This window comes from Pomacea canaliculata, linkage group LG5 (genome assembly GCF_003073045.1).
Source record: "Pomacea canaliculata isolate SZHN2017 linkage group LG5, ASM307304v1, whole genome shotgun sequence".
NCBI lineage: Eukaryota > Metazoa > Mollusca > Gastropoda > Architaenioglossa > Ampullariidae > Pomacea > Pomacea canaliculata.
Genome location: NC_037594.1, coordinates 26503323 through 26574610, shown reverse-complemented (window position 1 = coordinate 26574610; position 71288 = coordinate 26503323). Strand labels below are relative to the sequence as shown.

The 71288-nt window shown below is 39.0% G+C and overlaps 6 protein-coding genes across 6 annotated transcripts in view; 4 read left to right on the top strand and 2 right to left on the bottom strand.

Annotated features, from left to right (window-relative positions):
* The first annotated feature begins 25954 nt into the window (after positions 1-25954).
* On the top strand, positions 25955-37735 carry LOC112564790 (kunitz-type serine protease inhibitor 6-like). Its single transcript, XM_025239863.1, has 9 exons — positions 25955-26103; positions 26546-26737; positions 27012-27203; positions 27641-27809; positions 28273-28309; positions 35732-35798; positions 36293-36468; positions 36813-37005; positions 37211-37735. Exons 1-9 carry the CDS (start codon positions 26043-26045, stop codon positions 37375-37377), a joined length of 1254 nt encoding a protein of 417 aa, XP_025095648.1. The 5' UTR covers positions 25955-26042; the 3' UTR covers positions 37378-37735.
* Positions 35649-36953, top strand: LOC112563980 (kappaPI-actitoxin-Avd3a-like). Its single transcript, XM_025238478.1, has 3 exons — positions 35649-35798; positions 36293-36484; positions 36813-36953. The coding sequence occupies exons 1-3, from the start codon at positions 35738-35740 to the stop codon at positions 36830-36832; spliced, it is 273 nt and encodes a 90-aa protein (XP_025094263.1). The 5' UTR covers positions 35649-35737; the 3' UTR covers positions 36833-36953.
* Positions 37736-39068: 1333 nt separating the features above from the next.
* On the bottom strand, positions 39069-49502 carry LOC112564789 (tissue factor pathway inhibitor-like). Its single transcript, XM_025239862.1, has 7 exons — positions 49359-49502; positions 44955-45046; positions 44224-44541; positions 43836-43996; positions 40477-40645; positions 39960-40151; positions 39069-39547 (listed from the first exon to the last, which is right to left on the bottom strand). Exons 2-7 carry the CDS (start codon positions 45013-45015, stop codon positions 39378-39380), a joined length of 1071 nt encoding a protein of 356 aa, XP_025095647.1. The 5' UTR covers positions 45016-45046; positions 49359-49502; the 3' UTR covers positions 39069-39377.
* Positions 49503-50029: 527 nt separating this feature from the next.
* Positions 50030-53323, top strand: LOC112564788. Its single transcript, XM_025239861.1, has 4 exons — positions 50030-51037; positions 51718-52209; positions 52379-52524; positions 53037-53323. Exons 1-2 carry the CDS (start codon positions 50753-50755, stop codon positions 52153-52155), a joined length of 723 nt encoding a protein of 240 aa, XP_025095646.1. The 5' UTR covers positions 50030-50752; the 3' UTR covers positions 52156-52209; positions 52379-52524; positions 53037-53323.
* A 3366-nt stretch (positions 53324-56689) lies between these two features.
* On the bottom strand, positions 56690-58701 carry LOC112563979 (BPTI/Kunitz domain-containing protein-like). Its single transcript, XM_025238477.1, has 4 exons — positions 58544-58701; positions 58146-58237; positions 57373-57690; positions 56690-57121 (listed from the first exon to the last, which is right to left on the bottom strand). Exons 2-4 carry the CDS (start codon positions 58204-58206, stop codon positions 56955-56957), a joined length of 546 nt encoding a protein of 181 aa, XP_025094262.1. The 5' UTR covers positions 58207-58237; positions 58544-58701; the 3' UTR covers positions 56690-56954.
* Positions 58702-62407: 3706 nt separating this feature from the next.
* The window catches only part of LOC112563981 (ankyrin repeat and zinc finger domain-containing protein 1-like), a 9570-nt gene continuing 689 nt past the window's right edge, over positions 62408-71288 (top strand). Inside the window, 15 exon segments of the mRNA XM_025238479.1 lie at positions 62408-62721; positions 63567-63780; positions 64591-64682; positions 65195-65291; positions 65660-65913; positions 66179-66294; positions 66691-66838; positions 67219-67441; positions 68219-68401; positions 68747-68956; positions 69436-69884; positions 69887-70029; positions 70211-70322; positions 70705-70803; positions 70954-71034. Coding sequence (XP_025094264.1) covers positions 63591-63780; positions 64591-64682; positions 65195-65291; positions 65660-65913; positions 66179-66294; positions 66691-66838; positions 67219-67441; positions 68219-68401; positions 68747-68956; positions 69436-69884; positions 69887-70029; positions 70211-70322; positions 70705-70803; positions 70954-71034 — 2397 coding nt within the window. The 5' untranslated portion in view covers positions 62408-62721; positions 63567-63590.

Below are 71288 nucleotides of genomic sequence, written 5' to 3'. Positions count from 1 at the left end.
AATCTGCGACTCGTGCAGTCATGCGGAACGATGTTTGCACTGTTGCAGGCCAATGCATTTTTTTTTCTTCACATCCTCAAGGCACTTTTGTCTGAGAGGAGCAAATCTGGGCCGGGGGAGGAGAGAAGTGGGGAGGTGTGGGGTGGGGAGGATCAATAACAACACGGAGGGTCGGCCGCCGCGAACGTTAAGAAGCCGACGACCCGAACGGTGGAGGGCTTGACACGTGATGTCATTGCTGACGCTAAGATGAAGAAATTAGCGGCTGGGCTGCGGGATTCTTCAGACTTTTTCCCAGTCGTAAAGTTGTTTCCGACTTATCTCTTACAGAAAATAAATGTCATACGCTGCCAAGGAGGGCCTTTTGCTGACCTTGCACACAGAGACCAGCCCGGGTGAGAAGAGTGGAGAGGCACAGTTTTACGACAACCCAACGATCTTGTTTTGCCTCTCGACGCTTTACACGCAGTTAAACGATAAATCTCCTCCAGAATTTTTTTTCTTTCTTCTCCAATGCTGACTTTATTTCCAGTTAACTTACCAGGCAAGTTAAAGACTAACTTTATGGGAGTGTTCTGGTATCGGAAAGATCCAAGAAGAATTGTAATACTTATGTCAGTTCAAAAGTTTGGACATGGCGATTTTCAAGGCATTTAACTGTAATATTAAAGATTTGTGTATGTGACATGTTGTACAGGTTTTTTAGAAAGATACCCTGTAGTGTTTGGAGTCATAATTCTGTTGGTAACCCATCTCCATGGGAAGGGTTGATGATTATCCTTCGCAGTTAAGGATGTAATAGTTCTGTAAAGTCAAAGAGTCCAGATGATGACTATTTGGTGGAGTCGATCGCAGTCAAGGTGTTTTGCTTGTTCATGTAGGTGACATGAATCATTCAGTGTTTAAAGTCTTGTAAAATATTGTTTTACTGTTGTTTACCTGAGACTAGTTCACAGAAACATTTCTTGGCGATTTCTCTCGTAGAACTTACCTCTCAAACTAAAACCAAAATGATTGACGATCGTCGGAGAGTAAGATGTTAGAGTCCTCATGTATGTGAAGGAGAGAGAGAGAACAAGAGCATATCTATCCTTTGTTTACATGTGTTCATTTTCCGTAATTTACTTGACTACATACGGAGGCATTTCTGAAGAGTATGCAAGCAGAAAAGAATGAGTGGATGATGGAAAGAATTTATTTGTTTCCCCTTTTATTTTCCGTTTTTGTTGCTATTGCTGCTGTTGCTTTTTTTCATTAGCTGTTATAAACCAATCAGTGAGTATGTGTAAATACTATTTATAAAGATAGTAATGTGTGTGAACATGTATGGGTATATTTTTAATATCTCAATACCCCTTAGAGGGTGACAATAAAAACATCTTCAAACTTGAATGACATCGGCATCAAGTGCAGACATCATGGTGCGACATGGGATGGAGCTGCTGGGTGTCTGTACTCTACACTCTACACTCCACAGCTCCCCACTCCTTCCACTGCACGAGGAGACGTATCAGCGGATTACTGTTGGGCAAGCGCACCCAGATGACATTTCGGTCCATAGAAAAATATGTTCAGATCCTAGAACACACACGTGATCAACATAAAATCCTGCTGCAGACCCACTTTAGGTATTTCAGTTCGCGCATGCTTGTGTGGGCGGCGAGAATATCAAAGTCTTCTGGTGCTGCGCTCCACCACGAACTCGTATTACTGGACTGCTGGCAGACGATTATATCTAGTTAGCTACAAAAACGAGGCATGAGACTACAAAGCTTCCGGTTTATTCCGGATGTCTTTCTGTTTGAAAAATCATAGGTTTCCTTTTCCATCTGTGGTAAGCGATCATTTCGCTACTCAACTGCAGTTTGGTCCTTTATTCCAATGTATTTAAGTCATATCCAGACACACGAAATCGAAAAATCCTCATCATCATCATCATCAGCAGCAGCAGCAGCAGCAACAGCAGCAGCAGCAGCACAGAAAGTTCAAGAATTGTCTGAAGAGAAAGTAAGAAGTTTCATTGGATGACGTTCCCCACGTACCGTCAAGGGAAACAACCAAGCTACAACACGAGTTATCTCAGACTCCATACCCACAGAGAGCGATTGCATCCTAGACAATAAACAAAGCGTTTATTTCTTAATTTTGGAAATAAAATTTTTGTTTCCTAACTGTGAACACAAGTAAACCTAAGGCAGCAGTGAAATCACAAATAAGTTAGAATTTATGTTTTACTTTGTCCATATTTTCCTTCTTTGCCTCCCCATCCCTAAAAATGTTCCTCTTTTCCTTCCTTCGGTTTTCCTCCTTTATTTATCTTGACTTCCACGCCCGGATCAAGCTCTCACTTCGCCTTGACCCATATTTTTTTCGTGGAGAAGTTTGTCATTTTGCGGGGCTTGGAGAAGTTAATAGCGTTGTTTAGAAGACGGACTTGCAGCGATGGACGGACCTTTGAGATGACGATAAGGACATGAAATTTGTGAAAAAATCGATTGACCACACAAATCTTTCAGCTTCTTGGCTTTTTGAACATAAAAATGTCAGCTTTATCGACTCCACATAATAACATTCTGAAAAAAAATACAGCGCATCTTCGCCTTACAACCTGCAGCCAACACTCTCTGTGTCTGTTGTTTGTTTACAGAGATGGTCATTTTATGGTGTAACATGATCAGTCGTCAAGAAAGTAAACATGGAATGATGTTACAGTTTGTTAAATACTACTCAAGTTTCTAAATGAAATTTAGTGTCTAAAATATACGCTTTCGTGATAACAAATTACAATACCAGCAATCACGATTCTTCGTGAAACAAACTTTTAATGATTCAGGACTGATTATTAATTCTCCTTCTCTCGAGCGTTGAGGGTAAGTGAAGGTTTCAAACTAACTGCGACTAATTCTTTCTTTTATGGTCTTTTATTATTTTTTTTAAAGCTGGTAAAGTAAATTGCGATTATTCATTGAAGAAGAAGATGGTCGTACATTTGAAGAATTTTCCTGCCGGACAATAGTTTCAATAAGCTCTCCATCTTTCCTCGACAAGATGTTAGTGTTCATATCTGTGTGAGTGAGTGAGTGAGTGAGGGAGTGTGTGGAGGTGTGTAGATGTTTATGAAGGCTTGTTTTCAAGAGGACGGGGGATTGAGCAAGACAGGGGCAAGTTGTAACCAAAATACCCAGTTATAAAAATATTGCGGCTGGTGTCCCGGAGACAGTCGGCGCCAGGAGGAGACGACAAATATTGATCTCTACTATGTCACGATGAGGAGGAGACCAGCAGTCGGAGGAGATGCAGTGCATTTGCATTCGTAAGCCAAGGATTACCTTTTGTCCATACTCGGATATTTACGGTCTAAGAATGTGTGCGTACCCAGGACATTGCCACATCATCATCATCATCACCCTCACCCTCAACATCCACCAATCATCCACCAAGCACCCATCATCCATCGTCGTCTAGTAGAATTTCATGCTAACATCATCATCACCATCATCAGAGACAGGTGTTCTGCAGCCATTCTCAGTTCTGGAATTCCCTGCGTGTGGGATGCTGGTAAATATAACTAATCTTTGTTTCTCTACTGCTTCAAGGGAGGTTAATCTGTTCCTGGATCTTGCTGAAGTGACAGATGTAAACACAAATAAAAATATTGCTGGCAAATGTCTCCAGTGAACTTTCCACAGTTAAAGGCGAACAAATGTGGTGTGAAAACATGGGGTGTGTATTTTAAATATATGTATTTCCACTTCTGAACCTTTTGCTATTTACACGAACACGTTCGTTCTCAGCCGTCTGTCACTCGTGTTATATTTGTTGCTTCTTAACATGTTTACAAATATCTCGGATTCCTATTTTAAAAGCCAAAATTCATGACTTCAAGGTCGATCTAAAACCTGTTTTATGTTGCCTAAGAGAAAAAAAAAGAGGAATGGATAGTTTAAAATTATACTGGTAATGGCTAAGGGGGTGTGGGTGGTAGAAAGGCGGGGAGTTGTTCCGTACAGGTCAGTGTCGTTGGAAGTCGTTAGGAGCCATCTTTATGTCAAGAGTGGCGTCCATCTCCTGTCTCTGTCTCTCTCGCTGCCTTCTCCAACCCTGTATGGAGTCAAGTCGACAACTTCAGGGCCTGAACGCCGCTCACGACTCGACACTGAAGCTTTGCTGTGGAACAAATACAGTCGTTGGTTCAAATCCATTCAAATGAAAGGGTAATGATGACGATGATGATGATGATGATGATGAGGAGGAGGAGGAGGAGGAGGAGGAGGGTGTGAGCTTTTATAGTGCGGAATCCAAAGACAGGCTGTTTGTGAATTACAAACACAAAGACACAAGACAAAGTTCCTGTAAAGGTTTTTGTGATTTTATTCAGGAATGCGATGATGTCATTGAAAGCATTTCCTTCCCTGACTCAGACCGTTTAGTCGTTATTGGCCTGCAACAGACACTGTAGACTGTACCAGAACACGTGAGTGGCAATAATATGTGTGTGTGCGTGTGTGTTGTAGTAGCAGAAGGTGGGGTGGGGTGGGGTCGGTAGACGGGTGGCCGGTCAAGTGCACCTAACCTTGTGCCAAGACACTGGGCGCGTCACCTCACGATGGGACGTTGGCTGTAGGAAATGTCCTGCAATATATCGTCTGCTCGCCCACGCTGCCCCCCTCTCCTATTCCCCCACATGCTTTGTGGTCAGCCTGTACCTGCCCGCTCCCCTCGTTCCCTGGGTCGACACCGGGAGTTTCCACGGGTATTTACAGCCAGACACCTCTGACTTAATTGGAAGTTGAAGCTTTATAGCCTGGAAATGGGAAGCCGAAGACGAGGCGGAAGACGTTTAATTACACGCTCGAACTGCCCTCCACGACTTATCTCTGGCTTGTCCACAACACCGGCAACTGCAGAATACGGATTCGGGTAGGAAAGAAGTGTGGAGAGGCCGTGGCATTAATTTTTGTGAGGCAGGTGGGTGGGGTAGGAGGTGAGCTCTGACGCAACAATAAATTCTGGACCGTAAATTCAATGGCGGACATCTGAGAACAATTAGCGGGGTGGGGAAGCTGGAGAGGTGGGGAGGAGGGAAGTAGACGACTGCTGGAAGAGCCAACGGACATCGTGTGTAAATCTCTCAGTCAATCACCTGGTAAAGATGTCGACAAGAAAACAGGAGGACGTTCAGCAGCCATGCGTGTCTCCAGTCCCAGACCGTCTGAGTACGATTCAGACAAACCTATTGCCGCTCGGTCTCTTGTATACGACAAACGCTTTGCCGCCTGACTTTTCACACATTGGACCCGGGGTATTTACTGGGTAATACTGTCTGTTGTTGGGACAGCTGGCAATAAATGGTCGTGTCTCTACTAAAGTCGATGGCCAGACCGATGGAGGTTACAACCGAGCGGAAACAGCTAATCTATGGTCTCCTCCGCACCTCAACACCTTTGCGTGGACAATATTACAGAATAATGTGGAAGAAATATGAAGGATTTGTACTTGAAGTCTTCTGAAAGTAAACCTCTTTTTTTCATCCATGCTATGAGAAGTATTATTGTATTAAAACAAACAGAAATTGATGGATTTAGCTTAAACCCCCGAAGATCAGTGCTTCTATTCTGGTCGAGGAAAAGAAGGTCGTAAAAATCTAGTGGGGTGAAAAACTGTTTTTAACGCATGAATAAAACTCAGTGCAAAATACTATCTTCCCCAGCTCTGAGTGAGTACTTCGCATCCGTTCTGAAGATACACATATACAAACTCACAATACAAAAAACAACAAAGACATCAGACATCTCAAGCCAATCCTCACCTCTGACATCATTCCAATCCTCACCACTCACTACAACCTCACCATTGGCATCGGCCCGCTCGTGAGATGCACTCAGAGAACCAGCCATCGTTTAGTCCTTGCTCCTGTCTGCTAGGGACTGCACGACTTTGTGCAGATGATGTTTAGACAGGATTCAATCCCTCGAAATCGCCTGCGAGCCTCGGACGTGACTATGCGTAGAGGTGACTGAGTGCACTTGCATTTGCACTCTATACCACTTCGGACTGTCCACAGACTTGTTTTTCTTTCTTTTTAGGTATATTTTAAAAAGATTTTGTCCTAAATTCGAAATGTGGTTATGGGAAAGGGGAAAAGATGAAGGAGAAAAAAGAAAGAAAGAAAGAAAGAAAGAAAGAAAAGGGAAAGAAGAGAAAGAAAGAAAGAAAGAAAAGGGAAAGAAGAAGAGAAAGAAAGAAAGGGAAAGAAAGAAAGAAAGAAAGAAAGAAAGAAAGAAAGAAAGAAAGAAAGAAAGAAAAGGGTAAAAAGAAAAAAAAAAGAAAAAGGATAAGATTTCTGTGATATCTATGAATAGCTGTAGTAGTGGTGTGGGATATAAAATACATCAAACACTTATCCTTCCTCCACGAAGAAATTCCTTTCACGAACTCTCTCGATGCAAGTAAGAAGGTGTCAGCAAATGTGACTGACCCCTAGAGTAACATATTCTGTTCCGAATTTGTAAGGTGGGTGAGGGAAGAGGTCAAAATGGCTCACAAAAAAAAAAAAAAAAAAATGTGGAGCGAGAGACGGGGAAGGGGAGAACACCAGGAGGGTGGACGCGCATATCTGTTGTTTCCCTTGCCGCCCACACCTCCTTCGGACGATCCATACTCTCTTTTTTTCCTCCAGTAAATCCCACACTACCGCCCTATGGTCTGGTGCCGTGCAGACCAATCAATTCGAACAGAGTGCTCGGTCATCGATTATCTACCGGTATCAGTTCTCTCTGACCGTGTGGCGATCAAACGCTGGAGGCCCCAGCAGCTGGTGACGTCACGTGGGTCTAGGGGAGAGAATCCACCGCCAGGGCGGATCACTGCCTGCCGGTGTGTGGAGGTTCGCATTTAGCAAGTCTTTTGTTTTCCTGTTCAGGTGAGAGGAGAAGTTGCTTTGTTTGCGGATCCGCACATATCAAGGTTTTGGTTTTCGCAGACGAACCTTTCGACGAGTGAATGTAGGAGAGGTGAAGTGAGAGTTATCGCCCCTATCTGATAATTTTTTTAATCTTCCGGAAATGAGAAATGTAAGTCTGCTTATTACACACGTGCGTGACAATAACAACACAAGAAAACATATTTCGTGCCAGCATCATGTTCATCAACGACACTTGATACAATCCGTCGACACATCCTTCCCTCCATCGCTCTGACTCTTACTTGCCCCATAATCATGTCCTCTTCTGATGCCGAGGAAGGATTAGCTTACTTTTCGAAAGGAAACACACTTGATACCATTTCTCTTGTTTACTTTTTAAATTTATAAAATATTACATTCGCATAAGTTTTTTAACTCCATAACAAATTAATAACACTGGGGAACAAGTTTTAGTTTGTAAAGTTTTCAGACAAACAGAAGCTGATAGGATAAATGAATATTAAAGACATACAACACTCAGCAGCTAATTTGTCGTTTGAAAAAATATGTTTTATTTTTCCCTCAGCTTAATCATAACCTTACTGTTTGACCACGAACTAATATCCGTGGTTTGACATCATGTTGAACATAATGTTGGAAATAATGTTGGAAATAATGTTGGACATAATACACTCGGCCTTTTCATTATGACAGCTTGCACATAAAGATGGGATGCTATGCTATTTTCTCCAAAGTTTAGATTATTATGGAGGCATAATGATAAAGTTAAAAGAAATATTACAGGAAACACACACGTTGAAAAATATGAAGAAATAATATTTGTTGAACTGCATCGCGTGTCTCTATTATTTCCATCTGGTATTTGTTCTCGAAAGGACCGGATGTTGATCACAGTAATATTTTATAATGCTCAAACTTCTCTGACCTGAAAAAGTGAGCGTTAGCCTTCACATCATCTCCATCAGGGGTGGGCTGCACTGGTTTTTATAAATCTTAAAGTGGAAATAGTCTAAAAAATGTTTATGTATAGAGAAGGAGAAAAAATTTTGTGCAACATGGGAAACATGAAGATGTTAGAGATTCCCAATGTTCATCCGTCCATCCATTTATGCAATGCAATCTACGAAATAAAAGTCTGTTGAAAAGTTTATGAATTGCTCACGTTCATTAATTCTGGGAGTGTATCTCTGAATTGGGAAGCTACCCGACAGAAATCTTTACAAGAAAAAAAGCACGAGGAGGTCACGCGCGCAAATGTCATCAAGATAATCAGGAATCACACGATTTGTGTCCCTCTTCATATCAAACTCTAATATCAACAACTGCTTTTGTGGTGTCGAGACTAGATTTATATCACGAACGTCTGCTGCTATGAAAGAACTTAAATATTCAAATATTCTCCTGGAGTTTTTGTGCCTCTGTTTCCACCCCAACCCTCCTCTTTCAATCATTTCTCTACTGCCAGAGTATGGAATGCCGGTCCAAAAATTGTGAATGAAAAATTCTGGCCAAAGCAGCTGCTCGTGCATCATCCTCGACAGCGCATGCGTGGGAGGTGACTGGGAATCATGGGACGAAGGTTTCATTTAGCCAGTGACAGCTCGGTTGTCTGTGGTCCTTTCATGAGACGGAGCCCAGATGAAGGACGACTGTCTTGAGGATATCCTCCTCCACGCATTTTCCAGGAGACAGACTCTGATGTCACTGCAGATAAAGATGAAAAATATCCAGATCCCTTGTACTACTCATGAAACCTTCTTACTACGTGGAGCTCTCTTGAGAGCAGCAATGAGCTCACTTTGTTCCTTTCCCATACACCCACGCTCGCAACCTCACACAGACACACAGACACACAGACATACAGACACACAGACACACAGATATACAAGTGTACACGTACGAGTGTGTTTTATAGGCAAAGACTCATGAATGAAACACCCAGATAAAATAAAACTAAAATAATAAAGCAATGAAAACAAGAACTACAAAAAATTATGTTCGGCTTCAGATTCTTCACTAGATTGAAATAAAATATTTTTGTAAATGGAGACAACTGGATTTTTATATATTTTTAGACTTGCACCTACTCTGAATAGTATGAGATATAAAAAAAACCACACTGAATATTCATGTCTGCACTTCGCATTGCGAAACGTTGTTTCTACGTCGTCTGCACGTGGGATGGCGCTACATCCGGGCACTTGACAGGCTGTTGCAGAAGGCGACACAAACAGTTTAAGCTCCTGTCTAACTACGCCACCTACTTCCTATCAATTATCGGCGGGTCGATGACCAACACGAAAGGATAATGTACACCAAGGACACTCCATGTTTCCTAATTCTCCCCCTGCTCTAACCCCGGGGGCATCTAGGGGTCGTGTGGGGCATCGCATGGCATTTGTAAGTGCGATCTTAGGGCTCTCATCACAGAGTTCAGTGACTAGCACTTTCACCACAAAAATCCTCATGAAGGCAACTTTGAAAAGAATGTGTTTACACATTAAAATTAATTTAATTAATTTAATTAAAATTCCTTCTCAAAACTAAAATCCAAGCACGGAATGTCACTGTGTAAACAACCGGCAGTTAAACTGCAATTAGAAATAGTTTGGTTTGTTGAATCCTGTTGGAGTTCATGCTACTCAGTACAGAAGAGATATTGAAAAAAAGTTCTGACATAAAGACTACAAACAAACAAGAAAACAAATGTTATCTTGTTATGCGGACAGGTATTTAAAAAAATCCCAGGAATAAAAAAATCCCAGGGATAGAACTGTTTATTTTTCTAAAATATAATTTAAAGGATCTAAGCATGTGGTGAAAGCCAAAGTATATTTCTAGTTCTAGTTTATTTTAAAATGAGAAATTTAAAAAAATCTTCAGTCAGATGACCCCTGCTACTGGAGTAAGGATGAGGCACAAAAATATCTATTTTTAAATAGACCACCCTGAACTTGTCGATCATCACGGATAATTTTAGACCTCATGCCGCTTTATCACGTTTGTTCGCCGTAATAAGACACGACAGCCTCTCGACAAGTGTTTTGTAAACATCGGAGATTTTTTTTAAAAGTTACCCCGCTGCTCTTTGCCCCTCCTTCATTCCGACAACATCAGTACCGACTGGTTTCTGGTCTTCAGCTCAGCATCCACACAGCCATTGGAAGCAAAAGACATCTTGCGAAAGTTAATCTTCTGCGTGGGAGTGAATGTCCGCCTGGCTAGGAAAATCCTAAAAAAAAAAAAATGTGTTTGCTTGTTTTCATGTTTTTGAGCTGCTGCAACTATCCCTTCCTCAGGATGAAGCATTCCTGTCATACATGGGCACGGTTTGTTTCCAAGGATGCGGGAAATATGCTCGTGATGACTTGCCAGATAGTGAAAGTGCACATTGAAATGATGGACTGTACAACTTATAGATGCCTTAACTAGATATTATTTGTTTTCTTGTTGACTCCGTGAGCAACAGCTGGCAATGGAGATAAATAGACGATGTTGGCGCTCTTGTTTTCTTGTAAACGAAAGACTAATGGCTCACAGAATGGACTGAGTTCCTTCTCTTGAGGTGTGTTTACTAGTTTTTCTGTTTATTTTGTTGGGAAACTGGTTCAACGTCCACGTAGGACATAAGCCTCGGGTGAGATCCGTGTATCTGTACAACAAGGGGAGAGAAGTGGAGAAAGGGACTCTACTCATGCGGCGTCTGTTGCCGTTTGCAGAGCTCCCGAGCTTCAATCTGACAATATTCCTGCAAAACTCACTGTCGTAAGATGTAGTACAATATAATTTATTTTCCACCTTGCTTACGATGGAGTATAAATTAATCTACGACCTCAAAAAATTTGTTCCACAAAGTCAGTTACGAAAAGGAGAGCAAGAAACAAAGTGTCTTTGCTCCCCTATATGTCAAGTTACTAGCATGATTCCTAGCATCGCTTGTACGACTAACAAAAGAGAAATTTTCCCTGCGAAATGTCACAGCCTCGGCGTATCGTGAGCTGCATTCAGACTGTGGAGATGAAGGAGGAAAAAGACCAGAACCAGCAATCAACCGTCACATGACACTGACCACGAGAGCCGTTAACATGATTCCTGGCACAAAAGCTTCAACACCATCAGCAACCCACCCAACGTCATCATGTATCTGAAAGAACAAGGTGGAAGATGGTCTGCGAGCTGTCTGATACTGGTGGTCTGGAGGTCGCAGACGATGCCAACGACCGGAGGAGACATCAAAGGCGTGTCACCTCGCTCAAATCCTGACTTTGTGATTATCGCAATCTCTTAACGATGGGCTGCCACCCCGGTACTGCAGGTAATTACTGTCCCCCACACACCTACCCGTATTGCAGGTCTGTCCAGTCGTCGAGTGGTGGATCTGTGAGACTTGTCGAGGGGTCGGCCAACGTCCCGCGTGAGCACGTGTTCACTGTCGTTCTGTGCGGATCAGCGCCGTCAGCAGCCAGCGCCACGGGTGTGACGTCACGTCTGCAATGGCTGACATTTGGTATCTGTTACATGCATGATGCCCCACTTATTGCCAAAGTTCACGACATCGACTTTCTCCGGCCCCGATGACATGAGTCCTTATGGTAGGTATCATCGAAACTCGGTCAAGTCTCTCTTTCTCTGTATGTGTGTAAGTAAAAGAGAGAGACAGAAACAGATTGTGTATATCGAGAGGAACAAACGAGCGATTAGAGTTTGTTTGTTTGTTGTAGATTGAGTTGACATTTGGCTGATTTCTAGGGGTGAATGGTTTATATGTAAATTTAGAGATAAACATAAATAGCTAAAAAGCATAAGAAATCTATACTTAATTATATAAATTGTTTACAATTGTTACATTAACATCTCTGTCTTACAATCCAGTAATACAATTATCTCCTTCAAGAAACATCCATGGGCAAACTAAAACTACTCAGAATGGCGTAAAGAGTAGGATAAATGTGAATCTCGTCTATTTATATGTGTGTTCATGTGGACAACGTTGAAGGTTTTTAGTATAATGTTGTGTTTAATAACAGAAATGACACCGGACTCTTTATTTGCTTCCACGAAGTCTCGTTCTCCGTCACGTGACCCTATGACGTGTGGTTTCCATAGTGACAACCATGCCTCGAGAATGTGCTGCACCCGACTGCCACGAAAAGATTCAAAATTGTCTTTTCATCAGTTTCCGACAGACAGAGTCTTACAAGCCTTACACACAGAGTGCGTCATACGAATAAACAGATGACGTCAAATCTTCGCAATGACGACAGACACTTCCCGTCAGAGACTGACGTCATAAGGAGACTGACGTCACAATAAGACTGACGTCACAATAAGACTCCTCTGCTTGATCATCTCAGGAAGCTATCGTGGTTACTCGGCGGAAGGACACAAAGGTCGATTTCACTGGATTTTTTCAATGTTTATAAACATCGGCAACCAAAATAGTGCTAATAAGTGGTAATTAAGTGAGAAACGAATCCTTTATTTCTCCTGTGTTGCTCTCGTGCTCTGTCATTGTAACTAAATATATTTTTGAAACGTTTGACAGTCGCCACAGCCTTATCACAAGCCTTGAGTATCCCTTTAAAAACAATTAGCAATAGGTCAAACATAATTTTAGCATCTGTAGTGCTAAGTAACCAACTAGAAGAGAGGACAACGAAGGGTGGTGAGATACGGGTGTGGTGTGTATTCTGCATTTTAGAAATAGAGAGAAGAGAGAAAAAGATTTCTAAAATAACCACGCTAAGTTCTGATTGCGACATGTCAGTGAACAATTCTAAACTCTCACGAATGTAAACGAAAAATTATACAATTTATGTAATCCTTGGCTTTTATTTATAGCCTCCCTACCAAGGTTCCTCTCCTGTCTGCCATTCCTCTGTACGAAGCTGGAGATCGACAAGATCATGTGCTCGAGATCGACAAGGTCATATTCCATCGAGATAGGATCCGCCTGCCGATGTCACCGGACTCTCATTCTTTATGCAGTTGGTCGTGTGGCTGGCTGTAGGAACCCTCTCCCGACTGATAAGCAAAGACCTACAGTAATCCCCTAGACCTAGGTAGCTCCACTCCCACGCAACATTCCGGCGACCGTGGTGCAGGCTGAGCTCATGAAAACAAGTAAGACAGCTTTGCTTTTCCTTTTGTCTGACATTCATACAGAACACGACCCTGAACTAAATTATTCTGCAAAACAATGGAACCAGCATCATAAGAGCAAAATGTTTTATATCCTCCTTCCACTCTCTCTCCGCTCCTTCCACTCTCTCTCTCTCTCCGCTCCTTCTGTCTCCAGTTGCCATCGACTTGTGATAAGATATGTACCTTGTTTTGTTTGCTCTCTTTGATTGTTGTCATGGTTTCTCAGGATAAACCTGTGACTTATATTGTGCTGAACAAGGTTCAAATGGGAGACATTGGTGAAACACGAAGGACGGAAGGAGAAACAACTATCCAAACAAGCAATAAAAGACAAACTTAGAAGACACAAAGGGTAATTAAGGAACAAAAATAAGGATGGAGAGGTCATAAATCTGCAGAGAAAGACGAGGAGGCGGACCATTCAAGTGACTATAATCACAACTACTGACAGACAGCTAATTGGTGTAATGAGCAATGGTGAAAGGATTTGATGGTGGGTAGATGGAAGGGAGGAGAGTTCCACTGTTTTGCAGCTCAGTAACTAAAAAAAAAAATTTATTTAAAGTGTTCGTTAAAAGGGACTTTTATTTTTGCTGAGGACGACATTCCCGTGTGTCTGTGTTTCTAGAAACAATTTATTTGTAAAGTAAAGCTATGTCTATGATTTGTAGGATTCCCAGTGGGAGTTGAAGTTATTGCTCACCTCCTTTCTCGTCTGGCGCTGGTGCATTATCAGCTTTTATTATTTCTTCAAACATGTAAATTGGTCTAGAGACGAGCATGTATGCAAGACAATGGTTAAATATGAAAGAATCATAAAATCGAAAGAAGAAAAGGCGAAACGCTGGCATTTTTCTTTTGTTATATCTGAAACTCAGCTTCGAACCCACTGAAGAATTTTCCGAATGTAAATTATTTCAAAGACACTGAAAATTGTTCTGGAGGGGAAGAACAAGAACATCAACATTTATATTATTATTATTTCAAGGCAAGAGAGCGTTATTAACATTGGGTAGACATATTTTACTACAGTGGATGCCAGCGAGCCTACATCCCTCGATGACTGTGAGAATATTTCAAGTGAAAAAGAATTTACATCACATGTCCAAACATATTAAACTACTGGAAACTTTTAACCACATCACACAACAATCACGCAAAACTGCAATTACATCACAATCGGTGACATTACAGACAACCACATCTACACCCACTTCCTTGTCGAGGGCAGGTCTCCAGCAGGACGCTGACGTCACCGAGGCTGTCCAAGTGTTTATTGTTGATTGCGCAACTCACCTTGCCATGGCCACCCACGGGAAGGAGAGGGAGAGGGAGGGACTAGTGGAGGAAAATGAATAGGGAAAGGAAGATCCCAGGACAATCTCAAACTACGAGTTGTACGTGCGAGTACCTCTGTTTGTCAGTTCAGCGCCCGTGTACCACCTGACCCCGTGAAGGGTCAGTACATGTCAATTCCGGATATTCTCTGCTGTTACAAGAGAGAGAGAGGGGGGAGGGGAGGAGAGAGAGAGGAGTTGCCACCGAGGACATCCACATGATGGTCACTGAGCTCATTACGACGACAGATAATCCAAATCCACCCACACCACGCGGGGTCTGACGGGCGCCGACCGTTAGCGCGATGTTGTGCAAATTTGTCTGCGCAGCTTGCTAATAGCCTGCCCCTGCCCTCTGTCTCTCCAGCAGCTTGGAGTAATATTGAGTAATATGTTTGTTATTGTTTAGTTTTTTTTTCTCTCTCTCTTTCCCTGTATTGTCACTTCGGTGGTAGAAGTATCCTCCTTCTCATCCTCATCCTCATCATCCTCACCTCCTCCTCCTCACCATCATCCTCACCATCATCCTCACCTTCTCCTTCTCCTCCTCCTCCTCCTCCCAATAATTCTCTTCGTGTCTGGTCTTCTCTATTCTCCTCTGTCTTTCCTCCCTTCTTCGTGTTTTTCCCCTTAAAACACGCAGCTTACAAATCAATTCTGTTTTATCCAAAAACTAAAACATCGTCTAAATTCTTCTTCCTGTGACTGTGATACCGCAATTCACATCAAGGAATATATTGCATAGATACTGCTTTCGACAAACAAAAATTTGGTTCACAGATCCATGGACTAGATGGCGAAAGTGTATTTCTCCTGCAAGGTGGAAGAGTTTATTTCTCGATATCGTCCTTGACATTTGACTTCCCATGCATCGTATCTGGTTTGTTAATGACTAGCGATTGTTTTCTCATTTCTTCGTTCTCTTCTTCTTTTCTTCGTCATTTTACTCCTCGTCCTCTTTATTCTTTTTGGGTCGTCATCAAGCTTGATGGACATCTTTCAAGAACCATGTCTTCTACTATGTGTATGTCTGCATCTTCATTATCTTAATTATGTCTGACTGCCTTTTGTTTGTATTCATGTTATCTGTAAGAGGCGGAAGAGAATCACACGCACACATGGGTGGGTATAGAGAGAGAGACAGAGAAAAACTTTCTTCCCGTACACTTTGTCATGTGACTTCCTTCTCTGAATGAGAAATACATCCGTTAACAACTTCATAGATCGAGGCTTCTTAGACGCAGACGTGGGATCTTTGCCAGCCACCAGCTCCCCCTGCCTCATGCCATCCGACGGTGCTCCAGATTTTGACCCAGACGAGGGTTTGCTGCAGTGTCAAAGTGAATCACCCATACCCCCACCAACATCGTGTCATATATAACCATTTCTTTAAAAAAAATCTGAGCAAATGTATAGTTGTGCATCGTCTCGTCACTACTGCACCTCGGCCGCCGCCCTCCCATACTCCTCCCGGGCTGAATCCTAGATAAATGTTTTCCAATTTGTTTTCCTTTAATTCACTTGTTCGGTCTTCGCTCGTTTGTTTGCTTGTTCGTTCGTGTGTCAAATATTGTAGGTTTTTTTAAAATTTCAAAATAATCGATCAATATTGTTTTAGGATTGGCAATACGTAAATAAAATCTGAAAGTCAAAAATTTTAATGCAGAGAAAAGGGAATATTACATTATTTTAACATCATGCCTTGACAGGTAGACATTAAAATTGTTTTTGTGCAAATAAAAGTTTGCATGAATTTGCAAGTTACATTATCGAGACGAGAAGAAAATGCCAAACACATATCAAAAGATAAAGAAAAATGTCAAGATGTAAAAATGTTGCTTTTTTTCTCGCAGCTTCCATCAGCACAAATATTTTGTATTCATCTCCCTGGTGGGTGTTAATAGAATCGCATAGCTGACCTTTATGAACTTCAGTTCAGCTGTATAAACTGTCACAATATGAATGGCAGGTTGTATGTGCAAGTGCCATCAGCGTCTTTAAATGAAGAAAAAAACAAAAACAAAAACAAACTCGAAATATAGATAAATGCGATCGCACTCAAACTCACACAGATAGAGAGAATTTTCTTAATTATTTTTTCTTTTAAAATCTTTAACGCTGCACACTTTCAGAAAAGCATCTTGACCGGTTAATGGAAGCAAACTGCCTTTCAGTGCCACTTGCTTTTGTTGGACACACTAGCATCACACGATGAGACGACCTCACTTGACGAAGCCGGCGATGTTCGAGACTGTGCTGAAAGGGCAATAACTCTGTCACGTGGAAGTTATCCTGACCTCAGCGGTTGTCTCACCCTTGGCATCCGTGGGAGATCGAAGTACAACCTTTCTCACCAACCTCTCATTTCTATTCTTCTTTCGACATTTTTAAAATATTCATCAGTTCATCCTCTATCTATAAATAGTATATCTGTGATATTTTTTTTCTTTATTTCTTTCCGCATAACACAGTTCCCTTCTGTCAAAAGAGAGAGATTTTTTTTAAATGGATATTTTTTTGCATATAAGATTTGTTTCTCATTGCAGAATGTTACATAATCACTATCCTGTCATGAATTATTAAAGTTAGATTATTTGATATTAGAAGCCACATGTGTATGATCGCATACAGTTTCAATATTAGCAAATTCATGAATGATTTTCGCAAAATAAGAAAATTCCTTCTCGATTTCTGATGTGCACAGCAATAGTCTTCTGTCTCCCTGCTGCGAAACAGAAAAGTGTGGGCGTTAGAGAATGGCGTTGCCAGGTAACAGGATCCCAGAATCCACTCTTCTTGCTCAATGTTTTCCCTTTGGCTTTGAAGATTCACATCGGCTGATAAACACCAAGAAACATAGATGACTGCACTCCTCTCAACGACGAATCCGATGAATGGAAATGAAGAAAATCATCTCCTAGTTTGCTTATTTTTGCTATTTTTGCTAGCAGCTCTGTGCCTGACAAGTGTCCAAACAAAGCTAAACTTAGCTTTTAGAATTATCGTTCATATGACAGAAGTTGTTATGTCTCGTGTAATGGCTGGGCAGCACAGACAAACATCACTGCTTTGCGTTTTCGGAGGAGTTTTATAAAATGTTTAGTCGTGGAACTAGAATTCAGTCGTCGAAGTATGCCTAATCTTTTCTACTTCCAGAAAAAGAAGATTATTTACAGAGACAAGAGATAGGGCTACTTTCCTTTTCTGATTTGCTTTATCGCTACAGATAAATACATAAATAGATAAATAAATATTTAGAAAGATCAATCGATTGTGACTTTTTGAGATTCAAATAACGAGAGTAAAACGAAGATAACTCAGAGCAAAGCGAGTCGTCCTAAGACTGCATTCTTCTTCCTGTAACGAACTGATTACTTTGTGGATCGTGTTGATCGAATCTTAAAAATGTGTCTTAGCTTCAAGGGTGAACATGTTATATAAATATATATATAAATCTATAACAAATGCGACTCACGTATCACAGAATCACACAACTTCCTTTCGGAAGCGAAAACATATTGGACAAAGACGGAGGACAGAAGAAAACAAACAAACAAATAATCTGGGGGATGCAAGCGTGGGAACGATTTTAATGAAGTTTGGGAAAGGCGAGCCCCACCTCGCATCTCAGGCCGGGTGGTCGGGTACATGTTGTCAGGCCTGCAGTCACACAGCTCCGAGCCTCGTCTGTCAGCTCCACGCCAATTCCTTCTCACGTCCCGTCCCAGAAATCGACCCTGGGACAGGCTGACCACTTCCTCTTCTCGCGAAAACAGTGGCAGTTGGCCTGACCTCTCTGCTCACCGAAAGACGACACCACGGCAGACTCCGACAAACACGTTGAGCACGATAGAGTTCCAATAGAATGCTGTCGGGGGATCATTTTATTCTATTTATCGTTGTGGTTTTCAAATGAGGAATAATTTATTCTGCTTGTTTTTCTGTCTAAACTAAATGAGAAGATTATCAGATGAATAAATAGTGACTAAAATAAAACCTCATCTTTCACAGAATAAGAAAGTAAATTTAATACCACAGTTCGAACAAACAGGGGACTGGGTCACGTGACCCAGCAAGCCCCAGACTTGGAACTCAAGACCAAGAACATCCGTTTTTATTTTTTCGTTGGCTGGAGATGATCTGACGAACATTAAAAAAGTTTCTTGTAACGACATTAGTTGTCTATAGTTTAATGTTTACTTACAGCTCGAATCCTCTTGAGCGGGACTAAATAAACCACGAGAGACAACGAGGAATCGACTCATGTAGTTAAGTATATCCAGGAACAAACTGTAATCAAAGTACATAGACTTCCACCAGCTGTCTCCTGAACTCTGAAATAAGCTGTTTGACAGTAGGTGGTATACTTTAAACAACCAGCAAATAATAATCTGTGTCTAAGGGTGGAGGTGGGAAGTGGTGTTCTTGAATTAATTGAGCTGCAAAATATTTATGCGTTTATTATTATATACTGACGATTGAAAGACTGGCACTTTTACACGATATATTGTTCAATGCATTCATGCAGTAAACACTTCCATCATTACTTGTAAATGTGTTGTCAGGTTTCCAGAAAATATGAATTTGTAGTATCGCTTCTTCAATGACAATGACCAACATTTAAATCCCAGTAAGCAGTTGTTTTTAGGAATGGTGCTCAGATACAAAATAAAAAAAAATAAATAAATAATAAAACTGTCTGTACAGTGTTTTTGTCTACATGTAGGAATTGTAATCAGTTATAACTGCATGCATGTATGCTCGCACACACACACACACACACGCGCGCGTGAAGATGCGCCGTCAGATGTCGTTGCCGCCCACGCAGACGTGCGCAAGTGCATGTTCTGATACCCTCATCACAGTTATTTCTGTCCCGGCATCATCATCAGGTTCCTACAAACCCACAACTGTCACAGACTCCTGTTTTCTTTCTGGACCTTTCTTGGCCAATTGCGACTGACACCAGTCAATCCTGGAGACGCAGAACAAGGATGAAGGGATCTGCTTCCTTCAGATGCTCAGGCACCGCCAGGATGCAGGAGAAGCAATCTGTAGGGTCACGAGAAAAGTATGGTAACAGATAGGTGGAGGGATGGGTGGATAGAGAGAAGAATGAAGGGATAAGGGGATATTTGTCCTCTTGTCATACTCCGCCCGCCCAGACATTTAGACATATGTCGGTGACCTCTTGTGATTCCTGAGCCAAAGTCGGTCAACAGACGATCAGACTGAGATGTACTTTTCTCGAAGGTTCTTTTGCTATTTACGGATCTACAAATTGGAAGTAAATTATTGTGTGTAATGGAGCGAAAAGCAGACATCTTCGCTATGAACCACCTTTATTTCTCTTGCCACTATGTTCACAACATTAAGTAAAGCGATAACTTTAAATGAACCAGTTTTATAGTGTTTTTGTGGAATAATGGAAATAATTACTGTCCATTTATGTCTCCCGCCCCTCACTTCCGGCGCCGTTCTTTGATGTCGAAAACAGAGTTAATAAACAATGTCACTTTTCACCTTAATAAAAATGTACTAACCTTTAACACCACACCTCCATCAGCCCGACAGATACGAACATATATCACAAACTGAAGAATAGACAGATAAAAAAAAAAGGAAAAACACCAAATGAATGAAATCCATTTTGTAAAACAATAGTCTACTAAGGTATGCATGATCTGACATCAGGTCTCGAATTGGCAGGCAGAAGACTGAACTAACTCAATGAAATAGGGGAAAAAAAACCCTTACAAACATGCACATCCGGGCACTAGAGAACCACAAGGTAACAGGCCAGAGACAACTGCAATCCCCTGACATTACGGTTGTAGGTGTGGGACAGCCCTCATTTCGGAACCAGCTTTGTGATGAGGATACCAGTCTCCTCTACTTCCCTGCTTTTTCCTTCCCAACCCTCTTACGGAGTCTGGTACCCACTCTGCCACTCTGGGTATCGAACCAGCAAGTGCGCGCTGTTGAGTTTGTAAGCCGTTGCAATAGATTAACTAAGTGTCTTTAAATAAAAGTCTTGAAATCCAGCAAAAGTTGATGGCCTGCAAGAAGCGCTGCCTGACATCAGCTTTGTTTTTAAATGACATGGACAAAGTATAAGTGTTCGTAGCCTGATTTTACATCCAGGAATAGCGATGGTCTGATTAGCTGTTTGTTTTTCTCCAGAGGTCAAGCGGAATAAGTCTCCTTTGAAGAACGAGGCCTGCGCAAGGACCGCCGGGACATTTTACAGACGGTGGACAGGTCGAGGAAAGTTCACAGCTCTAAAAAAAACATACACCTCACCTCCACCAAAATAGTGTTCCACCCGCGGCCTCTGGGAGAGGTTGTTCTAATGCCATCTCCCTGACAACGTGTGGGTTCATGCCAGAGAATGACTCATCCAGGACGAAAGGGATCGACGGCGTCGAGATACGATAGTACATGGTAGTCAATGAAGCGCAGTGTCAAAAGGGGAGATTACCAACTAGCCGTGCTGCTCCGACGTACGTCATCATCACCCCTCCCCTCCCCTTCCCCCCAAACCCTCCAACCCTCCCACAGCCTGTGAGAGACGTTTGTCAGAAGGAATGTAAACCTCCTGGTTTTTTTTTTTTTTTTTTTCCAGAGAATTTGGTTGGGGCGGAAAAAGTGCTCCCGCTCCGAGCATCGATCAGTCTGTCAAAACAAATCCCCGCACGGTACGTTGGGCCAAGTTCCAGGCGGAGGTCTCGTTCCCGACCCCACGACCGAGCGTTCTTGTGGGCCGGGGAGGGAGCTCACCTCCAGCAGGGAAGCGTGCTCGTGCCTGTGGGTCCCCGGCGTTTGGTGGATTGCGCTTCTGGGTCAGTGAGTGTGAATCAATCTCCCAATGAATGCAGGCAGGGAATTCATGTCATTAGCAAGATGGCATAAGGTCTTGACCACAATCGAGCTTGATCACTCCCCCACCCACCACCTACTACCGTTCTCCTCACATCGTTCCGATCTGTTGCTACGACACCCACCGCTGCGACACTGACCGTGGTGAAACAAGATGCCGTTAGAAGAGAGGAGGAACAAACTAAACTGGCAACACTACCATGCATGCAGTTGCTTTTGTATTTGTTTTTTCTTCTTTTTGTCTTTGTGGAGTTCACACTGAGGATTCAATGGCATGGTCAGCACATCTGCGCTAAGATTTTTTCACAACAATAAAAAAAGTATCAGCAGCTCAGAAACAAAGGTGAAAAGAGCAGGTACAAAATGAAGTAAGAAAAATACTGCATGAACAGACATATCCACGTCTAGATGCAGACGGATTTATTACAAACACGTTTAATTCTAGTTAAAAATATTGTTACTGCTGGGGTTGTTTATTTAGGAACAAGTTTCCTGAAACATGTGTAAACAATATTGTATGATTTGGTAAGGTATTGCCTACATCCACAGGTATGCCTGAAGTGTATTCCATTTATTGTAAAATGTTGAGTACATATTTGTTTTGACCTTAGCTCTGGATTATTTCTTTTTTGAGAGACATTTGTGAAGTAAAACTTTCAACTTCACCCACACGTGACCTTTCACAAGCGAGTCTCACAATGAAAGCAACGCTTGAGTTTAGGATGTCGTCTCAAAAACAATTTCTAAATTTAGGAATCAAACATTACCAGTGATGAGGATGACAACTTTTGCATACTGGTGTAGCCCAACGACCTGGATTATTTATCTGACGCCAGCAACTAAAAACACGTAGATTCTCGTCCACCACGAGAACCAGAGAGTACGTTCATACGCATGCGCACAGGACATTTTCTCTATGTGAAAGTCAGCATTTCATATTTCTATGTTATTCTGTCTACATAATTTTGTGTTGTCTTTGTACAACGCTGTGAACCTGGCTTTGGGATACACACTGAAATAGACTTTTTCTGATTATAATTGTTGGTATTTACTTTGCCTGCTACATAAACTCCCTTTGTCCCTACTTTGCTTCCCTTTTGTGACTCAATGATATCCTTTTTTGGAGCTAGTTAATTCATTCTTCTGTCGCTCAACGCTATTTTTATCTAGGGTCTAGTTCATTCATTCTATTTTGACACCCGTGACTCTTTCCTCCGACTTTTTTCATGAACACTTTTTTTAATTTTCATGCGACTAATGCGTAAATTTGATTTTTCTCTCTTTCTTGTAGTTGTTTGCGTTTCCGACTCAGTGCGATTTGTCTTCTGCTATTTCCGCACTTAACTCAGAGCATCCAATTGTTCTTGGCGAACACATAGTCCGATAGTAGGAGAAAATAGCTGAAACAAAGCAGATCCAAAACGACGGTTTCCAAAAGTTTAAAATTTTAAAGTGTAAGTTGATAGCTCACAGCCGCACAACATGTAAGACTTCGTTTATCTCGTGTTTCGGTAAAGCTCTTTGATCCCCATCAATAGAACTGATTTGCATATTTGACATCACCAAAGTTGCTGAAGACGGCACGTGAGGGGAGCGGGTGGATGGAGTGTCGGGGGGCAACTCTGGGGCTTTATTCCACAGCTTTGTGCCCGAGGTGACCCCGCACCCCATGTAATTGCCAGTAACTGAGAAGTGTTGCGCGGTCTTCCCTTCCTCCTTGGGATAAGGAATATTTTTACTGGACGATTGCGCGTGCCTTTTCTTAGTCGATGTGACCTTGTTAAGACCGACGATCAGATGAAAAGGTTAATGCTTTGAGGTAAAAGAAGACGAGCTAGGCGTGGGTGTTTACTGAGGTCCCTCAGTGCTAGAACCGGCGTGGGCGAGGGGCTGGCTTCGATCCCTTCAAACAGATTTCCAGTTTAATCCGATCGATTTCAGGGCACGTTTCTTTGGCTTATTTTGCTTTTAAAAAAACAAGAATATCATATTCGTCTTCAGAGAAAAAGAAATATTTTATGAAACAGCAGTGATCCTTCTAGAATGATTAAGCATCTCATAATTAATTTTTATTGGACTAATGGAATTTTGTTTTCTTTGAACGTAAGAAGTTGAAATTTAGAGATGATTTGAAAATAATTATTAATTATTATGATTATCATTGTTGTCGTCATCTTTATTGTTGTCGTCCATTCCTGCTCAAAATCTGGTTTAAATATACATTACTTGAAACACGCGATGATGATGTCTGTCCCCCTACAGTACACTGTTTACTCATAGTTACTTATGAAACTTTGGAGGCAGCCTACACACACACGCATCTTAGTCAGTTCCAAATGAGGTAACGGCTACTTTTAGTTGTAGATATGTCAAATGTGAATGGTGTGTAAACAACTAGCTTGGAAAACCCACCGCATGATCACTATACAGAATTAAAAACTATAATTACTCATGTACAAAGTGGACAAATAATTTCTTGTAGTTTTCTATTCTTAATGCACTCTTTTTCTTTTTCTTTTTTTTTTTTTTTTTCGGATAAACAAAGAAGTGACTAACAGAGATCACTGACCGCGCTACAAAAGTCTGGAAAAAAGCAGGAAGTTAAGGAGACCTGGGCCACCTTGTTATACGGGACAGATGCCATGGATATCGAACTCAGTATCTAAAATCCATGCTAGCTTATGCTCTGGCGGGGAAACTGATAGCAGCTACTGAAAAATAGAGCAAGATTTCCTTCCTCTACCCATTTTTCAGTCTGCGGATAAGAAGACGAAAATGTGTGCTTCCAATATGGAGTGTCCAGACACTAGCGGCAGAGCAGACAGCTCATGGTGGTTTTTCCCATCCTGAAGCTCAATTATATGTAAGAACCAAATCGGGGAGACTGCTCCAGGATGCCAAAATTATCCTAGTACTTTTGTATTATTTATTTCAGGCCAAGAGTCTGCTTGAGCTCAGGAATCTTGCAACAGAAACGGTTGTAGAATAAAGGGTTTGTGATGATGCTTGCTCAAAGTTTCATCTGCCACACCCGGCGTTATCCCCGCCAGGAGGTCAAGTCCACCCCATGCCTCCATCTCCTAGATTGCTGCCAATGTTTGAATACCTTTGTCATGATTAATCATTAATTGGCTGTATTAAACGACTGTTGTTGATGACAGTCCAACTGCCATTTTGCCCTTTGTCAGTAAGAAACATATCTGTTTCGGTGAATGACTAACAGAAAATAATATCCGCACCCACTAGGTACCCCGCAGTTCTCTGCTCTGTATGAAGAGTAGTGTGAAGAATAGGCTGACCAACGTGCAGGAGTTGGCTGGTCATCATGTTCATCAGCACCTGTTCACTATCGTCCAAGACAGTCGCAAGTTGCAGGCCTTGTCAAGGTAACAAATGAATAACGGAGCAACTCCGTGAATGTGACTGATGTAAGGGAGACTAATCTTATCTTAAGTATGGTTTCTGCCGTGATGGGTACAGTCCCTTGGATAAAAAAAAATCATCATCGTTATTATTATTCACTTTGAGCTTGTCTTTGAAGGTGGTGTAAAGTGCTATATAAATTAACTTAATTATTATATACATATACACTAACATTCAGGCACCTGTATTATATAGAAAACGAGTATACAAGTAACGACAAATACATCCACACGTGGTCCCTCATGCTTACCCATGGTTACACAGATGCAAGAATATACACATAAACAAGCTCACGAGAGCACACACAAACACACACACACACACGCACTTGCTCAGTTTCACACAACCACAATGCTGTCCTTCATTTATTGCCTATTCTTTTACATAAGTAATCGACATTTATGACAACCCTGGTTTCCTTATTCACGCGTGACGATTACTAATGAGATGGGATGGGACAGCTGGGCCCTTGAGGGACATCCGTGTAGTAAGAACATTAATGTCGCAATGCAGGTGGCGCAGGGAGGAGTGAGATGATGTCATCTACCTTTTCTTGAAAGCTATTGGCTGCCTACGTCACGAACACCAGCGACAGTAGCGACAGCAGACAGACGTTTGTAGCATAACAACCACATAAATGACTCACCAGTTATTTCAGACGAATTACCAAAGGTTGGAGAACTAATAACACAAAACAATGGCAGTCCTAATGCTGTCAGGTATGACCATGGTGTTAACAAAGGAAAATAATGTAAGCAACATCTCTTGAGCATAATGCACTTCCCAGCAACACCTAAACTCTTGCAGTTGCTAATAATAAAACAACAGGTTGATGACCACATCTTACATTGTACATTGTATGGCAGTTCTGGTTTATTTTTCAACACAAAGCAAATGCATCGAATAAAAAATAGAAATTTATTCTCGGGTAATTAATTCCTGATGCTAATTTCTTCAGGGATTAGAAACTTCAAGAAAGAAATCTTTCTCTGACATTCGATTCATCTGATTGTACATCGCTGTACTCGTGTCGTCATTGAGACACTCACTCATGTTCGCAATATAGTTCATGGATGTGTTGTTTTTATTTGGAAGGGGAAATGTATGTTTTATGCCATTAAAACAACTTGTTTTCTTATCCACGCGCCCACGTCGACTGATTGGAGGAGATGGGAAGGTGAGGCCAAGGACCTGTCCTGGTCTGTCCTCTACGTAGGAGTAGGAGCGGCTGTCCTATAAAGTGTCTGCTGTTCATTCACAGTCCACAGTCAGACCCAACATCTCATCCGAGAATCAAGCTTGTATCTTTCCTAACAGACATCTTGTGTACAAAAATGGCATTGAAGCTCTTTGCCTGCCTGCTGGTACTCGGCATTGCCAATGAGGGTCACAGTGGTAAGTGCCCCCTGCCTTCTCCTCCTGCATCTTCCTTTATTAGAAATAAGTCGCTGGCAGGTTCTCCACAGTCATTGGAAAAGTCTAAATGTCAGTTTGTCTGTTCCTTATCTTTGCCCTGATAATAGTTTGTTTGTATTTGCCAGATACGTGACACTGCGTCATAGAATCTACTGTCACGTGACAAGAACACTCAATTATCTGTAACTGACTTGTAAGGAAAAAGTAAAGGTTCTTGACTGTGTTGATGGACTCCATTATAGTCGAGGGGGTGGAGTGGGGGAGGTACGATGTGTGCAACCACAAAAGCCTTTTGTAACTGTAAGAAGTATCAGTGGGTAGATAGGTTGGGGATGATGGAGGAAGAAAGTATACACCTTGAATAACAGTAATATTGAAATAAAAAGTCAGCGACTGTTTTATAGGTTTTCTTGTCTTGCAGCTTGTACAGACCCCGCTATCATAGGGCCATGTCGGGGGCAGTTTTACAGGTATTTCTTCAACCAAATATCACAGTCATGTGAGCTTTTCATCTATGGGGGCTGCGGGGCCAACGACAACAACTTCTTGACTCTGGAGGACTGTCAGACCGCTTGTCCTCCTGAAGCCAAGAGACAGGACGCCATCAATCCAGGTACCAACAATATGATAAGTGTACATCTAATTTATAATTATTTATAAATATATGCATTTCGGTTTCAATTTTAAAAGTGAAAATGTCATTCAGATTTTATAATCATGTAGTCTTATAAACTTTTGACACCTGAAAGCAAGCTGACGGACTGTATGACTCAGTAATCAAAAGTTTACCCAGTTGTTCTGACTTAATTTGTCCCACTAAATATCAAACTAAAGACAAAGAAAATAAAGTACAATTGTTTGAAATCTTTGGAAACCGTATCCACCAGACTGCAACCTGCCCAGTGTCACTGGCTTTTGTGAGGCCTACATGCCAAGGTATTTCTACAACCCGGCAACCGGAGCCTGCGAGCGGTTTATTTACGGAGGGTGCGGAGGCAACAATAACAACTTCCTGAATAAAACAGACTGTGAACATGCTTGTATCCCTCAGGCCAAGAGACAAGCCAGCCTCCCGCCAGGTAAGACTTGTGCCCATCCTTGGTCGAGAACTTTCTCGTCGAAAATAACTGTAGATGTCAGTCAGTTGTTAAATAATTTCAGTTTCATATCTTACAAATAGGAAATATTCAATAAAAAGTTTAAGCAAGTCATATAAATTACAACTTTTAGAAGATGAAAAGCTGTATTTATCTCGCCATTTGAGGATTTACTCATTGACAAGATTGTCGTCTGTGAGAGCTAGTGTCATCACAAGACTATCATGAGATGACTGAATCCCATGATACCAGGAGCTCTTAACTGTCTCTAACACTGACCTACAATCCCTTTGTAATAAATATCATCTACATTAGCTAAGTGTCTAACAGTAACTTTAATTAGTCTGAGTCAAAAGTTAAAAACCAATAATCAATCAAAATAAAATAACTTTAAATGTTGATAGTGGATTCTATTCCAGCCTGCAGTCTGCCCAGTGAGACAGGTCCTTGTAAAGCCTACTTCCCCAGGTTTTACTTCAACACCAACACCGGGTCGTGCGAGCAGTTTATCTACGGTGGTTGTGACGGCAACGACAACAACTACCTGACAGTAGAGGATTGTCAAGCAACTTGTTTGGTGGCTAGATAGTCTGTACTTGTGTACCATGAGTCTGCTGACTGATTGCTGGTCCAACCTTCATTTATTTGCGACTAGAAGATGCTCATGCTGCAGTTGTAAACAACGACTACCAGTTAAAATACTGAGTAGGAGCAACTCACTTTGTGACTTACTGATGTATGTGAAATGTTTGTCTGTAAGACAATAAGCCATGATGGTGAACAATGTGCAAAAGCGTGAATGTAGAAACATCTAATCTGGAAAATTCGGAGACACGGACTGATCCATGATAGATGTATTTTTAGAACTGATATGTTTTTGTATAAATTATTGGAAAAAAATGCTGTATATAGTAAAGTATACTCACATATCCTGCATCAAATTCAAAGATCCCATTCAAATTTCCCGTTGGGATTAATAAAGTCAATTGTTATTGTTATTGTTTTGTTATTGTTATTGTTATTGTCAATGTGTTTTGTATCACTTTTGAAGCCATGTCTCCTGCCACGAAACGGAAGAAAAGAAGGAGGTAAGCATGAGATATCACACTGTACTGTACTATTCAGAATAAACAGATCCTATATTGTTGAAACTGATTAGTTTTGGTAATATATATATACACAACAAAATCCACTGGTGCTATCCCACATTTGTATTTATTCTCCAGTGTCTCGCAATAATAGAGAGTTTGAGATTCATGACGCGTGGGGAAGACGCGTACTGCAACGGGTAGGGCCCGCCTCTAAGCGTACCCGTTCTGAGAAAGCGATTGCGATTAAGCGACGGGAGCGCGAATGCAAAGAGAAGTAACTGCATGCATAGACAATTTTTTTTGCCTCTGAAAGTAAAATAAAAATATGCAAATGCTAGTAGTGACCAGGGATAACCAGTACAATTTAATTTCAAAATTTCTCAGCATTTCATTCCTGACCACTATAAATTCCTAAGAATAATAAACTATTACACATCAAAATTTGTTAAATGAAAATGCTACAAAAGATGAAATTGCTTATGGTTACTGCTTAAATTATGGCATAACTGTAATAGTATATACAGAACAACATAACAAAATAATATATATACATAATTAAAAAAAATAAATATTACAACTGTATAATAAATAAAAATTAATAACATAAAGAAATAATTTTTGCCTATGGTATGAAATATTTATTCAAGAGTTATAGATAGTTTGTTCCTATTGCTCTATAATAGTACTAGAAATATTTAACGGTTAAGTCATAGTTGAAAATGATTATTATGTCCTCACATAAAATGTTAAATACCTAGACAAACTTGGCCCAGTAGTTTGGCTCTTTTGTAACTGTAAATAATTTCTGGAAGGATGTTTTAAAAGCGTACGAGATATTTGGAGAAAGTGTTGTGTGTAAACATATTGAAGAGATTATATCAGAGCCTATTTTTTGTAACAATAAAATTAAGATTGGGAATAAACCATTTCTTTATAGAAGTTGGGTAGACAAAGGGATATATTTAATTAAACACTTGCTGGATGAAAGAGGTAATTTTTTATCATGTCAAGATGTTAAAAGGATATATGATGTAAACATTAATTTTGTCTCTCTAAATGGTTGCATAGAAGCCATAAAGGAATATATGCATCAAGGCAGAGAGAATGCAACTGATCCATCACCGCTTGACTATGATACAAATAAAACTCTTAGTGTAATTCAATCTGTACAGAAAGGTGCAAGACTGTATTATGATAACATGGTAACTAATACACATGTGCCTAACTGTTGCTCAAAATGGGATACAAGACTAAATAGAAATGTAGATTGGCACATTATCTTCAGGAAAGTAGCCAAGATTAAAGATATTAAATTAAAATGGCTCCAAATCAGAGTCTTGCATAGAATACTAGGGACAAAATAGCTTTATTTAATATGGGTCTAGAAATTGATGATTTTTGTAATCACTGTAGAAGTGAAAAAGAAAACATTCAACATATTTTTTTGGAAATGTAAATGTGTTCAAGATTTCTGGCAAAACTTTCAAAATTATGTGTCAAATAAATGTGGGATTATGACAAGGATGATATTATGTGAACACCTGGTTTTATTTGGATGCAGTAATAACTTTAAGACAGATGATGTGCTGGATTTAATCTTACTACTTGCTAAATTATACATATACTCTTGCAGATTCAAAAAAACCACACCTCAGTTGCAACCATTCATTCAGATACTGCAATATAGATATAAAATTGAAATTTTTAATGCTCGCCTGGAAATGAAAGAAGAAAAAGTTGTACAACTTTGGCTACCTTATATAAAACTTGTTGACCAAAACTTAAGCAGTGACTAGACTTTCATACATGTTGACATATACTACCTTATATGTCTTTTATATTGTTATATATGGTATGGTGCAATGGAGTGAATGGCTTAAACATAGAATATGCCATATCATTAATAGGTAAATGAATAAATGTTTATATATTCAAAAAATAAATAAAATAATGTGTAAAGTATAATAAGGAGAAAAATAAATGTTTATATATGTGAAATAGAGAGCTAGTTGTTAGATACTAGATAGTATATTGAAATTACTTTAAATCAGAGTTCTGCACAAAATGTTGGGGACAAAAAAATGCCTGGCACTATTTAATGTTTGTGATATTGTTATGTATGCTCGTTATAATTCAAGGAATATGATTTTGATGATTTTGTCATGTAAATGTAATGTGTAAATGTAATGTGTTAATGTAAAATAAATGTTAATAAAGTAAAAAAAAAATATTTAACGGTTATTTTTGGGATAGATAACTAATGATGAAGAAAATTATAATTATTATCTTTAACAGTTTTATCTCGTCATTAAATAACTTTACACGAAAAGTGTCTGAGCAAGTCTTGTACATACGATTGAATAGACATAAACCACCGATTGCAGGCATGGTCGTTTTTCACTGCTTTAACTTCATAAACAAGCAGCTTAGTTTAATTTCCAGCATAAAGTATGATTGCAGAAGATTTAAATATTATAAACAGTTGAAATTATATTGACTATCCTTGCAAAAAAAGCTGAAATAAAGCGAACAATTTACACGTTCTGGTCACAACCGCTAGACTCCAATCTACCCGTCGCGCCGTGTAGCTGTACGGCTGGCTGTGGCAGAAGTGATGACGTCACACGCAAGTTCCCGTGACGCTACACGTTGCCGTCCCCGTACGCGTCGCGCCAGCGCTGAGTCTCAAACTCTCTAATATACTCACATATCCGCAACCTCCAGTGTTTGTACTACTTTTGCAGCACCCACACTCGGATCTTCTCCCACCCTTGGGCCCGGCTTCTCGTGGTGGGGGTGAGCACACAGCCTCTCTCTGGCTAGGTGACTGAGCTGTTCAAACCATTTTTCTCATGCTTTTATATTCTCTCTTACCTGGCCGTTTTATCTATATTCTACTTCTAATCAAACATCTCCCTGTCATACTACAGCTTTATCTTTCCTATCTTCTGTCTACACTGGTCTTTCTCCTGTCTTTTTTCTATCATAGCTTTTTTTCGATGCCATCTTTTTACCCTTTCTCTGTGACATCTTTTAGACACCCTGCGTGATGGGTGGGGAGCGTAAGGAACGAAGTAAATACTTTATATCATGGCTGCCCCCCAAACAAACCGAGGAAAACTCACCAGAGAGGAGGACTCTTCAGCATGTGAATAAAAAAACCCAATGTTTTGTTGTTCTTGGTCACGTACCTCCACGATCTATAGTCTAAACAGATTGTCTTTCGATTTAATTGGAAAAACAACATGTACTGTCTCGAGACCATGCACCCTCGCTGCGTGCATAATAATAAAAGAAAGGAAAAGATAAAAGAGAAAGAAACATGTAAGGCGATGTTCGCCTTGTAAACTCTGTAAAACTGAAACATCTGAGGTATGTCTGTGGATACTTATTATCCATTCTGTCTAACTGGAAGCAGAAAAACTAAAAACACCTGCAGAAAAACTGACAGTTCTGTAGGTATTTGACATACGGGTATATTATTTTAACATCTTTGCTGTCGGCATCACAAACAAAAGTAACATTTTAGATATAAATACAGCATGTGTTAAAACTTATAGTCTTCTTACCAAATTCTTTATCCTCGTGAAATTAATATCATTTACTAAGGAAACTTGGATAATGTAATTTTTTAATCGATAGAAAATTGTGGATACTACAATTGTCTATTGTCTTTCTTTTTCTTAATTACCCTAGTCAGTCAAACACATAGGTAATGAATAAATGACAACATCATTCGTGTCTTATTAATATTTATTTTCAATTTGAATAATGGAATCTGTCAGACTGCTGCACAAAATGTTAAGGTTGTTAAGCAACTGAGAGAATTGAACATCTTCAGAATTTTATTGAGAGACTGAATACAAGATACTGTTATATTAAAGTTGCGTTTGTTTCCGTTAGTAGTGTGGTCAGACTGCAGAGAATCAGTGGCAGGCCTTTTCGCAGTCGCCTTTCGTCTGAAAGTTGTTTGCATTACCAGCGCAGCCTCCGTAGATAAACCTCTTGCAACTTCCATCCTTGGAGTCGTAGTAGTATCTTTTAATGTATGCCTTGCAGGGACCTCTTTCTGGGGCGAGACTGCAGTCTGAAACCAAGCAGCACAACGGGTTTTTTTTTATTTTTGTTTGTTTGTTTGTTTTTTTCCCAAATGACAAGAAAATTAGACACGTTTGGTAGCTGCGAGAGATTTTCAAGTAGAGTTCATGCAAAGCTTGTATATGACTTATGTGCTCGGCAGTAATCAGATTTTTTTTAGCCTGAATAATCTTGACTTTTGTGACTATAGTGGATTATAATTCTAATTAAAACAATATGTTTTTTAAAGTTTAAGGAAGAAAAGTATGACTAAATCATGCGATACAAACTCTTCGTATCTGTTCGTAGCATTACTATATTTTGTCATTGTGGTTTGGGGTATCGTTAATTACACTGATTTTCGTGTTTTAATTAAATAGGTGTTGCATTTTTCCAGTGTGTGAGTTTTCATCATGAAATGAATGGCAAAATGGTTTGGGTTCCATTTGTGGTTGGTGCTATAAAAATTTCACTAGAGGGTTAGGGTTAATCCTTTAGGTCTGTGCAAAGGTCAAGCGACAAGAACTGATCTGACCTGTCTACTAGTTCCACGTAGGAAACACTGAGGGAAAGGGGTATGTAAACAAGTATGAAAACAAGATAAACTCACAATCCGGAACTGCATGAAGTGAGCCGATGACCAGAAGGACGATGAGCACGGTGAGCTTCATGCCGAGACAACGAGTGCAAAATGGCGAAAACTGGAGAAATTTTTCAGGTAGGGTTTTCAGAAGTGGCTGCTGTACCTGCAGCCTGTTACATGTGCGGACTTTATAATCGTTGTTAAGGTAACATCTGGCGGGGTGTTAACGACACCCTATTCCTTCCCTAAATCATCCTTCCGTCCTCATGGTGTTCTTCTTGACTTACTAGTACTATCAGTCGTTTTCCTACAACTGACGGGACTAAAACTCTTCTCAGTGCCTTTGTGCTCTCGAGGTTTGACTATTATATCTGTGTTTTAGCCGACATCATCATGGTGCACGAGCTATATGTACATCACATGTCGAGTTTTGTGTTCGGGGAACAGCAGGGCTGAGGTGGTAGACTGTGTGATGGACGTGTGAGTATCCCCTGCAACTTATGTTGACAAGGGTGGGTGAGAATTGAGGTTAACTCTCGCCCACGTGCCCGGTTCACCGGGGTCAATATTTACGTTTTCAGATAAAAACCAGGAATACTGCAGCAGTAAAATAGAAATATTTCTGTTGTATTTAGTAAAAACATATCGACACTGATCGTGAAGTGTGCACACGACATAACATTTTAAAACTTACTGCACTTTAACACATTTTTTTCTTACTGATAAAGGTTTCCCAGGTGCGTACAAATCGACCAACTGACGCAAAACAGGTAGTTGTTTACGGAATGTGCACTAATGAGATAAATAATATCTGCACTCTACAAATCAAATCAACTGCGTGCAGCTCAAAGGCAGGTTTGCTCATCAATCTCAGTAATTTATAAATGTGACATAACATTTGGAACGCCCTGCACTCTAGCAATTGTTTTCTTGTTAATAAAGGTTTCCCAGATGCCTACAAATCTATCAACGGCTGCGAAACACGTGATCGCTTACGTAATGTACACTAATAAGATAAACAGCATATGCAATCTGCAAATCACATCCTAGGGTGTTTGAATTATTAGGACAGTCGCAATGAATGTTAAAGCCATCAAGGATCCCCCATCTGGTACATTGCCTAATTGGCATTAAATATCTTTCACTATCCAGTTTAATTACCTCTTTCCTTCCTTTCCTTTTTCTCTTCTTTCACAATAATGATGATGATGATGATGACGATGATCTCAAACGATTCAAATATAACATTAAAACTTACATATCTACATATGAAAACAGAGAGAAGAAGAGAAAGAGAGAGAGCTGTCTCCAGTTTTTATTTAAAAACTGCTCGAACACACAGTTGTTGACCTCTGACCTTTGTTATCTTTGCCAGGTTGTTGTTTTTATATGAACTTGGATCTCAAACGTTCCATTTTGAAATACCTGATCAAAGTAGGTTTCCTTTTTTTATCTGTAAATGCCCACACCCAAAGGACTCTTTTGACACCGGTTGACCCCATGATGACACATGTTGTAATTCATACGTGCACTCTGAAGGCTTTCGGCTGACAAAGATATACATTAAAGACATTAAAACCATAATTTCCCCCTTAAAGACAAAATTACAACATAACAGTCTCTTTCGTTGAATGTACCAACATGAATACAGAGAATTCTTTCTTCGTGTTGCCAACCTGAAAGCCGAGTAAGATTAGACTCACCAACAAAGGAATGCAAAACAAAAGTATAATCTGGATATAACATTATTTTATAAATAGCTGATTGATACCTTTAGAATTTATGTTTATTATACTATCAATTAAAATATAAGCGTTTAAAAATTTAATTTAATAATATGTGAAGTACTTTACATCAAACAAACAAGACAAAAGTCCATCTATACAAAGAAACAAATTCAAATAGAAGCTTCCAAGCTCAAAAACCTAAAGATTCGCAAACAGGTACCCACTCAGACTCCGACACACCCACATCAAAAGCTAAAAAAAAATAATAAAATAAAATAAAAGCATTCCCTTCTACCAAATCTTGTCAGAACTTTACACCAAAGATTGAGGAGAAATCGTCAAGCTCGCCAAGACCACCAAGGAGCAGGAAAAACTCAACATTAACGATGACTAGTCTCAGCTTCACAATTTCTGGTCGTTAAGCCTTTGACAGACATCTTTATATCAACGATAAACGGCGGCCATAGACACTCAAACTCACCACCTTTCGTCTTTTCCTGTTTCCCTTTCCCATGGCATGTTCCTAAGGTCTGACATTGTACATTGAGTCCACCTGTTCTGGTTCATTTTTAGTGTAAGGCAAATCTTGAATACAATGAATTCAAATTAATTCTCCGGTAATTCCTCATACTAATATCTTCAGGGGTTAGAAACTTCAAATACTGCCAATAAAACAAATGTTTCTCCCACATTCGTCTAATCTGATAGTGATTGTACTTCGGTATACTCATGTCTGCATTGTTAGTAAAACACAACCACACACACACAATCCTCGCTACACATTTTATGGAAGTATTTTTTTTCTGTTTGACATCAGTGGTTTTTGAAAACATGGTTTTCTTATCTATGCGCCCACGTTTACCGATTACAAGGGATGGTAAGGAGAGGCCGTGGACTTGTCCTGGTGTGTCCTCTATGTAGGAAGGTCTGGCATATAAAATGTCAGCTTTTCACTCCCAGTCCACAATCTGATTCAACCTCTGATCCGGAGATCAACCTCTTGTTTGGCCTAATAGAATTTTTGTGCTACAGAATACAATGGTTCTTAAACTCTTCGTCTGCCTCGTGGTGCTTGGCCTTGCCAATGAGGGTCACAGTGGTAAGTGGAAGTTTCTCCCTCCTACCTTCTCACTTGCTTCTTCTTTTAGTTGACCTTTACTTGTCCACGATTTGTGCATGTCCATGAATAGGGTCTTTGGTAAAGGATAGACCTAAAAAATACAGTCAACCCCTTCTCTTTGACTTCAAAATTATTTGTTCTTACAAAATAAGTCAACCACTGCTTCATTGACTCTGTGGTCAGATGGGAAAGTGACTAGCTTATCTATCATCAGTCACTAAGAAAGTAAAATTATCTCTGATTTACAACTAACAGACTAGAATCCAGCCTTGTCCTTACTGTTGACAGCAATGGTGGACGGGATGGAGTATGTTTGGGAACTGAGGCCACAGCGATTTATTGTGACTGTAAGAAGTATCAGTGGGTAGATAGGTTGGGATGATGAAGTGTGAAGAAAGTATACACCTTGCAAAACAGTAATAACGAACCCAAATGTCAGCGACTGTTTTATAGTAGGTTTTCTTGTCGTGCAGCTTGTACAGACCCCGCTATCATAGGGCCATGTCGGGGGCAGTTTTACAGGTATTTCTTCAACCCAGTATCAGTGTCATGTGAGCTTTTCATCTATGGGGGCTGCGGGGGCAACGACAACAACTTCGTGACTCTGGAGGAATGTCAGACCGCTTGTCCTCCTGAAGCCAAGAGAGAGGTCGCCATCAATCCAGGTAGCAACAACATGTTTAGGTCTTGCTTTCTTTAATATTAATTGATACATAATTTACATCTCTATATTCATTTTATTAAAAATTACATTTGGATTTTATCATGCAGTCTCTAACATTTCGGACATTTAAAACTTCTCCAACTTACTGTATGACAACAGACAAGAAAAATGAAAAAGGGAAGGAATTAGACACCTGTTTGTTATGACTCAGCTATCGGATGTTTACCAGTAGATCATTACTTAATATTTCTTCTTCTAAGGAGTGTCAAAATAAAAACAAAGAAAATTAATCATGTGTGGTTAAAGTCTCTGTAAAACTTTTGTGCCAGACTGCAACCTGCCCAAGTGAAAGTGGCCTCTGTATGGCCTACTTCCCGAGATACTTCTACAACCCGGCAACCGGAGCCTGCGAGCACTTTATTTATGGCGGGTGCATGGGCAATGCCAACAACTTCCTGTCTGTAGCAGACTGTGAAAAAGCTTGCATCCCTCAGGCCAAGAGAGAAGTGGGTCTCTTGCCAGGTAAGATTGGTCGTGCCTAATCTTGGACAAGACCAAGCTTTCTGGTCTGAAACCACTGTAGATGTCAGTCAGTTGAAAATCCTTTCAGTCTCATGTCTTTAAAATAATGAATATCATCTACATTAGCTAAGTGCCTAACAGTAAACCAATAATCAATCAACATAAAAATAGCTTTAAATGATGTTGATGGTGGATTTTATTTCAGCCTGCAGTCTGCCCAGTGAGGCAGGTCCTTGTAAAGCCGCCATACCCAGGTTTTTCTTCAACACCAACACCGGGTCGTGCATGGAGTTTACCTACGGTGGTTGTGGTGGCAACGACAACAACTACGAGAGTTTAGCAGATTGTCAAGCAACTTGTTTGATCGCTTGATCGCTCTGTACCTGTACACCAGGAGTTTGCTGACTTTAGTGACGGGTACAACCTTGACTAGGAGATCGGATGTCATTTACCATTTACTTGCGACTGCAAGATTTGTAAAGTTACAAATGTTTCTCAAAAATTGTTTATATAATAAAACTTACTTTGTGACTTGCAAGTGTATGTGAAATATTTACCTGTAATACAATACAGCGATGATGTTCAACAATGCGCAAAAGACTGAGTGTAGAAAATGGAAGCACAGACACTCGAGTGATAATTCTTCATGTTTCTTGGTTCTGAGGTCGAGAAGCGTTTGAAGAAAGTCGTTTGATATGATTGGCAGCATAATAAAACAATAAATTTTAAATAGCGAGTTATTTCTCTGATGGTGTTCTGGCATGGGCATTGTGGTGGTGGTTGTGGTCATTTGTCGTACTTCTAACTGCACCACGTCCAAGGTGTTTTGCGTGAGATTGAGAAAATACACACAAAGTTTACACACACACATTACACAGACATGTGTCTATATATACACACACGAAGTACATTAAAGAACTGGTAATCTGTTCCTGAAATTATGTTTTCGTGTGATCAGAAAGCACGAGTGACTGTCATGGCGGCAGACAAAGACACAGGTGAGTCAGTCATACCTGATGTATAAGTTGGATGACTGAGGAGTCTGACAGAGGAAAAACATAAAGTCCGAAAGTAAATCAGTCAGACTGAAACCAATACTCGGTTGCTACAGAGGCGATTGATGTTAACACTAAGCCAGAAAAGAGGACTACATCATGGCAATCTGAACACAATAGACTCGTGCAAGACATTGTATTAGTCTCTAGAGTGTAGACATTGCATGTCCTACTCTATCAGCAAGGGAAATAATTCACAAGTACAGCTGGCAAATTTCAAGTGACAGCTCCAAACTAATGAGTTGATTCATGTGACCTTCGTTGAATCTACTTATAATGTCAGGTAGGTCGTTGAGAAGTGAGGTGCTGGACACACTTTTGTCTATTCCATTCTCTCTCATCCACTCATTGCTTTACATTCGCCATACCTCCATCGAGTTGGGTCCCTTTAAAAACAACAAACCACTGCGTGCATTATTAGCTACCTACTGCATAAGAATTTATCTTAACAATATTATCACAAAAGCAGATATTTAAAAAAAAACTGTTAACAAGTATTGGTTTGAAATTTCCCTATTGTTAACGAGAAGCAAGTTTTTCTTTTCTTTTTCTTTGAAGTATGCTCTTTGAGCCTACCTTTAATTGGTGGGAAGGAAGCTCTATACAAATTATTGTTGTTGTTGTTATTATTATTATTATTATTATTATTATTATTATTATTATTATTATCGTGTGTATTTTTGTTTGTGTGTATGTAATATGCGCGTGCACTTTGTGCATTTTTATGTGTTTACTTTATATTTTATAATCGCTACAAAAACTCGCTTATATGTCCTCGGACATGGTGCAGTTCAACTACGGTATTTTCCGACAAACGACGATCACTAGTATCATTCTTGTCAGCTCACCCTCACAAAAATAATCTTTTATTTAAAATATATTAACGAGCCTCTTCTAAAAATCATCGACTTCAGAACAAAGAAGAAGGATACCAATCAAGAAAATTGTCTTGTTGTTTGATGATCATTTAGTACTGATCCTCACTAGAGGTGAATGTCCACAAACTGCTTTCCTTTGTCGTAGAATTTATTTCGAAAATAATTACAAACAAAAAATTACAAACAATTATGAACTCATAACTGGATTGTCTCTTAGAAGTTGTACATTCACGCTTTTGCACATTGTTCACCATGATGGCTGTATTGTCTTACAGACAAACATTTCACATACATTAGTCAGTCACAAAGTGAGTTGCTCCTACTCAGTATTTTAACTGGTAGTCGTTGTTTACAACTGCAACATGAGCATCTTCTAGTCGCGAGTAAATGAAGGTTTGACCGGCAATCAGTCAGCAGACTCATGGTGTACAAGTACAGACTATCTAGCCACCAAACAAGTTGCTTGACAATCCTCTACTGTCAGGTAGTTGTTGGCGTTGCCATCACAACCACCGTAGATGAACTGCTCGCACGACCCGGTGTTGGTGTTGAAGAAAAACCTGGGGAAGTAGGCTTTACAGGGACCTGTCTCACTGGGCAGACTGCAGGCTGGAATAGAATCCACTATCAACATCATTTAAAGTTGTTTTGTGTTGATTGATTATTGGTTTACTGTTAGACACTTAGCTAATGTAGATGATATTTGTTACAAAGTGTAGAAAAAGTGTCAGTGTTAGAGACAGTTAAGAGCTCCAGGTATCATTGGAATTCAGTCTTGTGATGACATTAGCTGTTACAGACGACTATCTTGTTGACTCAGTCGTCAATGAGTAAATCCTCAAAAAGCGAGAACAACACAGCTTTTCATCTTCCTAAAATTGTAATTTATATGACTTGCTTAAACTTATTATTGAATTTCTCCTGTTTGCAAGATATGAAAATGAAATTATTTTAATAACCGGTGACATCTACAGTGATTCCGACGAGAAAGTTCTTGACCAAGGATGGGGACAAGTCTTACCTGTCGGGAGGCTGGCTTGTCTCTTGGCCTGAGGGATGCAAGCATGTTCACAGTCTGTTATAGTGTGGAAGTTGTTGGCATTGCCCATGCACCCTCCATAAATAAACCGCTCGCAGGCTCCGGTTGCCGGGTTGTAGAAATACCTTGGCATGTAGGCCTCACAAAAGCCAGTTACTCTGGGCAGGTTGCAATCTGGTGGATAAGGTTTTCAATGATTTCAAAAAAATGTACTTTATTTTCTTTGTCTTGACTTTGATATTTCGTGCGAAAAATTAAGCAAGAAATACTAGGTAAACTTTCGATTACTGAGTCATAGCAAACAGGTGTCTATAATGTTTTTCTTTTTTTTTTTTTTGATCTTTGTCATGCAGAACATACGTCCAAGTGTCAGAAGTATTGAAGACTACATGATTATAAAATCTGAATGACATTTTCACTTTTCACAAATTGAAACCGAAATGCACATATATTTATAAAGAATTCTAAATTAGATGTACACTTAACTTATTGTTGCTACCTGGATTGATGGCGACCTCTCTCTTGGCTTCAGGAGGACAAGCGTTCTGACATTCCTCCAGACTCAAGAAGTTGTTGTCGTTGCCCCCGCAGCCCCCATAGATGAAAAGCTCACATGACTGTGATATTTGGTTGAAAGAAATACCTGTAAAACTGCCCCCGACATGGCCCTATGATAGCGGGGTCTGTACAACCTGCAAGACAAAAAAAAACCTACTGTAAAACAGTCGCTGACATTTGGATTCAATATTGCTGTGTTGCAGGGTGTCCTTCCCCCTTCATCACCCCCAGCCTATCTACCCACTGATACTTCTGACAGTCACAAAAGGCTTTTTAGGTTGCACACATCGTACCTCCCGATCACCACCCCCTCGACTATAATGGAGTTAATCAACACAGTTAAGAACCTTGGCTTAATTTTCCCAAGTCGGTTATAGATAATAAAGTGCTTTTATCAGGGCAAAAGATAAGGAGCTCACAGACTGTTTTAGAGTGAACGGACGTGCACACTAACAATTAGACTTTTCCAATGACTGTCGAGAACCTGTAACAAACTATTTCTAACTATCAATCACGAAAATTGGGATGTGGAGCAAACTTCTTTCAGTTACCAGGCCACGTGTAGGTCCTCGCAAGGCCGAGTACCAGCAGGCAGGCAAAGATCTTCAATACCATTTTTGTAGCACAAGATGTCTGTTAGGAGAGACACAAATGGATTCTCGGATGAGATGTTGGGTCTGACTGACAGCAGACACTTTATATAGAAGCCGCTCCTACTCCTATGCAGAGGACAGACCAGGACAGGTCCTTGGCCTCACCTTCCCATCTCCTCTAATCAGTCGACGTGGGCGCGTGGATAAGAAAACAAGTTGTTTTAATGGCCTAAAACATACATTTCACCTTCAAAATAAAAACAACACATCCATAAACTACATTGTGAACATGAGTGAGTGTCTCAATGCCGACACGAGTACAGCGATGTACAATCAGATGACTCGAATATCATAGAAAAATGTATTTCTTGATGTTTCTAATCCCTGAAAAATAATTATTAGGAATTACCCGAGTAACATGCTGTAAACATGTTAGGAGGGCATGGCCTATTCAACTAGAAAGCATTGGATGTGATTGTACCTGACTCTCATTCTGGCGATTTGTGTTTGAGAATATTTAAATTATTTGAGGCGAGTCTGTGAGCTTCTTTTTCAACTTTTTTGTGGATAGAGGATTATTTTTAATTTTGGATTCTGTTAATCACTAAAGTTAAATTATTAAATGGGTTGACTGACTAGGTTTATGGACAGTTCCTTAAATTTAAATCTGAATTTTGATTTTTTTTCTGTTCGGGTTTCTTAGCTATGTTTATTTGTGTGCAGGATTTTGCTGAGCTTAAAGGTCAGCAACCAGGATAAAGACTGTTGTTCCTGTGATCAGGTCACATCTCCGGATGTGACGAGCAGGGTGTGGGCATTAACAGATTAAAAAGAAACGAGCCACTTCTTTCAGAAGATGAAAATGACACATTTCATCAAGATACAGGGTCATGTGAAAACACCAACCTGAAAAAGATAACGTAGGTCAGAAGTCAGCACCTGTGCATGTTCAAGTGGTTTCTAAGTAAAAAAAAAGGAAAACCTGTCTGTGGATCAATCTAAGAAAACATGAGAATGTTGTTAAGTATTAAAGTGATGTTTCAGTTTTATCATTCAGAGGTTGCCTCATATAGGCATGTTGTCCAGTGTGAGATTAGGTGAGGGATGCAAGCGTGAGTTTGAAGGGGTTTTCTTCTTGTAATCAGCTTGTCTTTTCTTTCCAGTAAATGTTTACATTTCTTATTTTATTAGTGAATGTCATATACTTACCACCACCACCCTTCAAAAAATATCTGTTGTCTTACATAAGCACATTATATACATACATAAGCACAATATATATGATTAAAGTAGTACAGTAATTTCAGAGTATATGCCTCAACAAAACAAGTCATCCATGGTATTGTACTCAAGGTCTTTTTCTCTCCTAGATCACCTGCCACACACATGTACATATCAAAATAAAACAAAAAACATGTGTATACACACATTTGAAGGACAGAATATGCCAGCATAAGTGTTAATGATAATATCTATGAGTAGACTATGAAACAAAATAAGATGACAAATCATATAAATACTACCTTGTAAATTAGCTAACAGAGCAGGGTATGTTCTCTTGATTCTCAAAGTAACTTTTGAAGATTCCTGAAAGCTGTTCTTCCACTTTAGCACATCATCTTTGGAAAACAGGTTAATTTTCACAGTAGCTTGAAAATGATCATTAGCACTACTGGTCACATGCTATTTGCAGATAAGGTGCTGATATCTTTCAGGTAGTAAATCCTAAGACAATATGAGAAATAAATCAGAAATATGCATGGATATTAATTGAGAAAGTCATAATTGTAACACTAGCAATAGTACACACTTTTATGAAATTGCTTGAGCATCCTTCTTGTTTTCTAGACATATATTACAATAGTTTTTACTTATCTATATATATATACTGCAATAATTATATGTACACTGCAATTATATATACTGTATATATTTGCAGTCACTTTAAAAGACTAACACCAAACTGATATTGCAAATTATAAAAGCATGTCTCAAGCTCTTATTAGTAATGTAGGAATAAAATTCTAATACCTTGAGCTTTGACAATGTTTCAGTGTCCTGCTCACTGAATTCTGCTCACGCAGTAAAAATTTCGGTCGGCATTTCGAGTCTATTTGATGATAGCAATGATAATCTGCGGTCTTCAGCTACAACGAAGGTTGTCCGCTGCTAACTGTGACCTGACCTTTTAGGGCGTATGTTTTGTGCATTCTGATTGGCTGAAATTGCTCCATCCCTATTAAAAGGTGGGAGAGAAACTTCCGCTTCCGGATACTCGGTATTCAATGAAGGTATTTGTGTTCTTTACCTCCTCGATACCCAAGGGTATAAACCTGTGGTATCAACAATAGCACATTGTTGTTTACCGTTTACCGTGAAGTTGGGAAGACATCATTTGACAATTTTATTTTATTTTAAGTTCCAATCTCTCTTTTCTATCGTCTATTGGTGTACCCTTTCTTCAAACACTTATTGACCGAGTAAATAACAAATACCAGCGCCACGTACACAGAAATAAAGACCTTTGACCTGCATTATTGTGTCTTGTTGCTTTATTTTGCTTAGTTTATTTTCTTTATTTTACAGTATCTTGATAGTTTCTTCGCTTGGCATAAAATATCGTTTGTAGAGAACCTGTTAAAATGGTTCTTTTTAAAGTTGTCTTTATGATATCAAAACATTTTTTCATCTCTGTTGAATTGGTCTAACGGGGACAGTGTTTCTGACACTTTGCCAAAGACTCGAAGTTGTTGGCGTTGCCTCCACATCCGCCATAAGTAAACGACTTGCAAGCTCCAGTTGTAGCATTGTGGAAATATCTGATAAGAGAGGCTTTACAAGGGCCTCTGTCCGCTGGCAGGTTGCAGTCTGTAATAAATAATAATAATAATAATAATAATAATAATAATAATAATAATAATAAAGTAGCTTATTTCAATGATTTTAAAGAACAAAAACTAAATACAGCACAGCTTGATAAAATCAGATTGTTTATTAACTTCACTTAGTGTCTTTGAATTCTTCTTTCTTTCTTTTTCTTACTTTTTCAAACTTTTTCTTTCATTCTTTCTCTTTCTTTCATTTTTTATACACACATGGAAGGCAGGTTTGCTGGCAGTCTTCCAAAGTCTTAAAATTATTATGGTTGCCGCGACATCCGCCGTAGATAAACTCCTCACAGGACTTGGACATTTTGTTGAAGAAGTACCTGGGGTTGTTCACTTTACAAGGACCAGGCTCACTGGGCAAGGAGCAAACACAGGCCCGGGTACAGTCATCCAAGGTGACGTAGTTGTTGCCGTTGCCTTCGCAGCCCCCGTAGGTGAATTTCTTGCACATTTTTGAAGAGGGGTTGAAATAATATCTAATAAAGCGTGCGTTACAGGGGCCTGGATCAGGGGGCTCAAAACAGCCTGCAAATATCAAAATATAATATTACCTTTGTTTTCATACTGTTTTCAGACGCATGACTAACAATACTTTTACACGTTACCACAGATTTTCATAAATTTAAAAAATTTATTATTTTGTTTCAGAATTAAACTCAATCATTTTTGTCATTCATGGTGCCCCTCTTACTATCTTTACCATAGAATATACGCACATAAAACTTTTCTATTATGGCAGGTGCCCAAAAATTTTACATTAGGGACTAGTCATAAACAGCAGAGAAAAAAATGGTGGATACTTTTTATGTATTCTTTCTTTTATTCTTTTTCGTCTTTTCCTTTGATTGAATTTTTTTACTCTTCTTTGTCTATTTTCTATCCTTTTCAATTAGGAGGAATGATACAGATAAGCAAAAGAATAAAACATATGGACTGACCACTGTGTCCCTCATTCACAAGGCTGAGGATCACGAGGCAGATGAACAGTCTGAGTGCCATCGTAGTCGAGGACCAAAGATGATTGTTACACCTGCAAGTCGATGTGGAAGTCAGATGGCAGACTAGATATTACATGGAGAAAGTTACAAAGCCGAGTGGTACCCACCCCTTGTGGATTAACCTCGCCTAGACAAGGTATGACATCTTTTTCTGTTATTGCTTATGAAATTATATTTGTGTAATGTGTAATAATATGTCTTTATTTATTTACTTGCTATTTAAAACAACATTTTCAGTTACAAACATCATTCAGCATGTGGGCGCACTGTTGTGAATCGGGTACTTGTGTTATTGTGAAATATACACACTGACAACCATACCTAAGACAGTAACATCAAGTGTCCTCATTTGTAATCTATTCTGTTTCTTGTATGAGAGTCGAATTGTTTCTGAAAGTTACATTAAGTCCAAGAGATTAATCTTCCTACTTTTTTACCTTTTCTAACGCCATCCTTATACTCGAAAGTATTAAGACTGCGATTGTTATGTGGTAGTATTTTTGTAATATTTGGATATTCATCTAGAAGAGTCCTTCGGTCTATTACTCCCTTATTTCTTTCACCCTCAACAAAAGTTTTCATAATTTTTACAACACATATAAAATCGATAGATAATAAACTGGTTCATCAACACCGTATAATTACATCCTTGCTGCTAATCTGGTCAACAGCCTTCAAAAATTATCACTGGTCTCAAAAAAGTGCTAACTCATTCAGTCCCGGTAAAAGAATATTAGATAAACTTGACAGACTACGGTTCAATTCTGTCTTTCAGAGTAAACAAAATGACATACGTAGCAACCTCCAGCAACAACAGCACAGCGGCTACTGTGGGTGTCGCTGTCTGATGCAAGTGTCGCTGACCTGTACAACCTGTACTTTTATTTCTTTCCCATGATCCTGCCCACCATGTGAGACAGACCTGCTTTATCCCCCGAGTTTAAAAAAAATGATGTTGACCTCGTCGAACTCCTCCTCTCCTTTCACTTGCAACACCTACATTGTGTGATTTATTTGATACACGGATGTCCCACAACAAATAATTCTTAGCTTGTTTTTTGTCAAATCTTTTATTAAACCTTTCATTTCATTATTTATTCTTACACTCAGGCAGGGTATTTTGGTTGATTTTTAAAAAACAGTAGTATACCTTCATCTTAAATCTTAGTTGTTAAAGATTCTTTGCTACAGAATAAAGAATTCTAAGCTGATAGACGAAATAAGTTTTTCCTTCGTCTTAATAAAATATTAACTAAGACCAACGATTAAATCATCTACTTCATTCAAATATTACAAGTCTAAATAAACCTTTAACTGTTAATACATTAGCTATTTAATTGAAAGTAAAACCACTAACTATCATGGATCAGCCGCTAAATGCTGGCTTCTGTCGTCTGCTTTGGTGACATGGACCTTTCTATTGCAGCTGGTGCAGAAAATTTTATTTCTTCTCAAAGGTTCACGTCTGTAATGTGTGAACAGCCGCCTCTCTCCTCCCTTCAAATAATGAGACTGGCTTCATCTTTATTTTGTGCACCTATCCCACCTGCAATCTCTTAATTAAGCTGGAGAAATAAATGGACGCTCGCTTCATTTTATGAGTCAGATGTTGGCGGTTTTAACTCTGTTTCTGACATCGCCTCAATAAAGTGGGACACTTCCAACTGCCAGTCCTTCTTGGTGTTGTTCGCTCTTAGGCGAGGTCACGTGTTCTGTCTACTTACAGTCTTCTGGGACCGGATGCACGGAATGTCAGTAAGCGGTGGACGTGTGGCAATAACAAAGCATCTTGACCTCTCACAATAGACTGACCTCGACAAGTCGTGTGCACCAGACCCCTTGCTATTGATCAAGACACCGCCGACACTGACAGAATAAAGAAGGAGCAGATGTAAATGTCGGATGTGAAGTAATAAACGTAAAACGTTACTGCCTTTAATTTTATGTCTCGAACATCTCACTCGCCAGCAACCTAAAGGTTGGAGAACAGCCTTTTACTTCTGATAGGTATACATTATACAATATTTCTGACACGTGTACATTATACAATATTTTAGTACATTATATAATGCAGAATGCGTGGTCTTAAGTTATTATTACTTAAAGGGATTGTAAAGGCAAACTAAAACTGCTTAGAATGGCGTAAAGAGTAGATACATTTGAATCTCGTCTATTTATATGTGTGTTCATGTGGAAAACATTGAAGGTTTTTAGTAGAATGTTGTGTTTAATAAGAGAAATTACACAGGACTCTTTTTTTGCTTCCACGAAGTCTCGTTCTCCGTCACGTGACCCTATGACGTGTGGTTTCCATAGTGACAACCATGCCTCGAGAATGTGCTGCACCCGATTGCCACGAAAAGATGGAAAAGATTCAAAATTGTCTTTTCATCAGTTTCCGACAGACAGAGCCTTACAAGCCTTACACACAGAGTGCGTCATACGAATAAAATGACGTCAAATCTTCGCAATGACCTCAGACACTTATTGACTCAGTTAATAACAGACATAAGCGCCACATCCACAGAAATAAAGACTTGAATCATTGTGTCTTGTTGCTTTAATTTGCTTTGTTATCTTGTCTTTATTTTTACAAGATCTCGATGGTTTGACATAAAATATCGTTTGCAGAAAAACTGTTAAGTGGTTCTTGTCAACGTTCTCTGTATTCTATCAAGACACTTGAACATGTGCTCTTTACATTTTTTTCCATCTGCTTGTATCTTTAGATTATATGATATAGTTTGGAACAAAATACGAAAGAGCTGAATGGTTGTCTATGTCTCAGTTGCCCACATCTCAGGACTCGTGACAGTCTTTCTCACAGTCTTCCTTCGTCTCGAAGTTGTTTGCGTTGCCTGCGCATCCGCCATAAATAAATTTTTCGCAAGCTCGAGTTGTAGAATTGTAGAAATATCTCTCCATTCTGGCTCTACAAGGGCCTGTCTCCGCTGGCAGGTTGCAGTCTGTGAAAGAAAATATAAAAATAAAGTAAGTAGCTTACTTCAACAATGTTTGAGAACAAAAACTATGTACAGCACTGCTGGATAAAATCAGATTGTCTTTATCATCTTAGTGTCTTTGAATGTTTCCTTATTTTTATCTTTTTCTTACTCTTTTTTCTACTCATTTTTCTTTCTTCCTTTCTTTCTTTCTTTCTTTCTTTCTATACACACATGGAAGGCAGGAATGCTGGCAGACTTCCAAAGTCTCAAAATTATTCCTGTTGCCTTTACAGCCGCCGTAGATAAACTCCTCGCAGGCCTTGGAAGTTACGTTGAAGAAGTACCTGGGGTTGTACGCTTGACAAGGACCCGGCTGACTGGGCAAGGAGCAAACACAGTCACGTGTACAGTCATCCATGGTAAAGTAATTATTTCCGTTGCCTTGGCAGCCCCCGTAGGTGAAGTTCTGGCACATTTGTGAAGAGATGTTGAAATAATACCTAGTAATTTCTGCCATACAAGGGCCTGGATCAAGGGGTTCATAACAGCCTGCAGCACACAAAATAAAAATGGTGATGTTAGCTTTGTTTTCATACTATTTGCAAACTCATGACTAACATTACTTTCATACGTTACCCAACAGGTTGTCAAAAATTCAAAAAATCCTTTTACTTTGTTTCAGAATTACACTTAATCATTTGTTTCTTTCGTGATGCCCATTGCTATCCTTACCTTAGAATATCAGCATAAATTTTTTTTTTTTTTTAGGAAGGTATCCAAAGTTCAACACCGTACTATAAGTGACGTGTCATGAACAAAAGAGAACAAAATGGTAGATACTTTTTATCTTTGTAATTCACTGAGTTGGTATATAGTTAAGCTGAATTTCTTTATTCATTCGTGTATTCTTTTATTCATTTTTTTTATCTTTTACTTTATTTATTCAAACTTCTTTTCAGTTTGGAAGAATGATACTAATAAAGAAAGGAGTAAAGCGTATCGACTGACTACTGTGTCCCTCATCCACAAGGCTGAGAATCACGAGGCAGATGAACAGTCTGAGTGCCATCGTATTCGAAGTCCAAAGATGATTGTTACACCTGCAAGTCGATGTGGAAGTCAGATGGCAGACTAGATATTACATGGAGAAAGTTACAAAGCTGTGACTCTTGGTATGTGTGTACATCATACTACAGTCACAAACAACATGATTACACACTAAACAGGAACAGAGAAACTAAAAGTTTGTCAAATTTATAAGGTGACATTAAAATGGAAAGGAATAAATAGGGACTACGCAATATGAAATACCTTGCTGTTCTTTTGCCTTTCAAAAATACCACAAGCTGTGGGAGGTAAAAGAATATTAGATAAACTAAGAGCTAAAAGAAGGACATACGTAGCAACCTCCAGCAGCGACAGCGCAGCGTCTACCTGTGGGTGTCGGTGTCTGATGCAAGTGTTGCTGACCTGTACCACCTGTAGCTTTTATTGCTTTCAGATATTCCTGCCCACCATGTGAGACAGGCCTGAGTAATTAAGTGTGTAAATCCTCCTCATTCTGCTTTATCACTAGAGTTTAAAAAGAATTAATGATGCTGACCTCATCAAACTCCTTCTCTTCTTTTACTTGCACCACCTACATTGTGTGATTTATTTGATACACGGATCTCTCACAACAAATAATTCCCAGCCTCCCATCCCATCTCATTAGTAATGATGAGGCATAAATAAGGAAACCAGGTTTGTAAACAATGTTCATCAAGTCTTACTTATGTAATGAAACACACCAAGGTCGTTATTTAACTTGTGGCGAAGGATTGCATGTGCTTGTGTTTCCTATTATCCTCTTGTTTATGTGTAAGGACGAATTTTATGTGAAAATGCGCAGACATGTGTTAAAGAAAAAAAAAATTGAAAGTAAAGTCATGTGGATGTTTCTTATTCTTCACTTGTTTATGTAGAAGCATTTTGTCTGTTTGTTTGTTGTTGTTGTTGTTGTTGTTGTTGTTGTTGTTGTTGTTGTTAGACACCAGTGAGAAGCTGGAAGAGAGGTAAAAAAAAGTACTATATACGGTCGAAGGAACAATAAAATTTTCATTACTCTTAATAAACAATTAACTATTAATTAAGACAATTCAATCATCTACTTCAAATAACTAATACAAGTCTAAATAGAAGTTTTAATTACTATTAATTATTTTATTGAAATAAAACCAGTAACTGTCATGAAGAAGCGCTAAATGCTGACATCTGTCGTCTGCTTTGGTGACATGGTCCTGTCTGTTGCAGCTGTTGCAGAAAATTATATTTCTTCTCAAAGGTTCACGTCCGTAATGTGTGAACAGCCGCCTCTTCGCTCCTCCCCTCAAATAATTAGACTGGCTCCAACTTACTATCTTATTTTGTGCACCTATCCCACCTGCAATCTCTTAACTAAGCTGGAGAAATAAAGGGACGCTCGCTTAATTCATATTTGGAGTCAGATGTGGGCGGTTCTAACTCTGTTTCTGACATCGCCTCAATAAAGTGAGACACTTCCAACTGCCAGTCCTTCGTGGTGATGCTCGCTCTTTGTCGAGGTCACGTGTTCTGCCTACTTACAGTCTTCTGGGACCGGATGCACGGAATGTCAGTGAGCGGTGGACGTGCGGCAATAACAAAGCATCTTGACCTCTCACAATAGACTGACCTCGACAAGTCTTGTGCAACAGCGAGCGGTCTTCGTCTTAAAATTTAAGATGGCTGCCCTTCCCTGTAACCCCTTGGTTAGCCGCGACTCGCTACTTACGCATGCGCACACGGCAGTTTTCCAAGATGGCGATTCATCCTGTTGCTTACCGAATCATCGTGCGTCGGCAATTGAGACGAGACAGAATCTTCGGGGATAGATCTAATCCTTTTGAAGTATATCATGATGTCGATGTGTATGATAGGTTTCGATTCCGTCTAGCCATGGACGTGTATAGGTGTGATGTCTGTATGCCGAGACTCACTGTCGGCCTCTTTCGAAGTGATCCGCTGTTAGTCTCGGCGAACCTAAAGGCCGGTCGTACTTCCGGAAGAGCAGCGCGAAAATGGAATTTAATGAGACTTTGGGATCTACGTTCATGGTCTAACGAACATCATTGACTTGGTGGACTTGGTGGAAAATGATCTTGACCACCCTTTCCAGCCAAAAGGTTCTGTTCCGCCTTAGTTGCAGGTAAGACTTGTCACTACTACGTACATTCATCTTCCTCTTAGGTCATTATAACACATGGTATCTCTCTACCACGTCCTCGATTTCTTAAGCATAATATCGAATGTCGCTATTTTAATCTATAATTAATAGCAATCTTATTGACAACGTTGAGTACTTTTGTAGGACGTAAACATTTTTGTTATTGTATTCAAATAACACAACCCAAAATAAAAAGCAGAGCACCCACAACCTCCGGTAGAGTTAGATTTAATATGCGTTTATTAATTTGACAGGCAGTTGCTCACAGTATATAAATTTGCACGCTGTATCTCACATTCTCAACAGGTAAATAATCATACTAGGTTTATGTTCACATAGTCCTTTGTAACCAAAAAAGGGCCAGTTTCATTAAAATGTGAGTGATAGATCATGGAGGTCAATAATATTTCCTATCTCCTATGAATGCTATAGTTGTTTACAAAACTTGTTTGTACTTCGCCTTTTTGCAGGTGATGGTGGCATTACGCTTTTATGCAACAGGCACCATGTAAATTGTGGTGGCTGACACTTTTGGCATCGACAAAGCTACAATCAGCCGCATATTAATCAGAGTGTCTGCTGCCTTTGCAAGGCACCTAAACGAATATGTGTGTCTGCCAGCTGCATTGACTGCACCCATATACCTATTCGTCGGCCATCTGAAAATGAACAGATATTTGTGAATAGGAAGGGTCAGCATACCATTAATGTACAATTAATGTGTGATGCGGACCTCATCATTCGCCATTGTGTCGTAAACTGGCCTGGTTCAGTCCATGATGCCCGTATACTAAGGGAGAGCTCCCTTTTCAAAGCTATGGAGAGAAATCCTCGCCCCCTGTCTGGGATAATTCTGGGAGACAGTGGCTACCCACTAAGGGATTGGCTAATCACCCACCCCCTTCCTAAATGCAGACACCAGAACCAAGGAAAGGTTCAACCGCTCACACTGCTCAACAAGGAGCACCATTGAGAGAGCCAATGGTGTTTTTAAGACACGGTTTCATTGCCTTCAGGCACAACTAAGGTATATACTGTCTTTGTTTTGTCAAAGTTTTTCTTATTGGCTGATGAGTACATGTCTTTATTTTTATGTTGTAATATATTGCACCATTTTGTGTTCATCATGGTTTAGAATTACATAAACTCATCCCCTTTAATATCCAGTGCTTCAGAATATACTTTTATGACTTCAGATACACCCTTGTCCCGATCTGAATGACAACTCTGATCAGGCCTCTGATGAGGATTCAAATAATGATAGAGAGGGTGGCCCATTCCAGGATGCAGCACTGCCAGGAAGACACGCACGTGATAGAATTGTTGCACGGTTCTTCCTAAGGTATGTGTAAAGAAATTTTAATACAAGAGCAGCAAAATGTATACTTTCAGGGATTATCATAGATTTAAGAAAAAGTTTCCTAATGACATGTGCTCAACAACTTAGGCAAGGGCTGTGAGAGTGTGGTTGTACCAACAGTTGACAAATTAATAACACTTACAACAAAACAATAACAAACAAGTCAAAATTTCAAACTGAATGGTCATAATATTTATTATTCAGTTGGATTTTGGCAGAGCAGCAATATCCAGCTCAATCAGTTTGTCGACACTTTCAGCAGCGGGTATTGACTATTCGTTTTCTAGCCTCTTTAATTCATAATAAGTCTTGAGCTATGACAGCTTTGCATTTGTTAACTCTGTCTGTGCCAGTTTTATTCTAATGTCCATCAGTTGGGATTCTTTGTTAACTCGATCAAGTTCACTGTCCAGGAGCTGCAAAGTTTTCATGTCTTTTGTATTTGTAGTGCATTCTGTTGTATTATATTGTCTTTTCCTTTTTTTTTTGCTCAGATGACCAAGTAGACTGGTAGAATTCTGCCTGGCTGGTCCATCACCAGGTGTGTTTGAACTACTGGCTTTCAATGGTGTACATTGCTGCACAAAAAATTAACTATTTTTATGAACAATTGATCCACAACACTACTTTCTGGGAGCACTGAGTACTTACCATCGAATTAGGTTATGTAAAGGTATTGTTTGAATTACTTTTCTGTGTGCAGCTTGTTGCTATACAAATAAATTATGTTGCTCGTTATTCTTTGTGTTGCCAAGTAAAAAAAAAACCCAATAATTTTGATATTTACCGCATACTGCTAGTGGGAGTGTGATAGACATGTCTTTCTTGCATTCAGAGTTGATGAGGGGAGCTAGATCTGAAAACAGCAAGAATGATTATCATCATGCAATTAGCTTAACTCCTCCTTTATCTGAAATAAATTTGACAAATCTAGAAAACCCACCCTCTGCCTTCATGTATGGTTCATGCATCTCAAAACACTTATATTACACAATAACAAAATATGACAAAAGAAATATCTTCAGGACAATTAATTGTTCTATCAGGCTTCTCCTGACAGCTAATACTTACATGCAGCATCTTTCACAGCAGAGGTCACTTGTGGAATATAGATATTCTCACAGTCTGCACAATAGAAATATTGGACAATCTAGAGTAGTGCATGTTAAGACTATTAAATTAAAATTATATAATGATACTACGTGATAATGTGTATGTTTACACTGGGTGACAATTGTATTAGCCCTTTTGACTTGACCTGTGTATACCCATTTCAGAACTTTATAGTGTCTTATATGCAACAGTTCCAGAATGTAGATGCTGCACATCTGTGTCTTTCAAAAGATTAATTTCTACTAATATTTCCAACTGTCAAACACTGGTACTGTAATGTGGCAGACTGGTACATTAAAACTTGCTAAATGTCCAAACTGACCTGATGTAAGGACAAACCTGCTGTGTACACTTCCCAAATCATGCCATAGTCTAAGTTTGGCACTTGAATTAAACAACATATGGTTTTAAGCCAGCTGTGGGAATTTTTCCTGTCATCACACTACACCCTAAAACTGTTAGACATGCTGTTCACTTTTGGGTTGGGTTTTATTTGCTTTTTTGTGTACACGGAGTACAAAGGGTGCAAAGGTCTTTTGGGTCGAGTGTGCAAGTAGGAACTACAGGATGGAATGAGTTTGCATGATTAACAATCTTTGTGCTTGTTATTTAATGCTTCACACTAAGGAACAAAACCTTGGCTGCTTCTCATACATATTTTATATATTGTCTGGAATATATATGTGATATAAAGTACATTCGTAAAAATTCCCATTTGAACACATCCTCTGAAATGTTAAGCTCCTTGCTGTATGTTATGCATGAAAATAATAAACTTATATAAACTCTACCAACAAAATTCCATTATTGAGTTTAAAGTGAAGTGTTCTGTATAAGTACTCACATTGCACCTTCTGTATATGTCAATATTATTGTATTACTCACCACTATCATAAATGACTTGTGGAGGACCCATCATAAATGATTCACCACCTGTAACGAAAAGGGAATTTATAAGTAAATGAGAAGTATATCTAATTATTTAAAATAAATGCACTTTGGCTGAAAATTCTTAATATCACACAGGCTGCTGTGTGCGCCTTACGAAGTACATTTTTAAAATTTCCCATTTGAAAAACTCATTGTCTGAAATGTTCAGTTCACTGTTGTTTGCTATGCATGAAAATAATAAATCTGCATATGCTTCTAACAAAAGCATTTCCATTATTGAATTAAAAGATTGAACTGGAGTGTTCTATATTGCACCTCCTATATATATATATGTCAATATTATTATTTTATTACTCTCCCCTATCATAAAAGACTTCTGGAGGCACCAGCGTAAATGATTCACCACCTGTAACAAAAACTGAAATGAGAAATGTACCTAGTTATTTTAAATAAATGTATTTCGGATGGAAATACTTATTTTTAAACCGGCTGTTGTGTGCTGACTATAGGCTTTGCATTTGCATTCTCTCGGTATCTAGATCTTTTTCTGCGGATGACACAGACATGAAAAAATAAGTCTACACAGGTAAACAAAATGACTAACCTTCGATGTTTATGCCGTCTATCAGTTCTCTGCAATCATCTTCTAAAATATTTATCACTTACTCCATTCATCACTGGTGTTTCTTGTGTTCCCCCCCCCCCGTTGGTGGATGTATTTGACGACTGCGAAATGAAATCGTGGAAGATCTTAATTTCGTTCATTTCTTTCATCGTTTTCTTTTTCTGGAAAAGCCTCTTCTTCTCCCTGGTAACCTCCTCGATGAAGACTAATATTTTACGCACCTCTCTTCTTCGTTTCAACCATGGTGCGCAGACGAATTTCGCGGTTCGGCACCATCGATGTAGCGCAGTTTTCATTGGTGGAATATACGGTTGGCAAGGGAAGCCTCGGCCGCTCTACGGACGAATTTATTTATATCGCTGACCTCGACCGCCGCGCTGACCTGACCCGTTTCGCAGCTAAGCGAGGGGCTAGGCTCGCTCATGCAACAGGATTGAGACCGCGACTTAGCCAAGACGAAAAGCGAGTTAAGCAAGGCATGTTAAGACGAAAACTTAAGACCGCCTATGCAACGCAGCCGTACCGCTTGCTATTGATCAAGAGACCGCCAACACTGACAGAATAAACAAGAAGCAGATGTAAATGTCGGATGCGAAGCAATAAACGTAAAACTTTGAAAGTTTTTCCCTTTACTGCCTTTTATTTTATGTGAGGAAAATAGGGTCTCAAACATCTCACTCGCCAGCAACCTAAAGGTTCGAGGACAGCCTTTTATTTCTGAGAGCTGTACATTACATAATATTTATGATAGGTGGACATTATATAATACAGAATGCGCGGTCTTAAGTTATTAATTATTACTTAAGCATAACCTGTTGTCTAGACAGAATCCTTTCTTGTTGCCACCGAAACGAGTTGGTCAACAGTTTCATTATCATACACCAAAGTCCAAGAATGATCAATAACAGACAGCCGGGTGTAATAGCATGCTGATTCTCTCCATTCTTTGTTGTTGTTGTGTTGTTTACTTTGCTCCATACCCAGGGGTATGAAAGTTTGGTATCAACAATAGTACAGTGTTGTTTACTGATTTGTTGGATTGTGACTTCCCGTTTCACCTAGGTGGTAATAAGAAATAATTTCTAAAGAAATTTAGAAATGATCTGTTTTCAAGAAAGGTATTCTTGTCTTATACACGCTTTAGAGTGAGAGTATCAGAAATAAACAATGATAGTAACCGTTACACCCAGCACCTTTTTCAGCGCATTTGTCTCCTCTACCCAGCTAGAGAAGGAAGTGCATTTTTGATGTATATGTACTTTTTGAACTAATCAGAGATTAAACTAGCAAGATATTGAAGGAAAGACCTGTACTTAATCAAGTAGACTGTAGCACCAAAAACCCAGTAATGAAGCAAATTGCACTTTTTAATATTGTTGATGCTTGAAAAACATTGTTAGACAATGAATTAGTCCTAATCCCTTTTTTGATGGACTAACCTTGTCTTCAAACACTTATTGACTCAGTTAATAACAGACACCAGCGCCACATCCACAGAAATAAAGACCTGGACTTGAATCATTGTATCTTGTTGCTTTATTTTGCTTTGTTATCTTGTCTTTATTTTTACAAGATCTCCATGGTTTCTTCGTTTGACATAAAATATCGTTTTCAGAATAACTGTTAAGTTGTTCTTGTCAACGTTCTCTGTATTCTATCAAGACACTTGAACATGTGCTCTTTACATTTTTTTCCAGCTGCTTGTATCTTTAGATTATATGATTTAGTTCGGAACAAAATACGAAAGAGCTGAATGGTTCTTTATGTCTCAGTTGCCGACATCTCAGGAATCGTGACACTCTTTCTCACAGTCTTCCTTCGTCTCGAAGTTGTTTGCGTTGCCTGCGCATCCGCCATAAGTAAATTCCTCGCAAGCTCCAGTTGTAGCATTGTGGAAATATCTTACAATTGAGGCTCTACAAGGGCCTATCTCCGCTGGCAGGTTGCAGTCTATGAAAGAAAATATAAAAATAAAGTAAGTAGCTTATTGCAACAATGTTTGAGAACTAAAACTATAAACAGCACTGCTGGAGAAAATCAGATTGTCTTCATCATCTTAGTGTCTTTGAATTTTTCCTTATTTTTATCTTTTACTTACTCTTTTTTTCTACTCATTTTTCTTTCTTTCTTTCTTTCTTTCTTTCTTTCTTTCTTTCTTTCTTTCTTTCTTTCTTTCTTTCTTTCTTTCTTTCTATACACACATGGAAGGCAGGAATGCTGGCAGTCATCCAAAGTCTCAAAATTATTCTCGTTGCCTTTACAGCCGCCGTAGATGAACTTCTCACAGGACTTGGAAGCTACGTTGAAGAAGTACCTGGGGTTGTACGCTTCACAAGGACCCGGCTGATTGGGCAAGGAGCAAACACAGTCACGTGTACAGTCTTCCATGGTAACGTAATTATTTCCGTTGCCTTGGCAGCCCCCGTAGGTGAAGTTCTGGCATATTTGTGAAGAGATGTCGAAATAATACCTAGTAATGTTTGCTTTACAAGTGCCTGGATCAAGGGGCTCATAACAGCCTGCAGCACACAAAATACAAATGGTGATGTTAGCTTTGTTTTCATACTATTTTCAAACTCATTACTAACATTACTTTCATAAGTTATCCAACTAATTGCGATAACTTAAAAAAAATTATATTATTTTGTTTAAGAATTACACTTAATCATTTGTTTCTTTCATGATGCCCATTGCTATCCTTACCTTAGAATTTCAGCATATAAACTCTTTTTTTAAGGAAGGTATCCAAAGTTCAACACCACACTCTAAGTGACGTGTCATGAACAAAAGAGAACAAAATGGTAGATACTTTCTATCGTTGTAATTCACTGAATTTTTATATAGCTAAGCTGGATTTCTTTATTCATTCGTGTATTCTTTCTTTTATTCGTTTTTGATCTTTTACTTTATTTATTCAAACTTTTCAGTTATGAGTTATGATACTAATAAAGAAAGGAATAAAATGTAGACTGACTACTGTGTCCCTCATCCACAAGGCTGAGGATCACGAGGCAGATGAACAGTCTGAGTGCCATCGTAGTTGAAGACCAAAGATGATTGTTACACCTGCAAGTCGATGTGGAAGTCAGATGGCAGACTAGATATTACATGGAGAAAGTTACAAAGCTGTGACACTTGGTATACACGATGTGTGTTCATGTTACAACACTCACAGTAAACAACATGATTACACACTAAACAGGAACAGAGAAACTAAAAGGAAGTCGAATTTATAAGGAGACATGAAAAGGAAAACAAATAAATGGGGACAATGCAATAGGAGATAACCTGCTGTTCTTTTGCCTTTCAAAAATTCCACAAGCTGTGGGAGGTAAAATAATATTAGATAAACTAAGAGCAAAAAGGACATACGTAGCAACCTCCAGCAGCGACAGCGCAGCGTCTACCTGTGGGTGTCGGTGTCTGATGCAAGTGTTGCTGACCTGTACCACCTGTAGCTTTTATTGCTTTCAGATATTCCTGCCCACCATGTGAGACAGGCCTGAGTAATTAAGTATGTAAATCCTCCTCATTCTGCTTTATCACTCGAGTTTAAAAAGAATTAATGATGCTGACCTCATCGAACTCCTTCTCTTTCTTTCACTTGCACCACCTACATTGTGCGATTTATTTGATACACGGATCTCCCACACCGAATAATTCCCAGCCTCCTATCCCATCTTATTAGTAATGATGAGGCATAAATAAAGAAACCAGGTTTGTAAACAATGTTCATCAAGTCTTACTTATGTAATGAAACACACCAAGGGCGTTATTTAACTTGTGGGGAATGATTGCATGTGGTTGTCTTTCCTATGGTGTCCGGTCACTTAATCCCCAGACACTTCATCCCCGACACTTCATCCCCGACACTTCATCCCCGAGACTTTTAATCCCCAGACACTTCATCCCCAGACACTTCATCCCCGACACTTCATCCCCGACACTCAAGAACTATTTTCATATCATATTGTTGAAGAACATTAAATTTACTAGCTTATATGAACTTTAACTAATGTTGTAGATGTTCCAATGACGTTGAAGTTAAAAGCATGATTTGAATTTGAATTTCAATTATATATTTCGCTGACTTCATAATTTTTATAGTTAAGGATTTAGTTTAGGGATTAAGTGTCTGGGGATGAAGTGTCTGGGGATTAAAAGTCTAGGGGATGAAGTGTCGGGGATGAAGTGTCGGGGATGAAGTGTCTGGGGATTAAGTGACTGGGAACCCTTTCCTATTATCCCCTTGTTTATGTGCAAGGACGAATTTTATGTGAAAATGCGCAGACATGCGTTAAAGAAAAAATAATAAAATTGAAAGTAAAGTCATGTGGATGTTTCTTATTCTTTGCTTGTTTATGCAGAAGCCTTTAATTGTTGTTGTTGCTGTTGTTATTGTTGTTGTTGTGTTTGTTGTTGTTGGAGAGTGATGTAATTGAACGGACTAGAACAAGAGCAGTCTAAAAAATGTGTAGAGCGAGAGAAAAAAATACATACACAGAAACTAAGCGTAAACTAAGAACAAAAAGTTTATATTAAATATGTGCTGAAATAGACGCCAGTGAGAAGCTTGGAGAGAGGTAAACAAAATGTACTATATACGGACAAAGGAACAATACAATTTTCATTACTCTTAATAAACTATTAACTAAGATAATTGAGTCATCTACTTCATATAACTAATACAAGTTTAAATAACCCTTTCATTATTAATACATTAACTATTTAATTGAAAGTAAAACCCGTAACTATCATGAAGAAGCCGCCAAATGCTGACATCTGTCGTCTGCTTTGGTGACATGGACCTGTCTGTTGTAGCTGTTGCAGAAATTATATTTCTTCTCAAAAGTTCACGTCCGTAATGTGTGAACAGCCGCCTTTCTCCTCCCTTCAAATAATTAGACCGGCTTCATCTTTATTTTGTGCACCTATCCCACCTGCAATCTCTTAATTAAGCTGGAGAAATAAAGGGACGCTCGCTTCATTTTATGAGTCAGATGTTGGCGGTTCGAACTCTGTTTCTGACATCGCCTCAATAAAGTGAGACACTTTAAACTGCCAATCCTTCTTGGTGTTGTTCGCTCTTTAGAGAGGTCACGTGTTCTGTCTACTTACAGTCTTCTGGGACCGGATGCACGGAATGTCAGTGAGCGGTGGACGTGTGGCAATCGCACAGCATCTTGACTTCTCTCAGTAGACTGAGCCTCGACAAGTCGTGTGCACCAGACCACTTGCTATTGATCAATAGACCGCCGACACCGAAAGAATAAACAAGAAGCAGATGTAAATGTCGGATGAAGAGTATTAAAATACTTCCCTTTGTGGCCCTTAATTTTATGCGAGGAAAGTAAGGTCTCTGACATCTCACTCGCCAACGACCTAAAGGTTCGAGAACAGCCTTTTATTTCTGATAGGTGTACATTATATAATGCAGACTGCGCGGTCTTAAGTTATTATATTACTCAAGCATAGCCTGTTGCCTAGACAAAATCATTTCTTGTTGCTACGGAGACCAGAAGGTCAACAGTTTCATTGTTTTTCATCTACCGACGTACAGCAAAATTGATCAACAGGAGACACCTGGGTGTCAGAGCATGTTTTTATCTTTACCTCAAAAGTCTATCAATAACCAATTTAATTACAAACAGAGACCTAGATCAGTAAATCAGTTACTGTAAAAGACTTTTCTCCAGATTCTTCTGTTACAGAAACACAGGACAATGCGACCTCTGGTCGGTGTGGAGGCAACCTAACCGGAGTGTTGTTCTGGGTGACCTGTCCAAACCAGATAATTTTGCTCTGTTTTGCAGAAGGGATACTTTACTTGATAGCACACCAAAAAGGCTTTCGTGCTCTTCTGTGTGTGTGTGTTCGTGGAGGAGGGGGTAGATGAGGGCGTCTTTCTCTCTCTCTCTGCAGTATTTAAGGTAAAAGAAAATAAAGGCTGCTTTCATCTTGAATCGATGAAGGCACAACATATATAACTTCCCTACCCACTTTTTCTTCTCGTACTCTATTTTCTTCCCCATTGTTGATTTTTTTTTCCATAATTAAAAAAATGGCCTGGCAGTGGAGACGTTTCCAGATGGTTTACGTTTATATACTTACACTGGTCATTGTAATCTGTTATTTTCTCAATGTCGGCGAATGACCCCGGGGTCGCGAACACAAGACATCCGGGCACTGTATGACGGCTAACCATGAATAATAAATTGAAGTCAAATAAAGAAATCAGCTAATCGGCTCGTACTTGTTTTTTCTGTGAACAATCTTGCTGTTTCTCGCTTGCCATGCAACTAGTACTTAGCATCGTGACATGCACCAGGTCCCAGGGAGTGAACATATGGCGTTCTCTGCAGCCTCGATCGCTATAGGTTCGAGCTTCGTCAAGGATTATAAGATAAATCAAACGTCCATTAATTGACAGAGGTTATGTGTGATTAGTGAACAGAATGAGAAGGTAAGATTAGGCCGGTCTCATTATGTTAATTAAGGGAAGATACGAACATGCACTTTGATCGCTGCGTACGTTAACAACACCTGCGTCAGTCAGGTACACCAAACAGAAGCAGACGATTAGATTCTTAATTGCATCTACCTGCTGCTTTCTCAGCGACACTGGTTTTATTGTCAGCAACGTTTGTCAGGTTGCTGTTGGTTAAATTATGTAATTAATTAATATTGAAAGGTTTATTCAGACTTGTGATGGTTGAGTGAAGTAAAGGATTAATTTTTTCGCCGCAGTTATTATAAGACTATAGTGATAATTTTATGAGGTTGCCGCCGAGTCAGTCAGATCAGCGTACTTTATTTTTTAGCCAAATAATGTTTAGTTATCAGCACCAGACAGCAATACCAGACAGGCAGACGGTGTGCTGTTGCTGCTGGCGAATTGTCACGTATGTTATTTTCTTAACTCGGTAGTATGTCTTCTCTTAACTGGACTGAGTTAGCTGTTTATTGAGAAAAGTGATAATGCTCAAAGGATGCTGAATATCCAGGACGTAGATTCAGTTTGTTATCTGTATTACTTTATCTATGATTTCCTTACATTTTACACAGATTCGTGAAGTCATTTAAAATTTTTATGACAATGACGGAAAACATTGGTAGTGATCGAGAGTGGAGAGGCGGCAGGCCAGCCGCCCAGTGAAACTCTCAATAAAATCTACAGTTGTGCGTCAATTTCCATCTTTGTTGTGTTCTTGTACGACTAGCCCACCCCTACGTAGCCATCAGGGACTGAAGTGTTGCTACAAGGACAACGGACTTCAATCAAAGTCTGTCGATCTCAGGACCACGGACATGCATTAGCTAAAGTTATGTCCCTTGACCGGAAGTGTTGCTATGACGTGTTTCAACGGGAGGTAATTCCCATAACCTGAAGAGCGGAAGGAAGAGGCAGACGACTGGAGAGAACAACGTATGGCACTTGCTTGTGCAACATACATTTTATTTTCTAGTCGTGAAGCAATACTAACCACAGCTTCATATTTAGTTGGATTTTGAGAGTCGTTCCTGTCATATACCGCGCAGATCAAGTTTCGGTCGGTTTTATTGGCTTTACAAACTCCAGTAGAATTTTATTATTTACAAATGTGTGATGCTTGTTACTAGGTACAGTGTTCCCTCGCTACTTCGCGGTTCATCTATCGCGGATTCACTACTTCGCGGTTTTTTTTGAGTGAAGTATCGATCGATATTTTCGTGCTGGGAATTATCGTTCAACAAAATACCATAGATACTTCAACAGGAAAAAGACCAAAAATGTAGCTATATTTGTATTTCTATTAAAATACCATGGTTATTTTGTAGATAGAAAGAAATAAATAATTGTGTAACAGAAATCCATTGCTCTGCGTAAGCGACGAGCCATGATTGTTATCTCCCATCTCGCAGCATGCAGTTCGCATCAGTTTTTTGGGTTTCTCCGAGTACAGTTATAATTTTTTACACTAATTTGTTATTGTACTGTATTAATAACATGATTAATATATTACTTTACACTCACATGATATTGTTTTACATGTATATATTATTATTGCATGTATGTCCCTATTTCGCGGAAATTCGTTTATCGCGGCTGATCATAGCACCTATCCCCCGCGATAAACGAGGGAACACTGTATGTCTTTTTGCTTAGTTTTACAATATGTCCTTCACTTCGCAGTAATTCTGAGCCACATAACTGATTTTTAGGGGAAATTTTTCGTTGAAATATATTTTAATAAAATTAAGTATGCAGTTATTTTTGTAAAATATTATGAAGCGAAAATCGTTAACTACAATCAGTTTGTTTTACATACTGTGACATTGGTTGCTAAAGCCGTTCAAGATTAATTACTTGTGTGATAATTTTTAATAGTGAATCAATGTTTGAATTTCTAAATAGGGAACTAAAGGCTTTGACTGAACAATGGCACAAGTGCTTTCCAAGAAACTGGTATACAAGCAGTCCAGCAACTATTCTAGCTGCCTGTTATCAGAAGTGAACACAGCACAGCAGATGCTAGCAGGACTGATGATAGCATCATGTAATCCTACTGCTGACGACATTCTACTGGAGGAGAAAGACAGACCAGAATCTTTGGATACAGAAAGTCCAGGTAGCTTAATAACTGTCATAAGAAGTCTAAAAAACTATTGATATCTCACTTTTTCTAGAGAAAAGTTAATGTTCTTAGAGCAACTAGCAACCCCCCAAAAAAAGTTTTGTGGTTTACTGGGGTATACAATGCTAATCACTTTTATGGTCATGTAAAACACTCAGTCATGAGTGATGGATGTGTTTTCTTATGAGATGCCTTATAACTGTCTGACACTCTAACTAGTAATGCGTGGTAGATAATTGAGAGGACCACGTAAAATGCAAGATGTGCATAGCTCATGTAGCTGTATAGCTGACTAAAATGGCTTTAACTTTCCTGCTATATAGAATATCTCATACTCATTATGCAAATAGGGGTGAACATTTGTTTCAGCCTTCCTCTCTTTCATTCAGCAAGCTTGTCTTTGCATGATCACAAGTCTATTTACCCCTTTTTGCTTCTCTACAAACTAGTTTTGGGAAGGTTCTTGATGAAGTCAATAAATTTCTATAAATTTAATGAACTGACTTATTCATGGCATCTTCTATTTGGCACATATTTAATTTTTCTCAATTTATTTATTATGCATGATTGATGATTGAGCATCAGTATTTCTGAGAGTATTTCACATCTTGTTCTCGATATTAAGAATGACTTTTTTATCTCATTAACCATCACATATTCAAATCATGTTAATGTCCATATTTATGGTCACATCTATTATCAGTCTTCTATCTGCATTTTATTTCTTGCAGTTGTGATTCATCCATTTCCTGACAAATATTTGATATTAATTTTTTTCTGTTTTCTCTAACACATTTGCAACAGAAAGTGAAGATCCCAGTCGCAGACAACATGTTATATCAACACGCATGTCATGCAGTTACTGTTCGAGCATTTTCTCCTCACGAAATGAGCAGGTAAGGGTAGGGCAGGGGAATTATGGGTTTATGGGGAGCATATTAAGTTTCTCATCTAAAACCATTTCTCTGAGCTAAATGAGCACTCACAAAGTTATTTACTTGAAAAATATAAGTCTCTAACAATAATATGCTAAAAAGAAAAGATATACTAGTGAAACAATTGCACGTTCCAGTATCTTACTTTCTTCCAGAGTAGATAAATATATAAAATTTGGTGAATAAAGATATATTTTGATGTTTATTATGATCTTTATTTTTAGTTTACTGAATTATAAACATATATTATTTAATATTATTACATTTTTGATTTGAATGATATTGTAAACTTAAATTGTGATTAGGTACCATTTGTCATGGTAGCTCAAACATATGCTTATTCATTTGCACTTAGCAAGTCTAATGGGACATTTGTAAAGAGAAAGTGATATATAAGGGTAGGCTGCGGGAAGCATAGGGGTGACAGACAAAATAAGAAACAGATTATTAGTAGCTGATAACTTTATTTTTAGAAATCCCATTTCAAGTGTGATTGGCATCGTTACAACTTGAAACAGCATTTGAGAGGAAGGAAGCCAATCAGTGAAGAAGCTTTTGAAGAAATGACAAGTAAATTGGCTGATTTCTTTCTTGCATTTTCAATGATAATTATGTACTCTGATTGTCGTTGCATGCAGAAATATAAATCTGTGGATAGCTTTCATTATGTTTTCTTTAATGCTGTCCATGGTATTGACAGCCTCATTTATATCACTTATGGGATCCATCAACAATATATGACAAAAGTTGATAACTGTGCCAGACTTCCTATCAACAGTTCAGAAGCTTTTCACAAGTAAACATCAAATAGATTCACCTACTAGAGCTTTATTTTCTCCTAGTTTATGGTTTTGTCGTGTAATCAACCATCAGCACTCATTTATTTATGTCTATCTATAGCTTCAAAATGGCTTCAAATGTAAAATAAAATGTTTCAGGCGATGTGTCAAGTATATCAGGTTCTGAAGACAGCTCAGAATCGTCTAAAGAGAGTGGTGATGAGGCAGTTACTTCTTCAGCAGTCCCTGTTAACCTGAAAAAGTTTACTTGTGACAATTCAGACAGTGAGAGGGAAAGCAAAACTCAGGAAAACAGCAGCCTGGCAACCACCAGAAAGATGCCTAAGCTGTTCATGAAGAACAGCAAGGGACAACTTATCTCCATCTACCACTGCGTGCTTTATCACAAAAAGGTAATGAGCAAATTACTTTTACAAAACAATCACCAGTCAGGATTATCCTTTGATGACCAGTAGCAATAAATTTTATTATTCTCCATCTCTTAGGTTCAGGAGTTATGTAAATGCTTCCACCTTTCATTTTCTTTCATTTGCCACATATTCTTTTAATTTTTTTTATTCATTTCATCATCTTTTCCAAAATGTGTCAAACTTTTCTGTTGTTTTTGTTGTCATTACAATGATTATTATCTTCATTATTCTGCATTTTCTTCATTAGAACCCACCAAGCACAGTGGCTGGGCTACTTAAAATGGCACTTGATGCAGTCACATACTCACGTGTGGCTGTCATAATGTTGGCAGGAGGTCACTTTGCTGCAGCAGTTTTTGATGGGTATGAATGATAATAATCCTCGTAGTGTGAAAAGGACATTCATATTTGTTAGTTTGTACTTTTATTAATGTTTTTCACCTTGTTTGTTTGTGTGGTATTATTGATATTGGATTTTAAAGAGCTTAATAGAAATAATTTTTGCATTTGTCAGAAAGAGGACAAACTGCAAACTTCTTATGTTGATTAGACATAACTTTATGTAGTCATTGGCACTCAGTTTATAGTTCATTTTTGGGTTTGTCTCCCTTGACCTTTTTTACCACATCTGTTTCATATATAACTTGCTGACCTGTTTCTTAAAATTCATAAAGCAAGTTTCCTATAGGAGGCCTGATCATCATGAGAAAACTCAAGTGAGCTGTACATAAGGGTTTTTTTTTTTGTTTTTTACTTCAGGAGCCAGGCAGTTATGCACAAAACATTCCATCGATATGTAGTGCGAGCCAAACGGGGTACAGTTCAAAGTGTTCGTGATAATCAGGGAAGTGCCCCAAAGTCAGCAGGAGCTAGCCTGCGGCGGTACAATGAAGCAGCTCTTGCACAGGTTGGTGCTCTCAGGATGTGGGTCAAACACATTTTACTACAGGCATGCTTTCATAAGATTTTTAGGTCTTCAAATTAAGTATTTGTAAAGTGTTGTTTTTCCAAACACTGTAGGAGCCAAGTTTAATAAAACTTAGTTGCTTTTTTTTTTCAAGACTTGCGATTTTAATGTAAGGAAAAGGTCATTTAGCATTTATCCTAGTTTGTCCTACCATGTAATGATTTTTATGAAACAGGGAATTGTTTTCTATATAAACAGAAGGAAGATGAAAACGAATAGGACACAAAAGGACCATTCAAAAGCTATTCTTAAGTAACTTATTACTTTGGAATCACAGTCAAAAATAAAAAAGGTCACTTTCTTTTCAATCTTTAACTTAGGAAATCCAAGAACTCTTAAACTCTTGGTCCACCTTCTTGGGGGCTTGTCATCTGATCTTCCTGAAAGCTTCCACATACAGTCGCCATATTTTCTTTGGTGGCAAGTCTCCTGCATTGAGCAAAAGTGACCTGCGCATTCGAACCATTCCCTTCGCTACTGGCCGACCAACACACAATGAGCTGAAAAGAGTTCACCACATGCTTATGTCTGTTGAATGCTATGGTGAGTACGTCAGTGTCAGTGTCTTTGTCTGTCAATACATGATGTACATATTGGTGTGCAAGTATCTATGTTTGTGAAACAACACTAAAGCTCTTAGATCACATTCCCATTCTTGACAGTAAACTTAATGAGCTTGAACAAAAGAATGGCAAGAGAAACGAATAGAGTAGCATTGTTTTAAAACTGCATTTAAAAAAAAAAACAACCTAAAGTTGGGGAAAGATGGGGAGAATACCACCAGCTGTTGGAGATGTTTATAAAGGAACTGGGTCTCAATATCATTTTTGAAAGCTTTAAAAGTGTTCCATGCATAATATCTTATTTAAGAGTTTTAGTGTAAAACCATTTTTTTTTTATTAAATGGCTGGACTGAAGTCTGTGCAAGATAGTATATCCATAAATCTGATTGAACCATTCCCGTCCTTTCTTGAGTTATAGCTAGAAACATCCACATGCATAGGAGGTCAAACATATGTCTAATAAACTTATGGTCCATGCTGTCCCCAGTGACTGTAGCTTAGAACATATATCTATATTTATGTACATTTCTAATGGCTTGATTTTTTTTTCCCCACATTTTTTGTTCATAGTGGTGTTTGTAGGGCTGCACTTCACAAAGGAGAGGCTGTACAGAAGGATTATTTACTTAAAATGTCCGTATATCTATGTTGTACAGAGCTCAGTCCAACCATTTGGAAGAAACGTTTGTACTATAATAGACATTTGAGTTTTATTACATTGCAGTCTGTTGTGTTAAGTATTTATTGTCATGAATAGGTGCAGAGGATGAAATAAAGGGTTTTCTGCCAAAATCACCATCTCGATTTATCAATCCTGACAATGGATTGCTCGAAGCACGGCCCATGTTGACACAAAAGCCTAGCTTTTCTCGCAAGAAGAAATTAGAAGTGGCCACAGAGAAACCAATCTCCAGTTCAGATAAAGAACTTAAACAAACAGGTGATGATTTTTTTGTGCCTATGATATGGAGGGTTGGGGAAGGTAGGGCAGCAAGGGAGAGGAGATGGGCACCGCTCTCATGTAAAGCTGGCCCCAAGTAAAGTGAGGTCTCTAACACCTCACCCCCCCAAAGACCTGAAAAGGTTAGCAGATTACCTTTACCTTTTTACCTATGATATATAAAATGGTAAGTTTTGATGATAATATGCAACAGGAAAGTAATAGAATGTTTTTCCATGTTCGTCATTTTCCTTTGTTTGAAGCTACTTTTACTTGATGGACAGAATATAGAATTTTTTTTGCCTTTGTTTGATTTATGTCTTTGCTGTATTGCTTTATTGGTAGAAGACACTGGAAATGAAGATGAAGAGGAATCTGCCACTGAGGTTGAGCTGGTTGAAAAAGTCATGGAGATGAACACTCAACATCTTATAGAGTTCGACATCTGGGATGGGAAACAGAACAAGAAAAACAAGAAGAAGAAGAAGAAAAAGGAAGTACCGAAATCATCCCAAGCTCCTTGTGATAACCTGAGAAGCAGCAAAGCTGAGACAGGTAGCTATTTTTTAAAATTCTAAATGCTTTGACACTTCAATTTTTTTTTTCTATCTTGTTAACATAAAGCACAAAATTTGACTAATTACAGGTTCTTAAGTAAGTATTCTATCCAAAGCTGACAGCAGCAAAAAACTTTTAATCAGTTAAATTAATAGTACTTCCATTTCAACAGAGCAGGACATTCTTTTCAAAAGAACACCCTGGTATTCTCTGCTACTATTATTTTCTGAGAAACTCTATCTGATCTGTGATCTTATATTGTCTGCACTTTCCATCAGTTTTGTAGACATCCCTGACCCTTTCTAACTCAACAAACTTTTATTCCAACGATTGCTATAAAATAATTTCCTATAATTTCAGGACAAGAAGTTTGCTGATGTTACTCATGATTTTCTTTGAATTTGAGCTTCTTTGCAGTTTATTATTGAATTCTTGAAGATTAATTTATGTTATTTGACTTTTTATGTGGTTTATAGACAATGAAAGCCCTGAATTACAGAATAAACTGTATACTGCCTGCAAGTCTGGGAACCATGAACAGTTGGTACAGTTGTTGCAACAGCTTTATCTTTTGGACAGATCTCCAAATATTAATTCTCAGTCAGATCTGGGAAAGCAGAAAGAACTGGAGGAAAGAAGGATTTCTACTGGCCAGATTCTGGGAAGTGTTTCTGTTTCTTCTGGTGACCAAGTTCAAGAAAATGTTCCTCCATCTGAGGTCTCAGATTTTAACCACAGCAAGGGTGGAGATGGACATTTGGTGGACTCACAGAATGGTGATTCAAGTGTGAAGAACATGTTATGTGGTGAAAAGACACCTAACATCAGGAGAGAAGACAAGGTGGCTGCGCTAGATGAGCTTTGTTTGTCCTCACAGTCTGATCAACAACAAACAAATGATGGCAATGGGAAGCATGCAAGGTGTGTACAAGATCTCTCACAAGAACTTTACATCTTCTGAATGGGAGAATAGGAGGCCGCAATTCTACCCTCCTGCACATTGCCTCAGCAGCAGGACATGCAGAGGTTGTGCAAACTCTACTTGAAACAGGCTGTGACCCTGTCATCAAGTTAGTTTCTTGTATTTACTATCTTGTTTCTTTATCAACAAACATTTCTCTGACAATCATATAGAGTTTTGATTCAGAAATAATCGAGTACTGAATGTAAACATCCCTTGCTTATATTTCTTTAATAGTAAAGTAATAGAGGACAAGTATAATATGATAAGAGAAATCTGTTACTTGTCAGGGATTCTGCAGGAAAAACTGCTTACTCCTTGGCAGAGAGCAAAGAAGTCAGAAATGTCTTTCGTCGTTTTCGGGGAAATCATCCAGACCGGTATAACTATGAAGCTGCACAGGTATATTAAATCTATTTATCTGTTGCACAATAACAAGATCAAAATAACTTTTCTGTGCTAATGCAACTTTGTGTTAGTGACGATGCCCAGCTTCTTTGAAAGAACAACAGAATTAATTTAATTGATGTACGTCATTGTCTACAATGCCAACCTATTTTTCTCATTTCACAAGCACTATTTATCTACTATTTTAAGAGAAAGCTTCACACATTAATGTGTTCAACAGCATTCATGTACAAGTTTATGTGAGAAAACGGGTAAATCAGAGGTTGAAAGGGAAGATCCACTTCATATTGTTAATCTCTTTCAAAAGAAAGATGATGCATTGCTTGTAGATAATGCTTCCACTTTGGATACAAGTTGAGGTTTGTTTTCTCTTTAGATTCCCATTGCACTGACAACAGATATGGAAATGGAGAGGAAACGGAAAGAAACCGAGAAAAAGAAAATGCAAAAAAAAGCCAAACAGGAGCGCCTCAAGGTGAAAATCTCTTGTGTCATAGAGTGACTATCATTAACACTCTTTTCAAAAAAAAAGTTGTCTGATGTTTTGTGAAAATTTTAGAGTTCAAACTTGTTTTATCCAATATTTCAGTATTTTCTTGATACAATAGTGTTTTTTGTACACCAGGAAAGAAAAGCAGAGGAAGCAAAGGCAGCAACCGAGCAGAAGGAGAAAGAGAGGTATCTGGCACTCTCCGACAGAGAAAAGGTGATGACTTGTGCTACATCATGTTACTGTTATAATGGGTTAGATCACAGCTAGGTGCTTGGTACTACCATAAGTCATTATGTGATGGGTTGTATCACATTGTGGTACTTGGTACTACCATTGCTCTTATTCCTTATGTTTTTGCAGTACAAAAAGCTTGCTAAAATCTTGGAGTTAGTAGCAAGGTGTGCAGATGAAGTTAATGCCCTTTAACTCTCTTATCATTTGTAGATTTTTGTCATTTAGGTGAGGGT

Coding starts and splice junctions, on each gene's coding strand:
- LOC112564790 (XM_025239863.1), top strand. CDS start 26,043: ATGGCATTGAAGCTCTTTGCCTGCCTGCTGGTACTCGGCATTGCCAAT. Junction 28,310..35,731: donor AAACGGAAGAAAAGAAGGAG/GTAAGCATGAGA, acceptor TTTGTGCTACAG/AATACAATGGTTCTTAAACT. Junction 36,469..36,812: donor CTCCTGAAGCCAAGAGAGAG/GTCGCCATCAAT, acceptor CTTTTGTGCCAG/ACTGCAACCTGCCCAAGTGA.
- LOC112563979 (XM_025238477.1), bottom strand. CDS start 58,206: ATGGCACTCAGACTGTTCATCTGCCTCGTGATCCTCAGCCTTGTGGAT. Junction 57,691..58,145: donor TGTGGATGAGGGACACAGTA/GTCAGTCTACAT, acceptor TGTGTGCTGCAG/GCTGTTATGAGCCCCTTGAT. Junction 57,122..57,372: donor CCAGCATTCCTGCCTTCCAT/GTGTGTATAGAA, acceptor TTTCTTTCATAG/ACTGCAACCTGCCAGCGGAG.
- LOC112564788 (XM_025239861.1), top strand. CDS start 50,753: ATGCGCACACGGCAGTTTTCCAAGATGGCGATTCATCCTGTTGCTTAC. Junction 51,038..51,717: donor CCGGAAGAGCAGCGCGAAAA/TGGAATTTAATG, acceptor TGACACTTTTGG/CATCGACAAAGCTACAATCA.
- LOC112564789 (XM_025239862.1), bottom strand. CDS start 45,015: ATGGCACTCAGACTGTTCATCTGCCTCGTGATCCTCAGCCTTGTGAAT. Junction 43,997..44,223: donor CCAGCAAACCTGCCTTCCAT/GTGTGTATAAAA, acceptor TATTTATTACAG/ACTGCAACCTGCCAGCGGAC. Junction 40,152..40,476: donor AGAGGTCGCCATCAATCCAG/GTAGCAACAATA, acceptor CTTATCCACCAG/ATTGCAACCTGCCCAGAGTA.
- LOC112563980 (XM_025238478.1), top strand. CDS start 35,738: ATGGTTCTTAAACTCTTCGTCTGCCTCGTGGTGCTTGGCCTTGCCAAT. Junction 35,799..36,292: donor TGCCAATGAGGGTCACAGTG/GTAAGTGGAAGT, acceptor CTTGTCGTGCAG/CTTGTACAGACCCCGCTATC. Junction 36,485..36,812: donor AGAGGTCGCCATCAATCCAG/GTAGCAACAACA, acceptor CTTTTGTGCCAG/ACTGCAACCTGCCCAAGTGA.